Raw genomic sequence first — 72,089 nt, forward strand, 5'->3', positions numbered from 1 at the left:
TTCAACATATAGAACATCCAGTACTGAGAACATTCAACATATAGAACATCCAGTACTGAGAACATTCAAATATAGAAGTGCATCCAGTACTGAGAACATTCTAATATGGAAGTGCATCCAGTACTGAGAACATTACAGTATAGATACAGTGCATGTAGTACTGAGAACAGTATAGATAAGGTGCATCCATTAATGAGAACAGTATAGAAACAGTACATCCATTACTGAGAATATCAAGATATAGTGCGTCTAGTAACGAGAACATCAAGATATAGTGCGTCTAGTAATGAGAACATCAAGATATAGTGCGTCTAGTAATGAGAACATCAAGATATAGTGCGTCTAGTAATGAGAACATCAAGATATATAAACATTACTGAGAACAGTATAGATATAGTACATTTAGTACTATAGAGAACAGTCAGTAATAAGAATACATTTACATAAACATGAGAAAACACTATCTATTGAGCAAAACTTATTTCAGATTCTTGTCATAAAACAGGACAACTAGAAAACTGATATAGCAAGAATGTGTTAATATTTGTTATTTCTCTGTTAATTGTTTCAATATATCTATTAATAACTCAGTATCTGAATATTCATCAGTAAATTCTCTTTTAGATTCGATTTCCTTCTCTTTCTTTCTATTCAATTTCCTTTTATTGTTTAGTTTTCTTTCTTTTTCTAGTTTCTTTTTGTTGGTCTCCTCTTCATCAAGCTGTCTCTCTCCCTCTAATACTAGCTTTTCTAAATTCTGATACACGTCATCTGATATCTTACCACGTTTTAAAATATCATTACCTTTTGTTAATAAATCAATCAGATCAGATGCGATATCATTCTCATTTTTGATATCATTCTTTTTATTCGTATCTTCTGATATCTTTACTTGAGTATCAGAATTATGGTTGGGTTCAATAGAAATTTGTTTTGATACCATGTGTTCTTCATCCATAATGGATATGACATCTTGTTGTTTTGGAACCACGGCTCTCTGTGGTCTGGTATTATAATTCAACATTCTATCGACTCTACTTCCAGAGAACCCATACATTATCAAGGACCAATCACTCAAATAACCTTCATTTGTAGTGCGATCAAGTGAGGTAGGATTATCATTAATCTCAAGCTTCCATAAGCCATTAGGATGTTCCCCCCATGTATGTACTGACATGAAGGTAAACTCCCATTTTCCTTTAAAGTCATCATGTGGTCTGGGTGACAACATTTCTGATCTGGTACCAGCTGGTGAGGTAAGAAAGATCTGTATATCACCACGTCTACTGTGTGTTATTTTGACATGAATCTGTACATGTTCTAGTCTATCTATCTCACTATCTGAATCTTTACAACCATCAACATAAATCTGTGTTTCTATCGAACTTCTACTGTTAATTTTTCTACAATTATAAGCATTGGAACTTTACTTTGTATTCTTCGCTTAATCACAAAGTTATAATAAAACCTGCTTTCTATCCCTTACATGGAGACTTACTGAGAATTGGGACCTGATGCGTTTAAAATATTAATCTTTTCAAAACTTATATGCATAATCTAAACCCCACTATAAGTACTGTGGCAGGTTTCGATAGCTCATTTTTTCGCAACACCTGATATTACTCTACAACTCGGTTTGTCAACTCCACATCCCTTTTGGAGAGTAAAAATTGTAAATTTCAGTCAAATATGTAATGCATGACAAAATGTGAAACTTACATGTTAGAATCTGATCTATTATAAGAACATGTATGTTGTTCAGGTACATTATTCCAGTGTTGAGCTAGTTCCACCATTTTACCACAATCCATAACCCCATAACCAAATTTATGACTAACATGTAATCCTGCTCCATTGATTATCCAACTAGTATCCAAACTGGGTATTTTAGAGGATTGTATTACTATATGTTGAACATCACGCCATCTCAAATCACCACTGAAAATACACAATGACAATGGGGGTTGGATAATTCAAATCTAACATAGGAAAATGGAAAGTGTATAAAATGCTTATTCCAATATCCAGCTAGTTTTTGCATTGTCACAAATATGTGAAAAATAATCAAATATAGCTAAATTTGACCAAGAATACCCTTAAAGCCTATCCTACAAGTGGGAATTGTTGACTTTCACCCAGACATTACAGGCAATCCAACACCAAGTACAGAATTAAATAGGTATTCTGTGTATTTTACGTCATCAATGGGAATTGATCATTCAATATAACTCAATAAAAACTAGCTAGAATAGATGACCTAAAGCTAGTCAAATTGCTTGAATAAGATTAGATGTCAGATTACATCAAAGCAAGAACCATTCTTGAAAGAATCAGTTAGTTGTATAACTTTCATAAATACTATATTATATAGCATAGGAATATTATGAGATGAAATACAGAACTTACTTGGCCTGTAATAATAATGCTATACAACCAGCCCCTAGTGGAGCAGCACTAGATGTACCCTGGAAATTTTCTATACAACCATTTTTTATATCAGTTGTTACCTACAATTGACATACAGTAGATACTCTGGAAAATAGCTTAGAAAAATATATATTCCCAATTGAAATGTTCTATATACATGTAGTATAATTTAGAATTCATATCTAGTATTTAGACATCAATATACTTATCAATCAACACCATTATCAAACATAGTGATTTGGTCAAATTCATCAAATATATTTCATATTTATTATTCTTCATATCATATTTTTATTTTCATATTCACCAAACCAAAAGTCTGGTGACATGCTGCCAATCAAATTAGAAATGTATTTATATTTTCAACCAAATGAGATTTGGGCTATTTCTAAATGATACTTACAACTTTAAGCTTGACAATACCATGTCTTGCTTCTTCACCTTTCACCTCCTCTCCTCCACTGGGTACAACAGCTATAGTTGATGTACAATTCTCCATAAAAAATGGTTTTCTTCCTTTATCACTTATAGAACCTGGAGCAAAAAATATGAACCTTTTAATACAGGAAATAGCATTATACATCTTTTTCAGTGTACAGGTGTAATTAGAAAACAAAAGTTATACATTCTTTCATAACACAAAAAGTACTGATAAAATAAGTGTTTTGTGACGTCACTATCGCAAAAGCTGCAAATTGTATCAGAGGATCCTTGAGAAAATCTCTGTTTGGAAAATCTTTTTAATTATGAAGAAATGCTTACCTATAGACAATGTTTCTATACTTGAAACATAACCATCAGCACTGCAGTCATCATCATTAGCTCCACCATTACCAGTAGCCCATACATATATATTACCTTTACCTTTTCTACCCTTTTAACAATAGTCAGTAATAAATAGTGTATTGTGAATATAGTACACAGGTAAATAAATATTACCTTTTCTACTCTATTTATTGTATCAATTATTTCAATGAATATCCTTTCAGTTGCCAAAATGGTGATCCAAACTAAGTATCAGCACTAAGACTGTCATTCTTCGGATGTTACATCTTAATCATAATATCAGACCCCTAAACTAACTGAACAAATAGTAGGTCTCTGATGGGTTTAAAAAAAATCTTTTTCTGAATCTAGGAGCTACTAAATCGAATATAGGTTTGGATTAAATATGTTCAGCAGAAATTCAATTTATAGATTTTGAAGTAATATTACCTCTGTTACACCTTTTCTCAAAGCAGCTTTAGTAAAATGTTTTGGTGCTTGCATTGTTGCACCATCATCAGTTGGTCCCCATGATGCACTGAATATATCTATGTGTTGTATATTGAAATTTAAAGCTGCAGCCTCCAAACTATCTGTTACTCTACCATCTAAAATTCTTACACCTTAGATATAAATAAAAATATAACAATTCCTATTTGAACTCTCAGAAAGGGAAAACAAATAGACAAATCAAGTGACATCAGGTGTTCCAGAAAGAATACCCAACTATTACTGAGGTCAACAACTTGTCATTCAACTTCAGATTCTTCAGAACAATATATAACAAGCACTTTGGGACTTTTTAAGGGGACAATAGGCTTGCAATAGAATGTTTGAAACTATTCATGAATCATGTACTAACCTCCTATCTTGGCTGTATGTGCAATACCTACACCACAGACATTATTATTAGCATAGGCTGCTGCACTACCTGCACATCTTGTACCATGCCTGTAAAACAGATACACAAAATTCACATATTTAGCAGGGTTCAATTTGGATTAGCAAAATCTAATAAAATCTAAATTTTAGTATTGGGTTATCAAGTTAAATCTTAATTCGCATTTCCTAAAAATTTGGTAGCAATTTAAAATAATCGAGTAATAAACCTTCATGTATACAATTTGATTTGATTGTTGTGATAAATCTGAAGGAAATATTGGTCGTAAATGGGTCATTTTGAAAAGTCTATAATTGCCTAATTCTGAACATTAATGCTGAAATCTATGTTTTTACTATGATTTGGGGTGAAACTTAAGTACTGTGTCCAATTCAAAATATAGTCAACATGCATTGAAAAGTTCAACTACATGGACTAATGCTCTCTTCAAGCAACATGCACAATCAAATGTCATCCAATTCATATAAATATACTCAAATAAACACACATACCAAAAATAAACAAGAATAAAAAAAATTGGCAAAGAGCTAACAAAATTACCATACAAAAAAAAAAATGAAGCATCAACCATAAATAAATTAATAAATATATATCATGCACAAAGACACATACAATATTACAATTTATTTACCTTGACATCAACTGCTGATAATAAAAAATAGAAAACTATAGTTATTATATTTCATTTTTCTACATCAGGATGGTATTGCTGAAAATCTGGTGAAGAATTATTCCGTATTCCAAGCTAAAGATTGAGATCATACTAAGCTCTCAAGTGTACAAATTCAAATGACTACTTATAAATATACCACTTTGTCTGGATGAAACTTGATGTCAAATCACTGGCAATAATCTGTGGACAAAAATAGATATTTTCTTTATAATAACCAAACAAAACTTACGCATTAGCATGAGTTGTAACATTAGGCATAGGATCATCTGTATGGCCATTTAAATCTGTACTGGCATCTGGGTCCTATAAATAAACATATCATACCTGATTAAGAGGTGCAATACATGAGAAAAAATCATTTGAGATATACACAATAACAATTTTTTTTTTCCGAATTTCATAAAATTCTACAAGAAATTCTAGCTGTGATCAGTTTTTGAAAATATCATTCTAGTGATTTAGGGGTCTCTGACTCCCCCTGTTTTGATTCACATTATAAAACATGTATTGAGGAAAAGTTACTTTCAAAGCCCTACAAATCAAACTTACATAATTAGTAAGAAGGTCTTTGTGTGTATGATCAACACCATCATCTAGTATACTAATTACAACTCCGGTACCAGTAAAACCTTGTTTCCAGGCTACCATTACGTTGAGATCTACATCTTTGACTCCCCCACTCTGTCCAACATTATTCTATAAATAAAAAGAAAACGTTTTGATTTCTGTACTCTATGATTCCAAATTGTAAATAATTTTCTAAATTTAAGCAGCAAGGTGTTAATGCCATATATTAGAACTGAACGCTAATATTAGACAAACTCAATTTTTTTCTGGTGTTTTTGATTAAACAATTAAAATAGTTCTTTAAGTGATATTTGGATTTCTATTCCTTTGTTTCTTATGATCTGAATCTAAATTTTGGTATACTTGGAACAACCGATTTTGAGACATGTTCCATTGATGCTTATAAAATGCAACACACATGATGTCCGTTGGCTAAGCATCATTGTAAAATGAAGAACAATTAATACAGATGAAGAATTGTCTCTTCTTACTCATCTTCACAATGTCCAGCTATTGTGAATTTCTTATACCGTACTTTAAGTTTACTATCTTTATGATAATGGCCTGGATTAGCTTAGTGCGCTGGCATATAATCCAATACAAATCCCTGCATTCTGTAATGCAAGAAAGATGACTATTTTAGTCAAGGTATAAGATTAAGTTCGTAATAACTTCAATTTGTGAAAATGTTACTTACTATATACCACTGATCTTTATATAAAGGGTCATTGTAGTCCACAACATTGCCTGTTGGTATTTCATCTTTTAGTTGTAGTCTAGTACCATCAACACGATGGTATATACTATTATCACTTATATCACGTAATGGTAATTCTTCTTGTTTATCATATACAATAGATCTCTTCACCCTTAACAATTCTTGTTCTTGTTGTGCATGGATAACCTACAAAATAGTACCAATATTCAAATTATGGGAAATTTATTCATTAAAGTTGACCATATTGGGAAATTCAGAACCTTTGTAAACATAAATTCTTATCATAAATTATATAAGACCTGATCTCTTCAAATATGAAAAGTGTGGATTATTGAGAACAAATAGGACTAGAGCCACTCGTGGCACAGAGTGGGACTTTGCAAATGTAGCAATTTGCTAAAGACCCCGAAAAAATCGACGATAATTGGGTCAAGCGCAAGAACAAGTCTAAAGTTTTTTTAGAAATTTTTATTTTTTAGAAGATTCTAATACCGGAAGTAGACGTCAGACCTCACAAATGAAAGTATCAGCAGATAGCCAAGGTCAATGACCTTTGATCTTGTAAAGGAGAAGGTCTAAAAAGGTCAAGATCAAAAGATATCCGTCATCAAAATTTCTAATTGCACACGACTATAAAACCGGAAGTTGAAATAAGACAGCAAATATAAAAGTATAAATAGATAGCCAATGCCAATGACGTTTGATGTAAGAAAGGTCAAGGTCAACAAAGGTCAAGGTCAAAAATTGAAAATTTTGAATTTCCAAAACCTGTTCCTTTTTTTGAACTTCGAAGCGGAAACAACCGAATTTTTAAGACAAAGTGGCTCAATATATGAGGTAATTGTATGCAAAGTTCCATTTTGAACAAATGTATACTTTGCGAGTTATGCTCCTGGCCAAAAATGTCAATAATGAGTAATATAACCCAGATGTGCCACGCCCACCTTAATTTCTTTTGCATAGGGTAATTGATATTCCAAACGTTATGTTGTGTTTTAAATTTTAAGCTTCTACATTATTCATGTCAAAAGATATAGGTCAACAAATGTCAACAAAGGTCAAAATCAAAAAATGAAAATTTCCAAATGTTAAAACCCGTTCCTTTTTTTGGAACTATAAAGCTGAAACAACTGAGCTGTTAACACAAACTGGCCAAAAGGATGAGGTAATTGTGTGCAAAGGATCTTTTTTAACAAACGTATCCTATGCGATTTATGCCCCAGCCCCAAAATGTAAACAATTAGTAATTCAACCCAGATGTGCCACGCCCACCCCAATTTTTTTTGTCATGGGTGAATTCATATTCAAAGTGTCTAGTTGTATTCCAAATATCAAGGTTCTACATACAATAGGTCATAAGATATACATACACCAAGATCAAAATGACACAAATATGGTAAAACAAAACTCAAATTTGAAAAAATCACCAATTTCAATTTTGCTTTAAAAAAGCAATTGTTCTATATCTATATAAAGTGCATGAAAAGCACATTAGGAAACCGAAAAAATTAACCCTCTAGGTTAATTAGGTCACGTGCTAGAGCAGTCCAAAGTTGCGAATTTGGCTTTTTACGGATAACTATAAAACCGGAAGTACATGTCGGAGGTCAAAGGTCAAAGTATCAAATGATAGCCAAGGTCAATGACCTTTTACCCTATGAAGGTCAAGGTCATCAAAGGTCAAGGTCACATGGTGTGATCGTTTAAAGCTTTAAAAAATTTCAACCGGAAGTTGCAAAAAAGCAAAAGCGAAATTCAAAATTCGGCTCCCAATGTTTTTTGCGCAATCGATTGCAGAATACATTCACATCAAATTTGAGCATATCAACTTTTACCCTGAGGCCCCATTTTGAGTTTTTCAAAAGTGTGTTTTTTCAATATGGCGGCCAAAGTATCACTTCCGGTCTGGATTTTATCTTAAAATCGGCCATAAAATTTTATTTGCCAAAGATCAGCCAAATTTTGTTGACCTACATAAATTACACCGGAAGTTATTCAACCGGAAGTAGATTTGAAGTTCAGTCGCTTTCCTGTTGAAAATCGGAAATGACGTACAAAATTTGACTGTATCATATTATTAACATTAGTGAAGTCTCTTTGCATTTAAAATTTCAGATCAATCGATGCAAAAGCAAAAAAGTTGCAAAAAAATCGAAAAATTTGATCGAAAAAAGTGAGCGACGAATTTTCGAATTTCGTAATTTTTCAAGTGCTATCAGGTCAGAAATGCAGGTAGATTGTAAAAATGAAAACCCGAAGAAAATCGATGCAAAAATGCGCCTTCTAGAGCCGATTTTCGACTTTTTGCACATGTTGAACTGTGGCACTTCCGGTTTTGCAAAAATGTTCCAATTTATATTTATGCACATCGTCACCTATATAGAAGGTCTATGAAATTTGAAACGTTGCTACAACTACTGCAGTCTAAGCTCGGGAAGGTGTGGACGAAAAAAAAAAAAAAAAAAAAAAAAAGAATGGACATTTCGATAACAAACTGGGACTTTGCTAAAAGCAAAGTCCCACAAAAATTTCAATCTTTTTAAATTACATCTATGTATAGTATAACACAATATTTAAAAAACAACTGTTTTAAAGCAATACTTTGACATTGATATTCAGCTATTCAACCATATAATTTAAACTCGCTTGTAAAAAATAAATAAATCAAGTCAAAAAGTTAAGGAAAACAATATGTAACGTTGAATTTCTCTCAAATGAAACATTTTTAAGGAAACAATGCCATGTTGCATCAAATCATTTAAAGACAGTTATAAACACTCATCCTTTATGGTAACAACAAACCTGTGGATGATTCTGTAGTTTATTTAGGATAGAATTAGAGCTACGTTTTGATCTGTAATGTACTGTAGGATGTGAGAGGATAAAAACACCAATATCCCCAAGCTGAAACACAATAAAAATAATCATCAGCAGGAGCATAGTTTTCAGTTGTATACCTAATGTCTTGTTTGAAAATTTTCGACATAAAACATTTTGGACATTTTAGTAACATTTAGAACATTCTTGTTTGCCTTTGAAATATAATGTACAAAATAATTGGCAAACAATACATACAGCATATCTAGGTCAAAAACGAAAATATATGTTTAAACCCTGTTTTCACTGTTATAGGGATGTTCATGTGAAAATAACCGATATCTATTTCAAAATCTTCACATTGACCTGTATAAACACTAAAAGTCATCTTCTTAGCTTTCGATATTTGTGGTACATACGAAACTTCATATGGTTTTCTATGATTTATGGTATGGTCTATACAATATAGAAAATAAGAAATATTACATGTTTATCAATATAACATATAACTATACTAGGAACTAGTAAATACCTCTCTTTCTATCTTAAATCCATAAGATTCCACTAATTCATCTATAGTCTGTCTTCCATCTTTACACTGTACAGCAAATTCATTGACAAAATCTTCCCCATTACAAATACTGAGAGATATTATTCCTAGACTATATATACACACCCACCTCCACCAAAATCTCTTTTCCATTTTACACTAAAACTATCATCAAAATATCATTATTACATCTATAGATATCCAAATTCAAGACAGTTTATCTCTAGAACACAACCACAGTGAAAAAAAACTTTCCTTATGTTAAATTGAATCTCCTTAATCTATCATTATATAATATACTAGACATAATAAAGAAAATCCTCAACAAACATAATCTATATAACTATCAACTATAATCAACTATCTTGATGAAATGGTTGATTTAACTTGTTTAGTGTGGGTAGAAATTATTGTATTCATGCTTCAGGTCAATGATTTTGAGTCCAAATCGTGATAATTTATTCACATTCAATTTTTAGAAATGTTTTCGTTCAATTTTATGAAAACTTAACACCATGAAATTTTTAACTTAAAAGTATCTTGCCGTTGATTTTAGAACGCCAAAAGTTAAAAGGTTTACTAAACTTTTTAACGTTGCTATGTTTTTTTGTTTTAATTGGAAAACCTATTTACGAATTTTACCAAAACACACACTTGATTGTAGAGCAGTATGTCTCCAACTTATTCTGAAGGTTTCAACTAAAAATATCAAGCCATTACAATGCCAATTAAAAAATATAGATCAATCCGCTTAATTAACAATTAGTATACTTTGTTTTTAATCACCCCTTTTCCCCTTTTAAAACAAATTCAGGCTGATCAAGTGTGTTATACATAGAAGTAAATAGAATTTTAAAATCTGTTCATGTATACAGTATACTTTACAATGTTTTACTGATAAAAATTGTGCATACACCAGTAATTAATTGAAATACATTTTGTACTGTTAAGACAGACTTCCTGAAATGTGCAAAGGTGTTAAACATATCTTTTGCTTCAGACAAAAGAGAACTAGACCTAACCCTAACAAAGACCAGATGCACTCTATTCAATAAATTGCAGATCTTGCCTTCCCATAGTAAATTACTGGACCATGATATTTCAGTGACAGACCTATCACTTAGCTACAATTACTAATCATGGGTATCACCATAGAAATGTAATTACAATGGTTCTATGTAGACGATGGTAACATTTTCATAATTGTGAATAGAAATTCCTGTATAATTTTTTAATTGTATACGATGTAATTAAGATATATTAAGTATAGCACAGTTAGTGAATCTAGTGGCAGTGATTATACCGTAAAAGGGATGGTAAAGAGGTTTACTAAATTTTTCATGTGTATCATGGATCCATTTGACCTTTCCATTTCAATCAGATGTCTGTGGTTCCTGCAATTCCACTAAAAATGAATATTTGATGACATCACTAATTGCCTGTGATACATATAATATATGAAATTTATCACACCTCTTAACAATCACTTTTGCCAGCATTTATTTCATTCATAACCATGGCCTAAACTACAGGTTAAAGTATAACATTGTATAACAATAACAATTGCGATGATTTCATAAATTTGGCATTTATCATTATCATAACATTTATGATCTGTCTAAATTGGGATGGGCGTGACATCATGATAGCAACAAACAAAATCCACTTTAAGTTGTTGGTTATATAATTATATAACAAAATAACTTGTATAACCTCTTTAAAACATGTGGACGGAATAGCAGAAAAGAAGTTTAAAAAGTTGTCTAAGATGCCATGTTACCGATAACAGGAAATGACGTTGGGGCACCTGTCAAAAAGCAGGTTCGTTTTGACAAAATTTGTCATACTATTCTATCGGTGACATATCGGCATTTATACAGTGCGAAACGAGGAGAGTAATCACCATTATCACTTAATTGCGTCATCAAACCACTAACAATAAACGTGAAACTAATCTTAATAATACCATAGAACTGTATACTGTTAGTATACAGTTCTATGATAAAACTGAGTATCTTATAAGTAGCTTATATAACATTAGGGGGTGAAGTTCGTTTTGTTCGAAAAACTTCAATCTGCCTTATCACAAAGTTAACCTAAATTTAAATGCAATTATATGTGACAAAATTATAGAAAAAAAGAGTCATGTCGACTATTCATAAAACTGCTGTAGTCGGATTTACAAAGGTAATTTGAGTAGTCTGGGTGCCTTGACACAAAATTACGAGGGACCTTACCAACTGATGCTTAAAACGACAGCCCACGAGATGTAGGATCTATAATGCCTCCTGAGATGAGAATCAATCAGCTCTGAATTTTTTATTTGTCATAATGAAGAGTAGAATAACTGAAACCTAATCCCCATTTTAATTAAGAAGATATGTCCTATGAAAATTTAAAAAGGAGCAGTCTGATTTGTCAAATATTTAAAAGGTTTACGTAAACATTCTGATTTCACTATTTTTAATCGAAATAAACATCAAATTAACAAATTGCATGGAAAAAAGTCTTCTACTTATTCTGCAAGTTTGAAATAAAATTATCGAGTCTTTATAAGGCCTAATACCAAAACTTAGTTTAAACTGCTGGTTTAACAATGAGTAAATCCCCTTATTATTATATATTTACATTGATCAAGTAGGTCGGCATACAAAAATAGCTTATAATTATCTCGAATGCGATGATGGAGAGTAATGATATTGCCGATATTGCTGGAATAATATCTATCCACTCATTGAAAATAGGGATATAGATAAGATTTATCAATAATTGCTTTTTCATTCCAGCTTCAATAAACTTATATTAGGAAAGCAAATGTTTAGAGGACCATATCTCTTTAATCTGACCCTACAATTTGTACATTATATTTACTTTTACTTACTAGGGTGACTTATACGAATCTAGCAGACCATCATATACTGATCTGACAGTGGAAAGAATTATAGAAGAATTTCAAAATTTAGGACAAGGACAAGAAGGTATTGGATTTCATTCATGATTCTGTCCGTCATTATTGTAAAGAAGCAATCTTATTTCTTTAGAAGTTTGGGGATATTAAAGAAAACTATAGACCAAAATATAGAGGCATATAATAATATGTCCCTTAACATAGTCTCTGAAAGTTTAAACTAAAGGTATCTTGCAGTTGATTTTTAGAATGCCAATAATATTTTAAAAGTTTACGTGTGACTGTCTCCCATTATTATTTAAAGGTTTAGTTTTGTTACATTCAGTTAGATCGCCACAGGAGCCTATTGGAATTTTTGACCGGTAAAATTATACTTTAAGTTCATTTCTTACAGTCAAGTATGACATTGTGGAACTTGGTGCTGGAACTGGTAAATTTACTAATCTGATTACCAAGAAACTACGGGTAACTATAGCATAATTAAGAGTAATGTTGGAAAATGACAAGTCAACATCTGCTTTAAAGCTGATAGGTAGTTGTTGGTAGTTGGTACAATTGGATCTAGATCACTTGGATGGTCTGGAACTGAGTTTTATTCCAAATGTACAATATATAGCTGTAGATCGGATGAAAGTGCACCAGTATAGATTGAAATGAAATTTTTAATGAAGTTTTACGTTTTCTGCACCACCCAGTTGATTAAAGACAAAGAATAATTACTTTATCCTATACAATGAAAATGAATGCAATGAAAAGGCATATCCATTTCCATGTGCGGACTTCACTAGCAGACTGAAGACTGAAGACTGAAATATCATTAATCATGTAGATTTTTACCCAGCGTCAGATAGATAGTTCGAGCTCAACCTTACCATCGCAAATCTCTAGTAGGTTAATCAGAATCATCAAGATTCGGACTATCTTTATTTCAGAACGTGAGATATTTAGCGACTGAACCATCTGATGGATTTTATCAAACATTCCAAGAACTTTACCCTTATATAGAGAGTCTACAATGTACAGCTTCTAAAATACCATTAAAAAACCACTCGGTCAAGGTAGGCCAAATTAAATCAAAACTTTTTGTTTCGCGGAATGTTGATCTCAATGGTAATCTGACCAGTTTTCAACCAAAGGCCAGTTCTAATGACGTTATTTTGTGATAGCCAAGCCGATAAGGCTGTCATACATATGGCTGTACTTTGGTTTCGCTTTCGCTATTCAACAATCCGTCATTCGGCATCCTTTATCCGGATTTTAGTTTAAGATGTCTGAGTCCATGTTATATAAGGACATATTTGCAAAATGACATATTTTATCGAAGTCAGTACACATTGACGACCTTTAGAATCCTTAGTCTGCTTATATTCATCCAATAAGTCCTTAGATTGACATTTACGATCTGAGTCTTTGATGTCTTTCAGTGCATTATTTGTGCCCAGTGTTTTCATTGGTTTTCTGATGTTGAAAGCATGAACGAAATAAAGAGGGTTTTGATACCAGATGGAAAACTAAGTATTTACCTGATTGTTTTTGATATATAAATGTGACATAATTTACGATTATTTTTACGATTGTCTGGTAATTGAAGTAAAAGAAGACTCATACTGTAATTAAATGGAATAACTTATCTTAGTCTTATAGTAAGATAAATTAAAATTCCGGATTGAGTCTCTTTTTAATGTTTTCGATTTGTTTTCGATTTATTTTTAGTTTTATTGTGGAATATAAAGAACATGGCATATGATTGGGTGAAAACTTGGATAAAAATGATAAGAGAAGGTCAACCACCCTCCCCCAATTATTATACACTCGATTGGAGAAAAGCTATAGATAATAATGGTATATTTCATTGTATTCAGGACCTGGACCTTGATGGAGTTGAATTTGGTGTAAGTTTACCAAAATATGAATTTGAAGCCTTTCTTCAGAAATATTTAACTTCGTGCTCACTATTTTACTGCAATCTATTGTTTGATAGCTGATCAGGGAACATTGATAGCACAAACCTATAGTTGTAAGACCGACTTCTTTTCAATACGTCCGAAACTATTTCCTCTATCAATCTGATTATCTCAAGTGCTATACTAATACTAATGTGTATACATCTTAACCCTTGGTCCAACAAGCAAGTTTTCTCGCCACAAACTTTGTTGGCGGAGAATTTATTTCTACCATTTAGATTCATTGAAATACTGAACTCTATGTGATTCACTCGAGATCATGAATTTTAATGGCAATCTTGATCTCTTTCATTTGAAACCAAGCACTCTTATGAATAATTTGGACTAAAATAGCTTCGTATTAGGTGATATGTTTAAACAAATCAATACGACCTTTTTCATATGAGACACGAATTTCATACACGTGTTCCTATTTACAAAACAAACCAGATGAATAAGCTTGTTTAAAAATCACGTGATATAGAATATTTTTCTAATACAGATCAAAGATGGAGTTGTTTTTCTTTGTTTTAGGGCAATATAAAATTTCTAGTACAGAACATAATGTCTGTGAGTGTAGTAAATGCATTAAGTGAAGAAAATAAACAGAAACTAGGTGAAAAGGTTTACCAGTTTTTATACAAAGTACATGGTGATACAGAATTCATCAAAATTCCATTCAAAACAAAGATTGTAATCTACAAAGTAAAATAAAATAAGCTTATTAGAAATCACTTTCTAACATTGATAACATTTAGTTCATTCTTTGAGAATATATTCTTATCGGATAATGCAGGGTTGATGAAAATATTTTACATGCCAATATCAATGGCTCAACTAGATAAGTGTGGGCTCGTGGACTTAAATGGGTTCGGGTTTCTCCCTGGGAATTTTGTTACTTTTGTAATTCTGCTCTCCTACATCATGAGGCCCCTCAGTAAGACAGTATAGGGTCTATCTGTTTATGTTTTCAGTCTGAAATTAATGCTTTTCTTTTTCACTCATTTATGTATTGCTGGTTGCTTTTTTTAAAATTTTGTAATTGTTCTTTGGGGTGGGGGCCGGTAGACTTGGTTCAACCATTCCCTTTGGTAGTTGAACCAATGGCCAATACAATGCAATCTGAGGACTGTGAGACCATTTTGACAAATAAAATTGCTGGCGGTTGCCGTATGTTCCACAAAAAGGTACGCCCACGAACATATTTTGAATATGAATTTATGTTTCTATATAACCAGTGTAACAATATAAAACTAGAATAATTTCACTATAAAGTCAGCTTTAGAACTGAGTCACGACTTATCTCAACGTCAATTGTCATTTGAACCGGAAGAATCACTTGTGAAGACATTGACATTTAAATTGAAACGAATGTTAACTATTTCTGAGAATTAAGAATTGGGACAAAATCACATTCAGACGATCCTTCACTTATAAGAAAAGAAACATCGTCCTCTGTCACTGTTCTAAAGGAATTTGAGTGAAAAAGCTCATTACTTCTAACTTCGGTATTGTTTAATTTCTTGTGTGTGTGTGTGTGTACAATGGGGTAGGTACTAAAGTAGTTTGCACCCTCCAATCGTACCCCCACTTCAATTCCAACAAACTTATGAATATGAATTCTCTACGTTTTGTCCAAAATATGTGTCAGAATGCACCAAATAAATACTATTTTTCATATATTACATAAATGGGACCCTCCAAGTAAGACTAATAATTGTACTTATGATGTTCCCACAGAGCTACTATATTTTGAATTCAACCTCGACAATTGTACCCTATTGAATTCATTTTCTCCTTATTTGTGTTCCTGCTATGTATTCATACCAAATGTATAGTTTTTACATGGAAATAACACCCACGAATCTCTTCCTCGACTTTACAAGTTGAATTTTGATAAAAGTTATACATGTAATATTTTAATAAAGTCATCAAATCTCATCATTTAAAGGTTTAGAAATGGGTTTGAAATATTATAGCCTTTTTAAAAATTAAGTCGAGGTAGTGATTCAAAATGACGGTGAACTACGTTCGTGTGTGTTATTTCCATAAATCAACCATACATAGTTTTGTATGCTATGTATTCAGATTAAATACCAGGATTTGAGGTCAATTTTAATACATTAGCTTTTTATACTTTACACTTCGTGCATTTTGTAGGTGATTCGAGGAAAATATTAAGTGTCAATTCTAGTGAAAAAGCTCATCATTTTTAACTGGATATTGTAAAATTTCTTAGAAAAGAACAAGGCAACCTCTCTGTATTACAACGTATAATCTGGTCGTATCATTACAACTAGAAAATGTCTATAGGCAATATGTTGTTCAAAGTATTGTTTTTGGGATTGATCCACTCTTTGTATGGTAAGTAAATGCTTATTATATAAATATATAACATTATTAGCTTATAGATGTAGGCCGATAGCCAAAAAAAGGCCCTCCTTGATCCTCGGACGTAATGTGCCGATATCCCATCCGTATATCATGTACGAGGAACTGGTGTGACCAGTGTTGTCGGTCTTCTAAATATACAATGTGCATTTTCGGAGGTGAATTTCGAATTGATATGTACACGGTTGGGATAAATATTCCTGAAAAAATATGCACAATCTGCTTGGTCAGCGACGCCCACTTAGGTTAGGTAGAGTAAATATGTGGCTAAAGGCCTATTTGACTCCATACTTGAAGCTAACTTGTTGCCGAGGATGACTTTTCATGGTTGACTCGTTTAAATTGCAGCATTTCAAAACATTGCGAAAATTCTATTAACGAATTATAGGCTTCAAAAGTCAACTGCCTGTCTTCACCTGACTTTATTTTGCTAGATACTCCTTGCATCTGTCTATATTTAAGGTTAATTCAAGAATTGTTGTGTTTGTTCAATAGGTGCTTCATACTTCGATTGTCCACCAGGATGGAAGAGCTATGGTGAAGAGTGTTGGCTGGCATCGACACATCAGAAGTCATGGGAAAAGGCTTACGAATTTTGCAGAGCTCAAAGCCCCGATGGCGCTTTTATTGATATAAGAAATAATGAAGAAAATGATGCAGTGGAAGGTAGAAGCCTATTTCAGCTTTTAAATAATATCAAACTTATTCTTGAACATTTTTATAGCTTCCCAAATATTTAAAATGTTTTAAAGAGATCTAAAAGTGGTGTTTTTGTATTTGTATCGGGGACACTGATAGCATCAATTTTCATCATTCTTATTTTCAAACAGCCGTCTGTGGTTCCTGCAAATCCACTAAAACTAAGTGCTTGATGACGTCACTCATGAAGTCAGACGTCTGATTGAACATTAGAATGGTACAAATTGATGTTATCGGTGTACTCATGCACATTTTTTTTTTTAGAAAATCTCTTTACAATCTCTTTAAGATAGCCTCCAATAAATCGTGCTTTTAAAATGTCTATTGGATGCTGATCTGCAACTTTCAATTCATTTATATACTAAAATATTCATTTATGATCTTTATTTGATCTTTCCCCAATATCTATTTCACAGATATGTTAAAGGGAAGTAATTTCGAGTATTGGTTTGGCTTGGAAGTGGGAAATAACAATATACCTTATGTTTATAATATGTATCTAAGATGGAATACGACAGGAACAGCCGTCACGGTTAACTTTTTAAATATTTAAATTTCATATTATTGAAGTTTTAAAAGGCCTATATCCTCAGCTCCTATAGGTGTTTATTATATTGTAGACTTCTACCACATTCGTACTTCTAATTTTTGATTTAATTGTACACAATTGGTCGTCAGATATTATTCATGTTGCTAGAATTTAGTCATTAAAGTCAGTAAAGCTAATAAATAGATTCCGACTACATCCGCTTCTAGTCAAATGAATGATAGAAACGAAAATGACAGAACAGTGGGCAATTAAACCCCATTTTGTTTCTTTATCTTCTTTTGAAGGAATATGGGCAACAAAAATTAAGAATGTATAATTCTCATTCACGACAATGTGGTTATGTAGATGATAAAGGTTCTTGGTTTCTAACCAGTAGTTGTAATTTACGGAAACAATTTATATGTCAGAAAGAAACAGGTAAAAAAGAAACTTTCAGATAGTCTTTCATTTGACAATTATTACAGACAAATTCCTGGGTTGTCATAACCCGAGCTGTTGAATTTTTCTGCTGACACGGAATCCGCTAGTTTGTCACGTGACGTCTTTCGCTGAAATATATTCTAGCATATTTGGTAAAAACTGAAATCCGCCATTTTGTTCATGTCAAAGTATAAATTAATACATTTTACCTTGCTTGAAACTACTGGATTCATTCTGCTATCTGACATTGTACAGACAACCCATGTTTATCAATTTATCAAATTAAGTTACTTGACTGTACTTGGTTTATGTATTAAAATCATGTTGGATCACCTCTGAGACGTTAACAAGCACTTTAATATAATGAATCTCTGTCGTAATCTATTACCGTGAGAAAATTCCTTGGATTCCAATTAACATGTTTTCCCATATTATTATATCATATAACAGATTGTTTACGGGGATATTATGGCGAGTCTTGTGATCAGAGGTGTAACTGTTACAAAGCTGACTGTAACAGAACTACGGGAGTTTGTCAACATGGTTGTTCTAATGGTTGGATTGGCGATCAATGCAACATAGGTATAGTATAGGTTTTTTTCGCTAGAAAGTAGAGATGTTCTAATGACTTAATTATTTTTGTTTATCCAGACTGTACGTCATACATGGACATTTATGATTGGATAAAACTCTTAATTATATGCTGATGATAATGATATGATTAAGAATACATTAGAAACAACAATTAATCAAATAGTTTGCTTAATTTAAAACACAAAAAAAGGAAACCCATCTTTAACATAAGTGAATACTAAATCTGATCAGCATGATGTTTTGAGGTTTTTTTTAATAATACGACCCTTTCTATAATGGGTACCTGTTATCATTTTAAGAGAATCTTTCTAAAAATAGACCTGCAGAAACATGTATTGCGAAACAATTTATTCCCAGCATGGCTCGAGTTCCATTGGAATTTTAATGTCGTTTATTTTTCAGAAAAACAACCTGCTCAAGGTAATTCGATATTTTTTAATATGACCTTTAACCCCACACACTACCAAAATAGGCAGAGGGACATTGTAGAATATCCAGAAATGTCTTGGTTTCGTTAATGATTCGACTTCATACAATCAATTCTCCTATATATTTGGTTTTAGTTCTTATCTCCCTTTTTTTGAAACAATGCAGTGATTTGACCAATTAGCAAACTTCCGGGTGAGAATAAGCTGTTGAACATAATACAGAGTGGTGTGTCGATGCTGTTCATATAGAAAACCTTGTTAGGAACGGGTGATTTTTATGTAATTAAGTTTTTATTGTCCGTTCGTCGGTCCGTCCACAATTGCTCGTAAACACTCTACGAGGCACAATTCTTGATTGATTTCGACGCAACGTGGTATGGTTGTTTGTAATCACCCAAGAATGAACCTTATTGAAAATCAGAAAAATCAAAAAATATTTAGTAATTGTCGTAGTTCTTAAAACACTAGTAAAAACACTCTAGAAGGCGCAATTCTTGATGGATTTGGATGAAACTTGGTGTGAGTGATTGTTATCATCCAAGGAAGAGCCCCATTTAAAATCAAACAGATAAAAAAATAATTAGTATGAGTTATTGCCCTTGTTCTTGAAAACGCGTTCAATTTTAGCTCGTAAACACCCCAATAGGCACAAATCTTGATGAATTTAGATGAAACTTGGTATGAGTGTTAGTAATCACCCAAGGATGAACCCTATTTAAAATCAGAATAATCGAAAATTAATTAATATGAGTTATTGCCCTTGTTCTTGAAAACGCGTTCAATTTTTAGCTCGTAAACGCTCTAGAAGGTTCAATTATTGACAGATTTTGACGAAACTTGGTGTGAGTGTTTGTTGTCACCTACGGATGAACCCATGCGAAAATAAAAAAAATCGAAAAATAATTGGTAAGAGTTATTGCCCTTGTTCTTGAAAATGCGTTCAATTTGTAGCACGTAAACACTCCAGAAGGCACAATTTTGATGGATTTGGACGAAACTTGGTGTGAGTGTTTGTTGTCACCCAGGGATGAACCCTATCGAAAATCAGAAAAATCGAATAATATTATTGCCCCTGTTCTTAAAAACGCGTTCAAGTTTTAACCTGTAAACATTCTAAAAAGCCCAATTCTTGACAAATTTTGATGAAACTTGTGGTAATATTATTGAGTATCGCCTCAAAAAGTTCAAAAGAAGTGTATGTCTGAAGGTTGAATATTTCATACTGGTAATTGTTACTGTACTGCCAAATATTTTTATTTAAAATCAAAGCTGTCTGGCAAGCTATCTTTTAGTAGTTTATTGATCTCTTCTGGAAGGTTTCTCAAATTAAATGTCTTTCAAAACAGATTCATCTTCTTCATCTTCTTTGGTAAATACACAAGTGAAGAGTCCTGGCAGTATGTCAGCCCTGTATCACTTATTCTTGAAATGCAACTCAGAGATACCACCTTTAGATTTTCTTTTCTAGTTTACATAGGACCAAACCGTCTTGCAATTTGACTTTGCTGACTTTGCATTCATTTAGAATATAATTCATTTAGCTTTCTCGTTTTCGATACATTATAATTAAATGTACTGTTAATGATTTCAGTGGCAGTATACTGTATTAAAAAATCAGAAACGGAACAATACGCTCTAATAAAAATGGATTTAAAGAGCGTTGACTATGATGAAGTCTATATATTAGATGAGAATGATACCATTGTGTGTAATAAATCAGTATTTACACGAGATTCGGATGATATTTACACTCTTAAAATAGATATGCTCACCGATCCTCTACAATGTTCTCCTAAACATGTGAGTAAAAATGCATGCTCCTGGTCGTTATTTCTCACTCTCGATTCACATATTATGAATTGGAGCTGACGTTAGTTGGATGACCGATATCACAATCACTTAAAGATCCAAATGCCAATGGAGGTACATGTACGGTGTAGGATTCAGTGGCGGTTTATTAAAAATAAAGTGGGGTATAATTTGGGGTGCAAACCATTTTTCTAAGGCGCAAATGACGCCTCCACCCATTTATTCTCCCACTGGCGTCACCACTGGTGGGATTATCGATATAATAGAGAATAATTCACAGTATAATGTATATACATGTATTGTGTCATTCCAGATTTCAAAAGGGAAATATCAATGGACACTTCGAACAGAGGAAATTGAAGGGTTTCTAAGTGAATATGATAGAAAGTTTGACGTAAATTGTAATTTCAATGGCGCTGAGAAGTTGTCTCGTACAAAACAACAGTCTTTATCAGAGTAGGTATTTTAACCATTTAATTGTATACTGATTTAGTAACGACGGCTTATTACTCAACCCGTTTCCAACTTTCCTTCTGGATTGGCTTGGTGAGACAAAAACTAGCTTAAATAAGCATATTTTTAACACAATGATTAACGTCTCATGTTTAAAGATTTGAAAGAAAGTAGTTTAAAGTTTTAAGATTTTAAATGAGATATCGGGGAATTTGGTTCAGTTTACAGTTTTTTTTTTTTTTATTTTTTTTAACCTTAATAAGAGATTCAATGGCCCAACTCACCAATACTGAAATTAAACAATCAACAGAATCGGTACGATTGATTATACAAGATCCATCTACAAAAACTGCCGTATCCCAAATTAAAATTGGTGCCAAGATTCAACTAGCTATGGTACTGAACCTTCAAAATACTTCCATGTCTGCCAAAGGTAAGTTTGGTTCAATAAACCTTTTCCTTCCATTGCTGTTGCTTTAGAAATTCAGTTACTTTTCCAAAGTATTGACGTCAACAAAAATTCCGCCAAATTGACTAGTTTCGTTTGTAGTATCAAAATCTGCGATCCTTAAATTTAAAAAAACTAATATGCGCATTTTTTTTTATTTCTGTAGGGCGATTGGCTTTTAAAACCCACCCATCACTAGGCCGTTTCTAGTATTTACACGAAATCAGATATATTAGTTTAGCAAATGAATACTCTCAAGTCAAAAATAAGTTTACTTGACCAATGATGTGTGGAAATGTGACTATGTTTCAATTGTGTTTCTATAGGTATTTCTCCTTTTAACTGTAAATGTTCTACATCCGACGGTAAAATATCTCAAGCTTTGACTGATTCCAATGGGTAAGTTGAATTCATTCTGTCGTGTATGTCCCTTCTCCCTCCCTCCACAACCCACACACCCCACACCCTACCCAGCCTGGGCTACTTCACTCATGGGACACCATTGGGCAATCCTCGGCAGTTTCCATAAAGCTTAATCTGATTCGGTAACGTATAGTGAATTTCGTTGTATCTTCTTGGGCGAGACTCTTTACTTCCGGTATTTAGCAGTGATTTGTCAAGTGATAGTAATATTGCGAATTAAATATAGTCCTTAAATTTATGGAATTTGGATAATTCTGACACTTACATATATATTTAATGCTATCTTACAAAGTTTTTGTTTTCATTGACTTTGTTTACAAGTCGAAGTCATGAACGACCAGCCTCTAATATTTTAATGGCCGTTCATTACCGTGATATGTTGCAGAGCGCTAGCGTAACTTTCACGGAGGTCGGATGATGGGACACGACATCTAATATTAAGCTGAACAATTTTCATTGAACACGATGACGTTAAAGGAATTTGAATTTAGAAAAAAAATTACTAAGTCTTGAGTATAAATTTTTCGAAACTTACTTTGTAAAAAATTGTAGGTATAGATTAACCAAAATGTCCAAAACTTGTGTAAGGGATTACAAGAAAAAAAACCTCTTATATGCTTCCATATCTTACAGATGTCCCTTGAAGAATTCACCCATATATTTGATTGATAGTGAAAGCTCACCGTCTCGTGTCGTTTCAAACCATTTTGATGCTTTTACAATAGAGGGAAGATCTGATATAATATTCCAGTGTCAATTTCAATTTTGTTTCAATGATTCTCCACATAATGAATGTCCAAGCGTAAGTTTTAAATATTTATATATCTTATATAGTATCCGATTCGAGTTCGTTTCTTGCTCTAGATTCAGTCGCAATTTGTTTATGATTTCAGATCGAAATGAATTCTTATTATTATGCATTTCGTTACGAGCAAATCTAATTCAATTTGATTTTTCTGATTTGTCTACATTGTAATCTAAGAAGTTTTCTACCAAAAGCCTGTTCTATTGGTAGTATTTTTTAACCAATCATGCGTTTCAAGTTAAACCCCAATCTTGATAGAATAAGGAACTTTGAGATTGCGAAACCCAAAGAGGTTGTCGAATTGTTCCAATTTAGGTTTCTCCTTCACCTTCATTCGTATCTTATGAGTAGTATGTACATTGTTTTTAATATTATTGTTTATCGTTTCAGAGATGTCAGTATCTGAAGACTAGAAGGCTTATTAAAAGATCAGTAAATGTAGATAATGGGATGTTTTCAGCTTCACACATCTTTGTTCACCAGAATTAATTCACTATGACAAGTTTATGTAAATAGGATTAGAATTTGAGTCTGTACTTGTATTATGTCTATTACAATAAACCCTATATTCAGTATGTTTTAATAGTAATATAATTGTCTGATGCCATTCTGTCACTGGATTTGTCAACCCAACAAAAAGCGTCCAGGCACCCCTTAATGAGAAATTGTTCCATTGTCTAGAGAAGTGGTATTTTAGTGAACGTAGATAGTCGATTGATTTCCTTGTTTTGGAAGTGTGGTATATAGAGTTGTTTGTTCCACTTGCCTTCAGCCCCTAGAATTATGTCAAGATGTTTGTGCTCTTCAGAGTCAAATATTGATTTGTTGTTAAAGTGGAAAGTTGGATGGATTTTTTTTTCACCCATTGTAGAATCAGGAACAGTATGAGTGTCCGCCACTTGTACATGTTTGCTCGATGACCCCCCTAACTTTTTTCTGTATTTATCATCTTACCATGTCCGACGCTCAGGGGCTCTTTACACTCTCCCTACGCATCTACTAGACATGGGGAAAGCCCCCATCCCTCTCGCGACTGATGGTTGCTGATATCCCGTAGTCGTAAATCTCTAAACTACTGTAGCGTCGTCTTGATTTTATTCTGTTAAAATTCGGTGTGGGTTACCTCCCTTCATGTAGTTTGTTTGTAATTATTGCTGAATTAGATACTTCGTGCATAATTCATGGCATCTCAATATGTGGTTTCCATCAATGTAGCTTACTGTGCCGATAACAGAGTAAGGTGCAGACAATCAATCGAACGTTAAGCCGACAGTAAGATACGAGATATTACGCATCTATATAGGTCAGATAAGAATTTAAGTGTCCTTGCATTATATAGGTGCATTACTTGAAAATGAATGTTCACGAAACAGCAGAGAAAGGCTTTAAACATGTTGGTATTGAGGTTCTTTTCCATACACGGAGTTAGACCTACAGACTGAATTATTTTGCAATTCTACAACGCAACTTTACATTCGGCAGTATCTGTTGGGGCGAGACGATTTTCTGTGACGGTTCACCATTAGTTTGTCACGTGATAGTAATATTGCGACGCGAATATAGTCCATAGCTTTAGAGCCATTAGGACAGTGACGGGGCTAAAAGGGGGTTACAAGACCCCCTCGCAGCCCCGAATATTATCATATTTAACTTTTGAATCACATTTCAATTTGCATATAACAAGACTCTTGAGAGAAATGACAGGATGACAAAGCATTCGCGTCAACGAAGTAAGCTTCGGTATGAGAACATGCGTAAAGTCAACTATACATAGTAAAAGAAATGACATTTAACATGAAGATTTTCTTTGTAGCCTCATATTGCTACAGGCTCCTACCTCTCTTACTTGTCATATGTAAAGCACGTTATTGGAAGCCTGGCTTGTATCCTTCAAAGATTTTACAGTTTTGATTCGCAATTCTTTACAGGGAGATTTTTATGACAAGTATAGACCTAGTTATACCGACGAAGTAATAGACACAGTTTTACAAATCATACGTAACAACGCAGTAAATCCAGAAAATAGTATGTTTCCAATCGTTATTTAACAGTATTACTACGGCCGAGCGAGAATGGAGCATGGTACCTATATACATGTAAAGTAGAATCCACTGACTAATTTGTTTTAGTTTTGTTTACACATTAAGCCTACTGTAACAGTCATAAATTGATATCACTTTTTGTCAGTTTTGTATCACGTCTAAGTGTAATTTATTCATACATTTTTTTACAATCATTAGTAGTAAAATGATTTTAATTATTTATAGCGCAAAATGTTAAATATGAAATTTTGGAACTTGGTGCTGGAACTGGAAAATTTACTAAGAAACTGAAGGATAAACTAAAGGTGGGTGAATTCTGTTATGGAATTTTATGTACTGGGAATGGGGGGTAAATTCCAAGTATTTTTGGCCAGATGTACAAATAGATATTCTAGATTGGCTTACAGACAAATAACATTCCACATGTTGAACCCTATCCAATGAAACACAAGAGTATAAGTGAAATATATCGAAACGACATAATAATTTTTAGTATTTAATAGTATTCTTGTATTATGTTCTAGCAAGAGAAATTAATTGCTGGTGAACCTTCAGAAGGATTTTTGACAGTTTTAAAACAGTCTTGTCCAGATGTAGAGTGTTTACAATTTGCTGCCAATAATATTCCACTACCAGATTCTTCAGTTAAGGTAAACATGTTACTGTTAGGTTGCGATAAACTTATTAGATTTTTGATACAATCTGTCATCTGACGGATGTTTTGTCCTTTCTGTATACATGATATATAAAAATGTCATTTCCATTCCAATAAATTACTTAGTTTCCTTGGACTCGGCTTTTCTTATTGCTTCTAGCACGACGTAACTTCAGATAAGAATATACCAACTATAGAGATTCCAATTTAAAGTAATCATATGTTAATATTCCAGGCAGTGGTATGTGCTCAGGCTTTTCATTGGTTTGCTAATGTACCAAGTTTATCAGAAATTGATAGAGTTCTTGTACCAGGAGGTTTACTTTGTAAGTAACCTACTTCTTAATGTCTTCTTGGGATAATGGAAAATCTTCTATTGCTAGAACGCAAACATGTTCAACAGCAGAGTAACAGTCGTGATAATAAGAGTGCTGCGATTACAAGTGTCAAATCAAAATCAAATGCAAACTCAATAAAAAAAACGGACTGGAACAAATCATCAAATCCCTAAGCAAATCCAAATGTCTGCTTACATACTTGTCCTCAAACTCAAACTCAAACTCAACACCTCCGTAAGCGCAACGTATGGCTCGGTTGCGAACATGCTTCAAGATGCCAAAATGGGGGAATCCATCAATGACATCATTACTGTGGATGTTTCTTCACCCATTTCCACACAGTTTGATTTCGGCATAGAGTTACGCTGATTGCTGAATTTCATTTTTTTTATCACTATTGCCTTATATAGTTCTGGTATATAATAGAAAAGACAGAAGATATCCTATGGTTTCCGAGTTATCTCAGAAGATAGAAAGTTTTATGGGAGACAAACCACCACCGCAATATTCAGATATGAAATGGAAAAATGTTTTCAATGAAACAGGGTCGTTAAAAAGACATCAAGATATTATCTTGGATGGAATAAAATTTAAGGTAGTTATCTATTTGTCTATTCAATTATCCCTTACGCCCTCCACCGAGTCTTCCAGAACTGGATCAATTTTCATTTGGCTCCAGCTACAGCGTTTTTTGTTTAGTTTGACCAGACGTTAAATGTTTTTCTGAAAATTCTGTATTTAGAAAATTGTTTCTTTTACCTTCTCTTATATTTTTAGGGACCACTAGACGTCGTTATTAACAATGCATGCTCAGTGAGCTATATCAACAACCTACCAGACGATATGAAGGTCAAGGTTAAACAAGAAATCGCTGAAATTATCAAGAGTTATGTAGGAGACCAAGCCGAGATACATATTCCTCATTATTCAATAATACATTTATATAGAAAACAACAATAATTCCAACTGCTTCCATAAATCTTAAATCTTAAATAAATTATAACTTTTAATTAATAAATCTCTAAAATGAACCTGAACAGACAGTTATAAACATATTGTTCCCTCCAAGGCAGGCCTTTCAAGCTGGTGATCTTGGAGCTGCCAGAAACTAACGAATTTCAGATGACCTGTGATGAATTTTGACCATTTAGAGGGCTTTTTATCTAGGTCTTTTTAAGGCCTGGGGCAGGGGGTATGACCTAATGGCAAATAACGTGCTCACTAACATCACCTGAATCCGTGTAATATTTTCCTTCCTACACTTACAAACATAATGTAGTCATTGTAAAAGGATGTCAACAATCTATTACTTCACACAATAATAGGACATCATAACTTTATCAATTGTTTAAAACTAGGTCAACATTTACATGTACGCTTGTGACATCAAAGACTTAGTTTAATTGGAATTACACGAACCGCACTGATTGAAACTTGGAATGGTGCAAATTGACGCTTCCCCGATACACATACAAACATTACAAAATCTCTTGACAATTCACTTAATATTTTTGTATTTAACCATGTAAAACAATTCCGAAAATATTGAAGGTTTTGATATGGACACTGAATTGTTCTTCCCCATTTTTTCGAAGCTCTTCGGCTAGTGAGCACTTAATATGGTTTTAATTGGTCTTTTTATCAGTTTTGAATAGAAATGTTCCTTGTGCTTACTCTAAAGGTAGCAACGAAATCTTTTATCAGTGTTAACTAAGTGTTAGTGCCATCATAACTATGTATGCTCAGAGCTATATCCACAACTTGCCAGAAGATATGAAGGTCAACGTTAGTATGAAGTTATTGAAATTATTAAAGTTAACATAGATAAATATTCCATTTTATCCCTTGATAAATGTATTTAAAAGCAAAACTAAACAGGGCCCATGTAATGATTTTTTATTTTGAAATTAAAAATATTACTAAAGCATGATCAGCGAATAAAAATCTTATGAATGGATGAATAAAAAGGAATAAAGATAAATTCAATCAACACGCACGGTGGATTTATTTTGAGCATAATAAAATTTGTTAAAAACTGTAAATAAATAATTTAAGAATAAGCCTAAATTGAATTACATAATAAAACAATTATTTTAATTAAATAATAAAATCCCTAAACGGTTAAAACCTTCTTATTATTCACCTTCCTCTGAAGTCTTTTGGCTTTTAATAGGGGGAAGAACCTTTTCTCTGTTCCACTGTCTTGATTGTAAAGCAGACGTTACAGATGCGGAATTGGGATGTTTTGGTATCGAAGGTTTTTCTTGAACTGCCATGTGACGTGGACCCAAGTTTGGATTTATATCTGGTAAGATATAGGCTATCCCTAAATTTGGAACTGAGAATAAGGCTGAAAGGAAGAGAAATACTTTAATTCAATAGAATTAACATATATTATAATTAAAATGCCTCTTTTTAAGCGATACATCGTAGTTCACAAGAACAACTTTGCTATCGCCATTTTAAAGCAAATTATGAGGGCCTCTCATAGGTCCGCGCTCAAGAGTACTTTGTGGCCACAAGTGCAACAGGCAAGTAACACTGATATACGGGTGATGCGCCACTCTTTGTGAATTGCAATACTTCCAAAGGGGCGAGGGGGGGGGGGGGGGGGGGGAGGAATTTAACACCTTTTGTTCATTATCTCACCTTGTCCGATATTTGAGTCTTTCCATTGTTTACCATTGGCAGTTAAAATTTTATTACCTCTATATACAGCATAAGGATGATGGACAATATTACAACTTTTAGCCTTGTCGGTGTATAAAAACATCCTAGAGCGAGGTCTACATTGGTAATGTACTTGTTTAGGTCTCGGTATATATCGATTTATTAGATCATTCACTTTTCCATTATCGTATTCCGAATCAGGAGTAAATTCCTTTCCACTGTTAGCAGTAGAAATTCTTGTCCTTGTTTCAGGAGTAATACGACTATTTTGACTAACTGAAAAGGGCGACGGTGCTGGTACAGGTGGTGATGCTTTGGCAGATGAACGTCGGCTTTGCAGTTCAACTTTCTTACAGATACTAACTGGACGAGGCTGATGCTCTCCTCCTCCGTCCATGGTTGGTGAGAAACGATGGTGTTCACATCTAAAACGTTGGCGAGAGTAAATACGATTTAAACCTTCTCGTAATTTATCTACTTCACATTGGACACATTCAATATCAATTCCACAGAGTTCAGGTGATTTCACAAAATAAGAAGCTCGATGACAAGTTTTAAGTCGACGAGCTCTGGCCTCAAGCTCACAAGCTTTTAAAAAGTCTCTGACACTAATATCAGGGAGTTTTAATGGTTTTGACAAGTATTTGGTAGCGATAGCAATTGCATCACGTACTCTCTGCCGACTTTTTTCAGCTAATCCATCCTGCCTTTTGTTATACTCTTGGATTCTTTGCTGTGTTAGACGATATTCAGTATTTGGTGAATACACATTTTCCCTTCCACTTCCAGAAGAAGAGCTCTCAACTAGATTATATCGAGATGCTTTTGGTGAACTTAAAGATGATTCTGGAGATAATAGTGCAGTTTTCCTCAAGTGATCTGGTGACTTCGAAGAACTCCCTTTTGCTGACGTACCTCTTTTTTGTAGTGGCGGTGAACAAGGGCTAGTTGGTGTTCTCCTATTTGCTGATTTCTTTGTAGAATTGGCACTCCGCTTTCCCGAACCTCTATTTTTATGTTTTTCTTTTGAAGAAGATGAGTTGGGTGAGCTCATAGGCTCGCGACACTTAAAACAAGGTAAACATTTTCTTATATCAATTCCTGATTAAATAGAGACGTAGAAAACAGCTTCCTCTTCCTTTTGTGCCAACAGATTATGGAAGACGTCAATTATCTATGACGTAATAATCGGTTGTATTAAGATATACATGTAATATCCGGATCTGTTTTTGAAAAAATGTCCTTAGAGCAAAGCTTCATGAGATCTCTTTTCTGGGAAGAGCTTTAATTGTTTTTCTTTCTTCAACTGATTATTGTATATACTGTCGATTTTCAACGTCAGATCAGTATACTATCAGGGGTGATTTCTAAAGTAGTCGTTGTCCACAACCGTTATACTGATGGGTGATATTTTTTTGATGGGCAAGATTAAATTGTTACTTTTATTTTTACTACATTATTAGCAATAGAAAGACAAATTCTTTCATTCTTTTTCTTTATAACTGTCCATTACACATTATGTGGGTTCATAAATTCATTTTCAATGAGGTCATATTCTCCGACATGAATACACTGCAGGGAAAACCAAATAGAGAATCCCGAAATGATGAGGATTTTTAGATGGAAGAAGGGAATTACCGTCGATCAAGGATCCTGAAAGTGTTAATGGAAGTCAAAAGAATGAAAACCCATGATCTAGAGACTACATAAGAATGAATCGCATATTGTAATTCTAAAATTCCTTAGAAATTACTGTGTGAATCTGTGTTTGTCATGAAACGTCTTTGAACCACGAATGTAATAACATGTCATCAATAGATATTCTGTCTTTTATACATATTGTCAACGTTTTGGTTAATAAATCTTGGCACCCTGAAAATAAACACATTCCATTAGTACGGAATAACTGATTTATTATTAGTATATTAGGGGGTGAGAGTCGACACCGGCATCAGAATTTTTCTTACGTTAAAGAGGATTAGTGTGAACTTCATGAAAAGGATTTTCATGGAACAATGTCTGACGGGTCGAACCACCGGATCGAGGGTCAAGATGGTTCAAGGGTACTATACAATTCCGATTAAAAATATTTTTGAACAAATATATTATGTTGTTGTTTTTTTTTTAAGGTTTTTTTTTCATTTCGAATTCATTGGATGGTCTTAATGCGATGAGAAAATTGAGTACAACTAGGAACGATAATTTGAATATTGAAGTGTGGGCCCTCGGAAATAAATTGGTCAGAGAGTCTAGAGCTGCACAATTCGTCAATCCGCCAATAGGCGTCAGGTGTTTTATCTAAATCTTATATATTTATTACCTTGTGTTAAATGAGATGGGAAAAATAACTTTCTGTGAATGTTCTCTATTATATCATTCTTGTGTTTTGTTGTCAAGTCAAAAAATGGTGGACATCCACTGACCATTTCATACAACACAACACCTCTAGATAGAAAATAAAACTACATAATATGTATCCAACATTTACAAACATATGCGTTTCAAAAGCTGTCATTATAATTTCATGATCTCAACAGTCTTAAATATATGAAATCGTTTTGGATACTACTTCATAAAGAGTATACCGTATGACATTTTTTCCGATCCACATTGTACTTATATGAGACCGGTCTTTCCGATTTGTTTTTGCATGCAGATTTCAACATGGACAACTCCAAAGCACTTTTAAGGAATGTGATGCATGAAATTTAAAGACTATATAACTGTTCCTGTAAATTTGGAATTGCAGACATCACTGACGCGTTTAATATAAAATGTATTTTGAATGGTGACAAATTGAATTCTAAATGTAGCAAACTTCTTACATGCTCCATACATCTCTTGGAAAACTATGCTGAATACCAAGATATACTTCTGGTGCTGTATACACAGGTGTTCCACAAGATTGAGTCATACATTCTTTCTGATTTGCATTACAGCTTAAACCAAAATCTAAAATTAACCAACAAATCAAATCACAAACACTCTTTGACAGCGTTCGTCTTTAATGCTGTTGGTAACAGATTTATCATCATACGATTAAATAAAATGAGTTACATGACAGGACTACCAACGTACAAATTCCCTAATTCAAATGAATTCAAATGAAAATTGAAATTTGATAACTTGTACGCAGACGAACTATAATATCAAATAACACCGACTCCTCCGAAGAGACTGATGTAAATATCTAATAATTATTTATTGTTTTATAGAAGAATATAGCAATGGGCTCCCGACTTACCTATAAGTGTAACGTGAAGTTCTCTGTTCACCATAATGTTACTAGGTTTAATGTCTCTAAAAGTATACAATCAAACAGTTAAAGTCAACTTTATATATACAATGGCATTGCGCCAAAATCCTTTTTCCAAATATTCAACAATTAAAGGGTATTGTTTTGTGAAGTCAGTTTGGTACATGCTCTTAATTGTATCTATGACTGAAATTTCAAAACATACCAAAATATGTATATTATGTATATTCACCAAACAAGTGTTATTCTCGTTTCTCACATTATTGGTAAGCGACTTCGTAGTCATAATCCTTTCAATTTGTGTCAAGTTAGCCCACACAGCAGGCCCGTAGATACAACTTATACCGACCAATTCCAAAACTGCAACCATTGTCCCCCTGAATATATTACTTGCCCCTCCGAACAATCAAATCTGGCTACGGTTCTTCCACACAGTGATATATTTTTGAATGAATGATATTGAATTATTACCTATGTATAATATAATTACTATGACAATAAGACACAGCAGTCACTAGCTGATACATTAAGAAACGAGACATATCTTCACCCAAACCACACCTGGAATATATAGTCCATAGTCCAGACGTTATAGTTGAATTCTAAAGACATAGTATTGTGGTTTTCACATTTTTATTTTGATAGCGAATTATTCGACATCAAATACTTACAAAATAATTCAAAGATTTGTTCTATTCAAGGAGAATGGCATCGGTCGCTTTGAAATCGATGTAGTCTGTCGACGGCAACCAAGTAAAATCCATTTTTATCTGTCAACAAGATTCTTTGTATTCATGACGTGTGGGTTAATGAAGACGGGCAACGCCATTCAGAGTGCAATGAGGGAAATTTTGCCAGGAGATTTGTCGAGGGAATCTGTAAGGGGAAACCGGGTCGAAAATTCTGAAGGTATGAGTGGAGGGGAGTCCATGGGGAGGAATTATTGCTAATGGGGGAAATGGGGAGGATTCGTCGGACCAAGGAGGAAAGGGGAGGAAAGTTGATCTACGACTGGAATTTATGTCATTCACCACGAAAATACAGAAAATTGGGAACGAACATCCGTCCAATGAACTATTTCGATATGTGGAGTGTGATTTTATACTTAATTATGGTTAATCATTGCATGCATTTTTCGTGTGAAATATACGTTTCAAAACGACTGTTTTTTTTGGAGAGGAATAAATTTTAGAAAAAATCTTCCAGAGAGGAACGATCTCATTGAGGTTGAGAATCCATTTCAGAATCGTCTTTTACAGTCATCTACCTAAAAATCAAATTACCATTTACTGAATTCATTTAATAATTATTTAAGAATCTCACCTTTCTTTGATTAAAGCGGACAATGTTTTACCGTCAATATATTCTAGAACAAGGTACATATTATCAGCTGTAACCATGGTTTCATACATTTTTACAATATTACGATGCTTTAAAGATATCAGAGATTTGTATTCTGCCTTAAATAACAGTATTTGTTTCTGGGACCTTGATTTTCCAAGTTTCTTGATGCATTTCACTGCTACCTATAAATATATAGAATAAGCACTGAATTTGACCGTGACACTACATTGTAAATATTGGCTAAGAGAATTTAAAGGTGGCATTGTAGAATATGCAGTAAAGTATGTTTTAAAAAATGTTTTTCTTTTCAAATTACGAACTGGCGTAATCGATTAATGTACAAAGAAGTGGGGTTATATATGAATAAGCTATTATTCAGAATACTATATCCTTTTCATCCCTTTGTTACTTTCATTAGGAAGGAATAAATTAGCCTTTGCGTCTCCTAAATTACTGATTATTATGGGATGTCTACGTGTAAGGAAGCTTGGTACAATCTTAAGAGGATTTTATGTGATCAAATAGTCTAAGTCTAAGTTTTCTGATATAGAATGCTGATATATGGCTTGATTGCAGCCTCTCAAAAATAGAACACCAAAATTTATTTTAGTCCATTAGTACAACTAAATACTTTCTGGCTTACTTATTTTACAATTTGTTATATATGAAGTTTGTTAGACCTGCTGATGTTTAAACAGTTAAAGAGACAGTAAATTAGTTTACACATAACAAACCTTATGTCCATGGTGTAGATGAAAACCAAGTCTCACATCAGAGAAGCGACTAGACGTAAGAATTGATGACAATCTATAATTGCCAACCGTTTTCTCCCTATCTGTTTCGATAAAGTCCTTCTGGAGTATTTGGTCTAAACTGGAAGACATGTTTACACTATCACCAACGACGCCGACCTTCCGTCCCGAATGATATTTTACACACAAAACTGTCTACCAATTTATAAGAAACGATCCTTCCTTCTCATACACATGTTAATTTTGACTGAAAAATGATATGCTGTCAAAAGAAATTAGAACACATATCCCCTTACAATACCGTTCGATTTCTCCAGATAATTTTCTTTTCCTTTTTTGTAATAAGCCGATTAATTTATTTCTGTTTTCATGAGAAATTGATCTGATTATCCGACCTGTCAATATTTATAATATATCACATTGTTATAACCTAGCCCACATACTCTTCTATTTAACCTATTGTTAAAGAATGCAGATCCTTTCATGAACCCAATATATTGTACACTGTAAAGAAATATTGACAAAACATTTTGTAATATTTTATTTGAAACCTATCACAAAAGGTTGACATTTTTTCATTTCAAGAACACTATTATATATGATGACAATTTTGAATTTGTCCTTTGACCAGTTTAGTTTTTCTGTCGACTTGAGAAAATCTGCATAAAAGTGACTTTGAAAAAAAATGTTAATTTTTTCCCGTCAAACCAGTGGTAAATTGGTACCCTGAACCAGCAAATGAATGTCTCGTGACCTTGAATTAGTCATCTTCCTCATTATTTCTGCCAACCCATGGATCAGAAAATCGATGTGTCTACGTTTAATCCGGCAATTTGACTTTGGGCCGTCCATGCAGATTTCTAGAACTTGTTCGCCCTATCCTTGTAGAAAAATGGACTTTGCTTTGGTCGAATGATCATTTATTCTGTAGCGTTATCTGTTGTATATCTGTGTACAATAAATTTCCTCAAATTTAAATATGTCCCAAATGTTTAACAAAATTACCTCCCTTTTATGTCTACTCTTTTATGACGAAGTCCGAAAAGTGAGGAAAGGGGAGAACGATAATTTATGAACAGCTAAATTGCAATTTGAGTAATGGCTCCTATGCATAGGTGACATAATATCTTTATTTCTGGGGATTTTTTTGGACACAGTAGTATTTTGAGCTTATCAATGTATAGATATTTAGAGATGGGACTGTAGCCTACTGACCACATGTTTGTTTTAACTGTTCTGTCGTGATCAACATTCTGGAGTGCAAAAAAGGCACAGCCGGATGTAAACAAATCATTTTGATAATAACATTATTGGACAATCATATTTTTTTTTTGTCAATAATCCATTGAAACAAGTGTTTCTTCAAGACCCGTCGGCGTGAAATGTTAGGTTTAGTAGATGAATATCCAACATACTTATTATTGACAATGGAACTGGACAGATACTGCTAGTGCTTCTGTTCTAGTGGAACATGTTTAATGCAGCCAGAAATTGCTGCTGCCTTCTTGTCTGTGGCTGTCTTTTTCTCAAAACCGGCATTATAATTTGAGGACTCTGCTTTTAAGAGATGAAAGAATGGCCTAATGGAAAGTTATACATTTTGTTTTTATATATTTGCAGCTCTTAATTTCCCTCATTGCCCAGTGGTGATGGCTGAACTATAATATATTGAAGCAGTGCCAGCTGTAGTTTTGTACAAGTAATATAAGTTTAAAATGGCAGTAAAATATACTAAAATACCAACTACAGATAGTTATGACTCTAATTTAACCTTTGATTATAGTTCTCCATTTTCTTATGATGAAGGAGATTCGTCGTATAAATATCGTTCAGCATTTAAATACACAACAAACCAAGATAGAAAACACATTTATTCAGATCTAGATGTTCAAACTTGTGAGTGTTAACAATTTAGTAAAATTTATACAGACTGATTTTATGCAGACTGATTTTATGAAGTCTACTTTTGATAAGATTGGTTTTGATTAACCTTGATTTACACACTTTACTATAGGCAGCCAACAGGGGAATAATATATAAGTTCTTTATGAACAGAACTATGTGTTTGTATACAATGTAAAATTTCCAATATAAGGAAAAAAATGAATGAGTAAGAGCAAGAACATGAGAATTCACAGAACAGCAAAAAGAATTCAGCAACTCCTAAGTACTCTAAAACCTGCTGCCAAATGTTATATTAATAATTTCTAAGCTAATTTTATCATTTTATTGCAGCACAATCTTCAGTTGCAACTAATGTAATCCACGGTCTACTTAGTTTTATATTCATCATACTTCTTATTCTAACTTTTCCTGTATCTATATGGTTTACATTCAAAGTAAGTAAAAGATTTGTCATATATTATAAAAACTTATGCTTTTTTGTAAGCTTATACATTTCCACAAATCTTATTATTTTGTATTGTGGTTGGATTTTTACATAATAACGAGAGTAGTCTATATAAAGTCAGATTTTATCATTGAGTCAAGTCTACATTTACATCATGAATAATGCTCTGACAAAAACAAGACGGTTTTCATTGTATCTGATGATATTTCATCGTTAAGTTGTTATTTTGACTTGTATTTTGCAGATGATTCCTAATTTTCAGAAGATAGTAATTTTTAGACTTGGTAAATTAATTGGTGCCAAAGGACCTGGTAAATACAGTCTACTTACTATTGTTGTTGCATCTTCTCTTGAAAATATTATTGGTTTAAGTAGACAAAAATATTGAAAATAATAGATTGGAGACTCAATGATATATCTCAGGATTCTATACATCTGACGAGAGAGTCAACTTTTATAAATATGCTCAGCTTTAAGGAGTGATTGTATGATTAATTCAGACCATAACTAAAGATAAGATTTGTAATTTTTCTTGTAGGAATCGTTTGTGTAATACCTTTTATAGACAGGCTACATAAAGTAGATGTCAGAATTAAAGCTTTTAATGTTCCACCTAAACAGGTATCATAACAACTTCTTCTTTATCTTGTTTCATTTATCTGCAATTAAGCAGTTTGGCTTTTTAGAATTTTCTCTCTGACCTTGATTCCAAGTCTGTATTCAAACTGGAACCATCTTAAATTTGCATTATAAATATTTTCCATGATTTCCTTTACTTTATGTTTTAATATGGGAACTTAAAAACGTGTTTGCAACTGTACATTAATTGCATAAATCATATCTGTACTAATTTGATATACAAAATATTTTCTGCTATAATAAGAAATGTTACGAAGATTAAGCTCTAATCAAACATGTCTTCCAAATACAACTAAGATTATATTCATTTGAAATATAATATATTTTCTAGATTATTACTAGAGATGGTGCAGTGGTAGAAGTAGGATCTGATGTACATTATAGAATAGCAGATGTAGTAAAGTCTATAACTTGTGTACAGAATCTAGACCAGTCAACACGTATCTTAGTTCAAACAGCATTACTCAAAATATTAGTTAAACACAACCTTGCTGAGATAGAAACTCAGAGAAATGCTTTGGGCAGAGCTGTTCAGGTTTGTAATAATACTTTTATCATTGGTTACATGATTACTTTGCCTGCTTAACAGGCCTACTTGGTTAAAGTCTAATAGGCCTGTCATGCCTTTATGAGATGCCATTTCATTGGTCGTTTATTTCAAGTAACTTAGTCCCTGGGGTTTCCTCTAGATTCAACAAGTACACAAGTAAATTCCAAGTTAACCGAAATGCAACTTTTCAGCATTCTTTAAATAAATGAAATGAAATGACCAAATCTTGAAAAGACCTCAAACTTGCCGTATGTCAAGGTTTGATGAGGGGAAAGTAGAACAGTTGAAAGAATCTGAATTTATTTACCACTACTATTTCATGATATTCAAATCTCAATTTGTGTTGAATTCCTAGAAATTATTAGAAGTTTTACTACATAGTTTATAGAAATGTATTGTATTTTATTCCCTTTAAAACATTTTGTGCCAAAGTGGAAACATTTTCACTAAAATGGTGTAGGGACCAAAATTGATAAAATATTGATATGTTATTAGGAATCATCAACAGAAGCATCTAAAGAGTGGGGTGTAGAGATCTGTAGAATAGAACTGTAAGTGTTACCATTGATATAACATTCATTACAATATTTTTACATGGAACAAAAATCCATCATTTTATGGAATGACATTGTAACATACTATTCTAATATTAGAGATGAGAGTGTTTAATTCTTAGACAAAAACAAGTTTTGGGAAATTGAATGAGATGTAAACTGCAAATGTGTCCTAGATACCTAGATACAATACTGCTCAAATTTATCTCAATCATCAGAAATGGCTCTTTATCAGATTTAACTGGCCATGTAGTTGAGTACAAATTAAGATCAGGTCGCTTCAATATAGTATAATGAATCTGTTTAGGTCTCAGGTTAAGGTGATACGAGGACCTCCACCAAAACAGACTCCATCTGTAATGTTTCCACCCGGTATGATGTCAGCTACAGGTTCTTCTACTAAACTACCACCTGCATTACAAAACATAGCTTCTGCTTTACTTAATACTGCTCAAGGTTGGTTTATCTTACACAGTATTATCATATTAAAAATAATCTGACTTGAAAATGAAATGAAATGAATGGAGTTTTCGTCCTACTTTTCTGCACCTTATGAGTTAATGAAGATGGGCAATGCATGCAGTATGCAATGAGGGAAAATTTGTAAGGACAGCAACATTAGCATGATGTTTTCGATTTTTAACTGTATCACTTATTATTTCATGTGTAATCTCAAATGAGTTTTATGGTTGACTTTTTGACCGAGGCTTTTTTTGATGATTTTGAAATGTTGAATAATTATTTAAATTTTCAAAGGAATTAAGTACAAAGCTATTGTTATCTTTTAGTGATCATATATCTTGATGATTTGCAAATGATATTGATGTAATAAACTCCATTTCATATTATTTCTCTTAAACTATTTGTAGGTTGTTCAACACAAGAGACAAACATGTTACCATCAGAGATAGTGGGTACTGTCAATAAAGAATATAACCAAGATAATAGTACTATGAGTGCCATAATCAGTTCAGTACAAACAGTATTAAATGAAACATTAGTACGTAAAGTAGATGCTGTATATCAGTTTCATGTGACTGGAGATTTTAATGGTTTATATTATCTTGATTTAAAACATGGTAAGTTTTTTTTATGGTTTTAACAGTTTCAATACTGGTGGTCATTCTACTGGCCATATTGTTATGTTTTATTTCAGAGCTGCCTGTAATTCATTTAAGTCATATTAAATGGAGTTTGGGGTATATGAGGCTTTATTTTACTCACATACTCAGTGTTCAAGATATAAGGTTTTCAAGGTATAAATATAGGCTGCTGACTTGGTAGTCTTTACTAGTCATGTCTGTTTGGAGCTCTACAATGCTTATGATTTTAGTCTTAAAACATGTTTCAATAACTGGAAATTAATCAGAGGTTAAATAAAAAATGTTGTTATCATATAACCCCAGGTCTTCTGAACATCAATGATTGATAAACATACTGCTCTTTCCAAAATTTGTTACATTGTTAAATTTCTGAATTGTTTTCTTTTGTGGATTTGCATTAATTTTTTTCTTACCTTACATTGAGTGTATTTTGTATTTAGGTCGTGGATCAATAGGGGAAGGTATGTCTCCAACAGGTGAATCAGATGCTACTTTAATGATGTCTATTGATGATCTACAAGCTATGTTTAAAGGAGAAGTAAAACCATTTCAAGCCTATATGAGCGGTAGACTACAAGCTGCTGGTGATTTAGATGCTGCTATGAGATTAGAGGAAGTCATTAAAAAGATCACTGGAAGATAACTCACTGTCTGGAAGTAAGTGAAAGTGGTTGTAAAAACAATTTGAAATTGACATTATGGACAATATTGAATGAACTTCTCTTAGCTAATATAAACTGATATGCAACAAGCATGATGAGCAAAGATTTAGATTTTGAAATCAAGTGTTGATGTGGTCTTATAGAGAATTTGTGTGTGATTGAATGTATAAATGTAAAAAATTAATCATGTCAAGAACATTGTTAGTAAAATCTTTAAAATGTATTGTTTTATTCATAATTAAGTTATATTTCATGTTACGTTATGTATTATGTTATTTATCAATAAATGAATGTTATTATTTTGTAATAAAGATTTAAAAGAAAATACAATCTTGTAAATAGAATGCTTCATGACAATGATAATTTCTTTGGAGGCATCCCTCCACTGTTACTTTCTTACTAGAAGATATTCCCATGTAAGACACCTTTTAATTATTATTGAAGCATAAAGTATTGTATTCGACCTTGCAATCATCGTCAATGAACAACAATTTGCTTTTAGTATGCATAGTGTTTAAACTCTTTGGCAACAACGCTTACAAGAGTAACGTCCTCTGAGCACATTCACTTATCGACTACAATAAGGAAGTTTAATGCAATTTTTTGGTTTCAGAAATGTTTGAAATCAAGTACAATGTTGAAGTTAACATCAACAAATCGACAATTGGCCTGCAGAGTTGTGAGGTGATCGTGATCATTTATGAACGATCGCCTACGTCATGCCAGTGTATCTCACACCTTGGAAATTCATAAACTATATCATGTTTTTTTTTTATCACGCAGAGCAATTATTGTTTGATATATATGTATTTTTTTAAGGTTTTTCAAGTCTAAGGTCGATAACAATCAGTGTAATGGCCCCGTCACACCGGAAAGGCGTCCCCACTGTGGTGCTACGGCGACGGAAAATTAGCTCAGAGCATGTTAAGGTCGCCATAAGCCTTATAAAAACGTGAAGGATTCGTCAGATATCGTACGGTGGAGTACATTGTCGCCAATAATCGCTGTTGAGATCGCCACAGAATCATAGATTTTATTAGGGAATGCAATATAGTCAACTACAATAGGCGGTCAACTACAATTTTAGTCGGGGTAACATCGCAAATGATCGCAGTCCAATGTGACGGGGCCGTCCGTGCGAAAACCGAATGACAATAAATTTGTCGTAACGAGAGAATAAATAACTAATATGGGTTTGACGACATTGAATATTGGACCGTTGTGGAATAGGGCCCCATCGATTTGTATCGAAATCTACCCAGATACATTTCGATGCATTGATTTTTAACGCCCCCTTGTTCAGTCTTATCGATTTGGTATTAATGTTAGACCTACTTGGGAGTATTCAGAGGACTTAAGAAATAAGCCGATTACACCTTTCCTTCAACTAAAAGGCTTCCTCTTTTAGAATGGTCAACTAGTTCAAGGAAAAGGCAGACTTAAATTTCTTTAACTCATTGCGTTTAATTTATTTTTGATTGTTTAGTTAATATTTACATAATGGAATCATAAATAAAAGATTGGGAATAAAGATTAGGTGAAGTAGAATGTAAAGCGATAGAATGGTATTAATATAGTGTATATTGATTGATAAATTACTCGCTTATTCACCACAGGTATGTCCTGAGTGTCGAGTAAAAGGGAATTACGAATGGTTTCACTGCAAGCAATCATATTATTATTCCAGTGTTGTATTGTATAATGTGGATTTCAGGTAAAAATTAAATATATTTTTTTTATTCCATAATTTGATTGAATGAAATGTAGGCCCATGCTAATGGAATAGACCTCTCATGACAACGTCTTTGCATTATTGAGCTTATCAATGTAAAAACTATTGCTTTTCAGAAATTGGTATCGAAATCCAAAATTGCCTCAGGAAAAAAATTCATTATTTTACTATATGATGTTCATTAAGTATTTTGACGTCTGTTCCTACCAAATTATTGTATAATCATCCCACACCAAAAATATATAATTATGTGAACCCAATCTATGAAAAATACCAGCACCCATGATATAATATAATTGTTTGTACAAAACCTATGTATAATATCCCAAATCCATAATATGTAATTGTTGGAACCAAATCGATGTAACAAATCTCAACACTCATAATATATAATTGGGTGAACCAAATCAATGTATGATATCCCAACACCCATAATATGATATTATACATTTGATTTTGGGTCGAATTTTATACATTATGGGCGCTGTAATCACATGATTATATATTGTGGGTGTTGGGATTCTATACATTGATTGGGCATTGATTGTATAATATACAATAGTGTAGACCCAAGCAGTGTATACCCATAATACGCCTTTGAATCAAATCGTATGTATATCAAACTCTTATAATACTGTGGTGATCCGAAACAAATCAGAATAAGAATTTAATAGCTTAATGGAATTGCTATAGTTTAAGGCAGGACTAAACTGACTCTCGTGGGAATCACTGTTGATAATTGCGTGATTAATCATATTACAATGCTTATTAATGTCCAGCCTTCACTTATTAAATACAATGTTTTTTTATATTATAGATACCAGAACTTCATGAAGACACCACGCCCTCTCTTTTCCATATAAAGCCTGTAGAACATGGAATAAATCATATCCGTGAAGTCAGAGTTTCCTCACAGATTCAAATCTGAAGTAGTCCCTTATATCCATTAACACCAACGTCGACCATAGCATCAGGAGTAGTTAAGATCAGATTCAGTCAATTCTGATCCGAATTTGCAATTCCTCATCTTCCCTTTACCCAGGAAACCCTTTCTATCATGTAATAATTAGCATGAAGGTATAGTTTCGTCACATGTGTTCAGATTCATTCATAAATCTTATTACAGCGTTAATTAACACCAACGTCAACGATAGCTCGGGGACCGGTTGGAGTGAGAGCACCCAAAGGACAATACCAAGGAGAATTAAGGTTAATTAGACAGAACTACACCGAAAAACATTGGTTAATAAGAGGAATTACGAGATATAATTAACCAGCATCAAGGGATTTGATGTAAGAGACCAATAACTAGGAATTCCATTGTTATTTCTATATTTATATTTCTATTGTTGATTGTTAAAACATTTCCAATTAACAATACGTTTGATAATTCTGGTTGTGACATACGAAGTTGAGTGTGGAAACAAAACATGTATGGATTTATGTGATAACAACTTATAGTAAGAGACCCTGAGGTAGATCACCAGGTGACGCTCGCAATAAGAATTAGCGTAGACAGATCTGTTATCTTCCCGGTTGGAACTCAGATCTGAATATTGACCGACAGATCATTCATCATTACATCTAGGACAGAGGATGACATCGGAGACAGATTTGTGCGTTGTACAGAAGAATTTCATATGAGGGGAAATAAATCTAAATGCTTTAATGCAAAGGCTTAAAAGTGAAAAGGGTGATCAGAAGGAAGACGACGAAGCTGTAATTGCTGGAATATAACTGGCAATAAATAAACCAAGTATTAACGATACGAACCTCAAAACGAAACCCGAAATCCAAAACAACATTTCGGCGAAACAGACAAAGACCAAGAACAGCTACGATTCTGATCCGAACAATGTGCTAGAGAAGGGCGGTCTGCAAATAGAAGTGACACGTTGAAGCGTCATTGGAATAAGGAGTTAATACCAATGAAATGTTTTAAGATATTGCAGGGTCTCTTTCAAGGGCACCTGTTCGTTGTATTACATATATTATGATAGGTAGTTGATAAGTACCAGTGTCGTTGCCACGCCAGTTCCACATTACAAGGTTATTTAATTCTTCATTTTAGATAGTGTTAAATTTATAACAGTAAAGTGAAGAAAGTGCCTAGCTTAAATATGATTTATAGGGAAGATTTCGACAAAACATTTGTAATAATATTATCATCTATATTAGTAGTGGAAATGCTAATAGGTCTGACGGCTAATATTTGTGTGTTGGTCGTTGGTCGCGATGTGATGAAACGATACTGGGAAAAAGGAAATAATTTCAATATGAATCTCCACGTGGTGGATTCTGTGATATGTATCTTTACCATTCCATTAACCATGGTTTATCTCTTAACTTCAAGATTTCAACATCCTATATTCTGTCTAGTGTTTGAAGGAGCTGTTTCTTTCACCAGCAGTGCCAGTTCTTTAACACTATTCTTCATCTGTTTAGATCGCTACTTTGCAATGACAGCACCAACTGAACCATGTGTAATTTCAAGACGGACTAATGTATTTATAGCTCTAGTTTGGCTAGGTGCATGCTTTGCCTTCTGTGCACCGTTTTTTGGTTTTGATGTGGAATTATTTCACACAACGAATTGGACTCATTCTACCTGTGGTGATATATTGTGGCAAATGGATGATGGTTATTTTTATGAACTTATTTATATCATAGCATTCCTTATGACTGTTATAGCCATGATATTGTTTTATTGCTCTGTCAAGAGAATTTATAAGAAGCGAAATGCAGTAAGAACAGCACTAGTGAATGCTTCTTTACCTTTTGGTATGAAAGGTGCAACTCCGCGAGGTGAAAACAAAGGTGCAGTGTTATCTATGGGAATTGTGTTTGCTTTCCTAGTATTTTGGGGACCTCATTTAGTAGTGACAATAATAACTATGTTTGTAAGAGATTCGCTGTTTCTGGATGTTACTCAGATTCTATGCTTAGTTTTCGCCTTTTTAACACCAGTCATCCATCCTATACTTTATGCAGCACTGAGACCAAAGTTTCGTGAAATGTTAAAACGGAAATTAACGCGTGATACTGTGGCAATAGGTTGTGCTTCATACAATAAAGATAGAGCTCTAGCAACTATTGAGGTACCGCGCACCATATCATGACAACAATCCATTGAGAATAGTTAGTGTACTATGGTGTTCTAATGCAGCAGGTTTTAAATAGCCTCCGAGGAACGAACAATATTATGCTATTCCCAGTAGGCCTACCATTTTCGACTATATAAAAAGAGGAACCGTTCCGGACGATTACAAAATATATGGAGATCATAACAAGATCCGTCCAAAACACAAACTTATTGTTTTACACCTTCGTCTCCTCAACACAAACTATTTCAAATGGTATATAATATATGAGTACGGGCAACCGCTCTCATACGAAGCTTTTTTGGTAACATGGACCTGTGTCTTAGATATTTATTGATAGGGATGTGAGGATGTAACATGTAATGCCAGTCAATAATCAAAATGTAATGTACTTATCTGCCATATAACTACCTGTAAATGGAGCATAATCGGCTCAAATAAACAACATGTACATGTTATGTAAACTAAAAGTGCATCGAGATACAGCGAAATTAACCAATTACTAAACTTAAAGCCGACTAATGTTAATGTACTGATTGTGCTGTGCACTAAATATAATGATAATCGAATGATTAAAACTATTGATTCACCCACTGGCCATATTCAATAGTTAGAAGAAAGAAATGTAAACAAAGTTTTCTTAAGTGAAAGTTACGTATGTCTAGAGGTCTGCAAATATGTTTACGGTGCGGTATTATCGATACAGTATTAAAAAAAAGAAGAGAATCGTTTCCGGACCCATCTTCACAATGTCAAGATATAACTTCCTACGACTTAAACTTTGACTGCAATAGCTGTATTCTTGTACAAGAAAGGTGACAATTGCAGCCAAAGTATAAGTAGGTTCGTATAGCTTGACAATGCGGAGATGGAACCAGAACTCCTGTTTTCATTTTCTTTTGGATTGTACAAAAATATTCTGCATTGCACAGATACAAAATCATCCTTAAGCGACATTTAATGATAGAGATCGCATTAGAATACAATCTTATGGTATACCATAATCGAATAATAATAACTTTCAATCGAATTTGTTTTTTTTTTAACATTTCCTGAATGATTTTGCTATATTCATTTAAGTTTTTAGTGTTCACTGTGATGTATGAGATCAGAATAATATGAATTTGGTCTCCGAATGCTTTTTTTTCAAATTCTATCCAGAATAGTTGAAACAAACTAGGAAATGCATGTTTTCTTTTGACCGGAAATTATTCTCTCTTATCACCAAAGCTCAATCGATTCATTTTTTATATCTGACTTTGATATAAAACGTTTTATGTGTTCCTTAGAAATCACAGTGCTTGAACATTTCTATTAATTGCAACGAGAAGACCCCACACTAAGATATCATAAAGGCTTACAGCAATACAGTCGTAGATGACGTTGGTGATTTGCTAACTCTATCTTTTAACATATTGGAAATTTCATATCATAAAGATCATAGGTCGAAGATACACCTTTTGAGTAGAAGATCACAAAATAAACTTGTCCTTTTTCTATCATAAGATGGTTTTTAAACGGATAAGAGAATCTACCCTCATATAATAGACCCGCCAAATACCGATATGTTTCCAGAAGTTTGTCAGAAAACCCTACTTGCCTAATCTCAACGCACAATAAAGAACCTTTAGATGTGGAGTACTATTAGTGAAAAAGCTTTCAGGTGTCTATTATCTGGAAGATATAGCTGCTTCGGTACCATTTCAAATTTGTACAGCTTGTTTATTACAAATGAACAGTACGAGAAGTACTTCATTTGCGTTACAGATTATGAGGTCACTATTACACAAATGATTTGGCTCATAATCTTGATAGGGAAATCAGTACCAACCAACACAAAGACAAATATAAAGCCAAGAATATCTTTTAAGAATACTCTTTTTTAAAAAATAGTATCATTATGATTCTGAACGAAATATAGGAGCTTTCGGAAATTTAAATATAATGTAGAATGAATTTTTCCCTAGTTTACTCTAGTTCTCAATCAGTAAGACAAATATCAGTAAATACAAATTTACATTCATTTTAATTTGAATAATAATTTGTACATAGAAATAACATGATCTATAGTACAATAAACACATAATATATACAATTATTTGACATTACACATACTGTATACTCCACGTGCATTTCATGTTTAAAGGGACAGATTCACCACTTTTTTACCAATCGTACCTTAGTCTAAGAAATGGGATTTTTTTTTACCTAAGCCAAACAGTAATAGTGTCCACAGTTAACGTCAACATTTTTAGCCTTCAAATCCTTGTGTGTCCAAAATTATCTGCCTTTGAAAGTAAAAAAGACAAGTCGTCTTTTCTTGAGACACTGCTATATAAAGAAAAGAAATCTGAAGAAAAGGGTAAAGAAATTCCTAGTTTGAGATATTTTTGTAAGAATTATGCTATTTTCGTACATTTCTAGTACTTCTGAAGAAAAATAACAAATCTGTCCCTTTTATATTGCACATTATTTTCATACATTGAGGACGATAGGTCAGGACCATTTTTTTTAGATTTTGCAAGCTTCTCTCAATCGATATAGCCTAACAGTCATTTGACGTCAGGAAATAATGAGCTAATCATAATGACAACCATGAAAATAACCGGATACTATAAGCCGCGTTTAGACAGCCATAAAAACTGGCCCACTTGAAGTGAACTGTACTCGGTCCGGTTGGCCTGTACCGTTTACACAACACTGTTTTCACTGGGCCAAAATCAAAAGTAGACCTGCTCTCCAGTAAGTGGAGGCGAAAAAAACACAAACATACAAAATGGCGCCCGCTATAAACGAAGTTTTTGTTGAATTTGTCTCGTTTAAAGCGCAAACGAATCTTGTGATTATGACGGAGACTTTCCAATAGAACTTGTACGATCTCGTCACCCCAAATAGCGAATAGAGCTTCGGTCTCTTCATCACTCCATTTAGCTCCCTGTTGGACACACATTTTAACAGTAAATCGATCCTTTTTTGTCAAAGTTTAGCCTAGTTTGTTGTTAAGGCGAAGAAAGTAACAAGGTCAAGGTCATTATTGCGCATGCGCACAAGCCCCCGGCTAAGTGGGCCAAGTTGGCCCGGCCCAGTGGCGCGTTTACACAGCACTAATATTTTGCCATGCAGTACTCGGTCCGGACCAAGAACACCTCTTTTTGCGGGACTCGGCCCACTTGAAACTAGCACGGTGCCGAGCCCTCTCAACCCGTTTACACAGCCACTTTTTGTGCCGAACCGTACTCGGCCCGGACCGAGTCCAGACCTGGCCCGGATAAATTGTGGCTGTCTAAACGCGGCTCATGACTTTGTTAAGAGTTTATTTCAAAATTAATTCCATTATTCTGAAACAAGTAGTATTTTTTTTTGACACTGGTGGATGATGGACAAAACACAACTACAAAGCCACGATGAATTCTGTATCAAGTGATGATTTGGTTGGTTGTATGTGAACTTGTTGACATTTACTATTATTATAAACTTCTCCAGTATTAAAGGGTGTAAACCTGGTAATATTCTGAGATTTTTTACCATCTTTTATTTCACTATCGGATGGTTTTCTTACCCATACTTCTACAATAAAGAAAGAGAATACACTGATAATTATGATGACAAGATGTAGTGCAGTCCTTTAAATTATTGAAATTTGACATCATTGATTCATTTGCTTGGTTTGCTGGCTTATATCGAACATATGGTTTTCATGGGTTCTTATCTTGGTCAGGCAAATATTCAAGCTTATGGTGAAAGCAACCAAGCTAAAGTAATTGGATTCCAATTATTAGAAACAGAATATATAATACTTACCATTCTGATTTTGATTACTATCAACGTATTGGTATAATGTTACTAGGGGTAAGTGTTGTAAACCTGATTGTAATGGTATTACGTCTATAGTAGTGGAATATTCATCATCAGCTATATCAAATACACCTAGAATAGAATATTAGAATGAATCAGCTATATCAAATACACCTATAATAGAATATTAGAATTAATCAGCTATATTAAATACACCTAGAATAGAATATTAGAATGAATCAGCTAAATTAAATACACCTAGATAAGAATATTAGAATGAATCAGCTAAATTAAATACACCTACAATAGAATATTAGAATGAATCAGCTAAATTAAATACACCTATAATAGAATATTAGAATGAATCAGCTATGTCAAATACACCTATAATAGAATATTAGAATGAATCAGCTAAATTAAATACACCTAGAATAGAATATTAGAATTAATCAGCTAAATTAAATACACCTAGAATAGAATATTAGAATGAATCAGCTATATCAAATACACCTAGAATAGAATATTAGAATTAATCAGCTATATCAAATACACCTAGAATAGAATATTAGAATGAATCAGCTATCTTAAATACACCTAGAATAGAATATTAGAATTAATCAGTTATATCAAATACACCTAGAATAGAATATTAGAATGAATCAGCTATATTAAATACACCTAGAATAGAATATTAGAATTAATCAGCTATATCAAATACACCTAGAATAGAATATTAGAATGAATCAGCTATATAAAATACACCTAGAATAGAATATTAGAATGAATCAGCTATATTAAATACACCTAGAATAGAATATTAGAATTAATCAGCTATATTAAATACACCTAGAATAGAATATTAGAATGAATCAGCTATATCAAATATACCTAGAATAGAATATTAGAATTAATCAGCTATATTAAATACACCTAGAATAGAATATTAGAATGAATCAGCTATATCAAATACACCTAGAATAGAATATTAGAATGAATCAGCTATATCAAATACACCTAGAATAGAATATTAGAATTAATCAGCTATATTAAATACACCTAGAATAGAATATTAGAATTAATCAGCTATATTAAATACACCTAGAATAGAATATTGAATTAATCAGCTATATCAAATACACCTAGAATAGAATATTAGAATTAATCAGCTAAATTAAATACACCTAGAATAGAATATTAGAATTAATCAGCTATATTAAATACACCTAGAATAGAATATTAGAATTAATCAGCTATATTAAATACACCTAGAATAGAATATTAGAATTAATCAGCTATATTAAATACACCTAGAATAGAATATTAGAATTAATCAGCTATATCAAATACATCTAGAAATAATAGAGAAATTAAATTTTGATTTGTAAATTTCTAGGAATCTACCCAGCTATAATAATCTCTCCAAAACTCCCCGTAAAATTGTATGACAGAGGGTCAAATTAAAATAATGACTTCCTACCTGTAGATTTACCAGCAACAGCCCAGCTGGTATTGTCACTAACTTGATATACAAGTCTACTATCTGGTTTATTACAAGTAGATGCCTTTTGAACATGTATCTGTAGTAGAGTAGATTCACCAGTCTTACAACATTTTTCTTCTGATGTTTTTAGTTCATAATCCAATAAATACTGGGTCTTAAACAAATCAATAAATCAATTAAAGTATAACCCAGTAAAAATGCATTTAAAATAATATATAAAATAGAAGTCAAATAAATCAAGATTGGAGGAATTGAAATTCGGGTGTCTGCTAAAAGACCAAATTAGCTCAAATATGTCCTTATTTTACATTTTTATGCCAACAACAAAAAAGATTCAAGAAGACAGATGTGGGTTAACAGTTAAAATTAACATAGAATAAAAGCCTACCTGAAATTGTTCAAGATGACATATATAACTAAACAGTCTCTGTTCACCAGACTTATCTTGTATAGATGTATATTTAACATTAAAACACAGGTCAAGGTTAGGTAACTCTGATATATTTGACTTGATTGACCAGACAAAAGTTGCTGTTTGATCACAACTAACTTTCTATAAATATAAAATACAAAATATCTCTGAAACTCTTTACATACAAAGCTTCAGTTTACCACCTTCACACCTTTTCCCTGTCTTCTATCCTGTCATGGGACACAACAAGAAAACATGTGATTCAGATAATAGAATTCAACTTACCCACTGATGTTCTAGTTTATTAAACGGAATTAATTCTAAATCTAAACAATTCAAACAAGATAATTCTGGTCTTAACAATGTAAATTCTGACTTCACATTACCAATGACAGTCAATTGTAAAAATTTTCTGAAAAAAGAATTTAACACATTTCCAATGTATTTTGTCATTCAATCAGGGGCAATAACTCTTTCTGACTATACCAACTTGCTCTTATTCGCTCATTTTGTGAGTTCTGCTCTTTGGGGTTTAATGAATCAACCTGAAGTTCAATAAAACAAGTCAGATCAGGGATGGTTCTGAGATATTTCAAAGGTAGACAGTAGCAGTTTATTATTACACATGTATTAAATAAGTTGATGTATAGAATAGACTTACTTTTCTTTACTAGTATGTAGTTTATGAGTAATATGGAATGGATGGTAAAAGATCAAATTATATGTCATTATTTTATCCCAACAATCTAATTTACAACTCATCTACAAAAAATAACAATGCAAATTGACAATTTTGTCAAATATTCATTGACAATAGAATTGTGCAGATTGTGCTACCAAATCCCATAGATCTCTAAATACATTTAATTATATGGGCGTGCTTAGCAGATCTATGAAGTGTACTGTGCTTTTTGTGCTGCATTTTCTTCAATTTTCATTAATTCTATTTGCATACTGAATGCTAAATGCAGTATCAGATCAATATTTTGGGCAGAGTGTCAGTCAGCCAAGTACTTTTTAAAGTTAAAGAGCAGCCGTACGTAGCTGTCTAAGCGAAAAAATAACAAACTTGACAGCCATTTCAAATCCTGACAAAAAAGCACATACCTGAATATCTGTAGTTTGTTTCAGTTGTTGTTTAGTTTCCAAAAATAAACTTAGTTTATACTCTACAGTTTCTTGACTCTCTGCTGCATCAAGTTTTAATGTGTTGTCTCCCCTGTCTGTTATTAAAGAGACTGGACCATTAAATTCCAGTGATATAGTGGAAGCATTTGGTATATAATAACTACCAGTGTTAATCACTAATATTACATCTTGTTGTATACCAGCCAGAAACTTGTCTATAAAAAGAATTGTTATGTATCAAATGAACACGGATGATTTTATGATGATGATATTACATGTCCTTAGACGTGTGAGTTTCAGACATAGTTGTCTTGACACAGCCATTAACAGATTTACAATTAAAACTCAGGAAATTTAAGATTTACAAAATTTATAGCTTAAAAGAAGCTTTTTGTTTACTAAAGTTTTGTCAAAAAAGGTTGTGAAATGGACATGCACAATGATTTTTTGAGGCAAAGGTCTAATTGATCAATAGTCTTAAAAGGATGTAACAAAATTTGGCTACTTACCTAATTTCAAAGGTTTAAGTTGAACTGATGGTTCATTACAAACAACTTCAAATTGTAGATCACATTGAGATAATGTTTTTAATAATTCTAGCTGTTTTATTTTATAACATATTTGACTTAGTTTAAACATTCCTTTATCTTCAGTCTGAAAATAAGACATACTGTCATTAATCACCTGATATCATGGTTATATCTTTTGATTATGCTAAACTAGAACTAACTGGAAATATAATTTTTTGCAACACATTGAAATATTCAAACACAGGTACAAAATATATATCTTTATTCTTTTGGAAAGTTTTAGAACATAGCTTTAACTTACCTTCATCTTTAGTTGAACTTTATTTTTGCCTGGTTCCAATGTTACATTATTCATACTCATACACAGAGAGTAATCTCCCTTGATAATAATATCTGATTCTACTTGATTTGTTGTACTATCAGCACGTTTTAACAATTCATGAGCATTAGCACATCCTACAGAGCAGGATACAATTTTACCATTCCTTTTTTCATACGTAGAGTTGACATTGATTTCTGGTGGAAGTTGTTTTCTGATTGGTCTAAAATTAGGTAAATGTTCGTGATTTTTAAAAGTTAAACTAGGATTCCGAATGTGAGTTTTCTTTCTAAAGGGAGATAAACCACTATCACTAGCCTTGATAATAGATATCAATATGTTATCACAGTTTATACGTAAAGGAAAGTTACTATATATAATAAAATCCACTATAAAGTCATCATGTAATATAACTGAAGTACTGGCTATAACAGCTTCTTCTAGAGTAAATATAGCACTAGCTCTCATCTGATATAAACCATCTGAAAAACAAAACTTTATTTCTTAAACCATATACATGTACACTTTATAACATGTTATATACACAATATACCATATAACTTTTCTTTATTCTGAACTCAAGCTTTATCATGAATGAGTGCTTGAATGTGCACCACTAAATAATGTGGATCAAAATTTTAAGAACATGTTAAGTCATGTCAGTATACAGTAAATGTCTAGATATGGATGTTAAACATGTTAAATATCAAATGCTTTATCAAATTGATAGAAAATTAACAGTAGAGAATCTTACCTCTATGTTCAGATGCTAATCTGAAAACTTCTTGAAAATAATGACATCTATCTTCTTGTTTCAAACAACAACTACAAGCTATATGACAGGCTGACTTCATATATGTTCAGATATGGTTATGGAATATTTTAATTCTTGAACAATAACATTTGCTGAACAAGCAGTCTTATTTTAAAAAAAATTGCTTTAATTTCAAAAACTAGCTGACCTCTGTTTTCTATCACCAAGGGTGAATTTGATACTTTTAATTGTATTTTACACCATGAATTAGTCATTTCTACAAAGAGTGAATAAAAGCATTCCATAAAGTAAAAGGATATTTATCCAATTCCCCCATCTTTAATAAACATTGAGCTAAATCTAACATAGTACCATCAGCTAAATTGCCCCAATTTTCTTGTTGATACATCTTAATAGCATCTAATAAAAAACCCTCAGCTTTCTGTGGTTCACCTATTTTCCTGAAAATCAAAGTAAAAACAGTTAGACAGAAACTCTGGAACGAAGAATGTTCGAAATGTTTTTATGGATACATGTCTCAATATTTGAGCTGTTAGAGCTCAACTTTAGCCATCCTTGACACTTTAAATACTGAAACAAAAATGCTATGGACTGCTATTGCTTAAAAATTATATCAATTTGTTTTGTGTCTTATCTATAATATTAACTTACATATAGAATTCTGCCATATCTCTACCAAGTATTCTGGCTGAACGAAATCTACTGACATGTTTGTAGGTTCCCATTGTTAATTCACACATTTCCTGAAGGTAGAAAACACCAGATATAAAGTATCATACTAATTTTTCAAATTTTCAGTAATTAAAAACAATTAAATGATTTGGCTAGAAAAGGACAGGCAACGCCATAAAGTGTGCAATGAGAAAATATACATAAACAATACATAATAATAAATATCTTACTAAATAATGTTTTTTAAATGATGTTTGTGAAGATAATGCTTGACGTAATCTATCTCTAGGATGAACATATCCATCTGGTAATTCTACAAAATATCACAAGTAGACAATACATAGATCTGGTTATAGCAGAGAATAGATGAGATATGGTGTCCAGTGCAATGTCAAATGCAGTGTTATTGATAATAAAACGGAAGGAGAAGTGAATACACAAGATACAGGTCCCGACAGGATGGAATTGAAACTGCACAATTCAACTATCGGTATTGATTGAAGTGTCTCTCTGCTTAAATACAGAATAAGGTGTAGTACTAAGACTTATATTATCATAACATACCATCATCTGAACTTTCTCCCATACCAGCTGATAAATCTACCACACGACTTAACTGTTCTGATGTTGGCTCACAACCTGGCATTAAACCACATAAACTTCCCAATTCTTTCAACTTAAATCCCAAATATAAATATGATAAATAGCATAAATATATCTGTACATAACATTTAATTTTATAGGTTGAAGAAAGTATAACAGAACACAAACTGAGTAAAATAATATGTCTGCCTTGGGTTATCTATAGAAAATCAAATCAAAACAAGTGATTATTTTGGTAAAGCTTCAATACAATGAATACTGAGAGAATCTCCGCACATTTTAAAAGTAGTATAAAATTAATCAATCTCTTACCTTTGTCCTAGCATAGTCTCGTAACGTAGCTGTGTACAAGGAATATTTATCTGATTGTAAGGGGGTTGTCTCACAATATCTTAAAACTTCTAAACAACTCATAAACATCCAACAAGACAGGGCACCAATTGGTACAGCAATCTAAACACAAACAAAATAATAAATAACAAAAAGTTTTATATAGTACTTGACTTGCATCTGACTTGCATCTTTGGATGTCCAAAAATACCGTTATTCATCTAGACATTTCCTGAAATTTCACAGCCAGTAAATAGCATGAATTAAAGATTGAGTCCGTTACTGAGACATATAACTTAACAACATGGTGTCTTAAGCAATTTTTTAGATATGTGCAATTTCTTTCAAACATAATAAGAACTAATCTTCACATGACATTAAGAAGTAGATAGAATATTAAATAAGAACACTATTATGGATATTCTACTCCTTTCTTTAATTTTAGCAACGTTTCAATTCACATACAGGAATCTTTTATAATTTGTAGAAAGATCACTATTATTTTGTGCTTGATAAAGATTCCTGAATGTCAAGTGAAACGTTGCTAAAATTAAAGAAAGGAGCAGTATATCCATAATAGTGTTCTTATTTAATAATAAGAGCTGCTCATTTGTTGGCATGTTGCATGCTACATCTTTGATAAAAGGTTAAATAGCTTACCTCTAGTGCATAAACTTCTTGAGCAGTATTATAGAGAAAATCCATGGCTCTCTGTGCAATGATCCAGGACTTATTCATCAAGAATAACAAAGCACTTTGTCTTGAATATAAATAGTTTCTAAACTCTATTAAACTAATTAAATTTTGCTTAATTAAATCTCGTTTCTGATGCTGTATAGGTTTATAGAGGGACAGTCCTTCCCAACTTGTACATGATTTTACTGTAGTTTTTAACCATTCTGCTATAGCTGTAACAAATTTACACATAATATAGGTGGTTGGTTGCCTGAAGGGATCCAGAGGTGACAAGCTTTACTGCTGAGTGAAATGGGAGATTTAAAAGAGTGAGCATGTTCAACCATTTCAAGATAAATTTAGTAAAAAAGCTTGATCTACAGTCTTAGGCTAATATCCATAATAATGATTGACCCTGTAGAACCTATACTACTCAACACAATTCAAATTATCATAAATAACTATTATCATATAGAGATATTATCATTCAAAATGGAGTAGGGCCTTTCACTTTGAAATAGATTAGGTAATTAGTTTTGTTCTTTAGGTTATAAACTTATATCGAAAGGCTTTAAAAAAGGTATGAATATTCATGAATCTAAAAAATTCCCTGAAAGACAAACCTCCATTAGCATGATTCTCTACAAACTGTGTAAATAAAGCATCTAATTCATCATACTGTATCAGGGCATCTTCATATAAACCTAACATTTCAAACATAAATGCCAGTTCTTCCTGTAAACACAAAACATAGTTCATTTAGTACATCATCCTGTACAACCATTTTTAGTCTAATCAAGTGACTGCTTTATGTGGCATCAAAACCAAGCTTTTCTACTTTCATGCACTCTTATAGATATATATAATGTGAGGCACTTTGTAGACTTCATTCTTATATTTAGGATTCAAGTAGGTTCAGTTATCAGTTAATTATGACATAAATTCGAAACAGTTTCAAAAGCAATCATTGGACATATCAAATTACTATAATTCTAACCTCTACCCACCTGAAAAATAAAATAATCAAAATAGTTCCATCCTTCTTGAGTTCTTTTTTCTCTTAAACTTCTCATTTTATCTTCATATTTATCAAGATGATGGTTGAAGGCCTGTAGTAGCAGTTGACGTAATCTTTGAAAGAAACTATACCAAGATTCTGCTGTTTTCTGATCAGTTTTCATTGGCTCCGATAGAACTATACATCTAAATAATAGTATAAACAAAGCATTAAGGTAATATGGATAATAACAGTCCAGATTTTGGCCATTAAAAGACGTAAGCCATTAAAAGATAAAAGTTTCAATTCTACAGGCTAAAAACATTGATTCAATTAAAGCTGTTCCACCTCAAGGATCTTTTCTCATTTTCAGCGCAGTAAAAAAAATCCATCTCATTCAATTCATCTCATTCAATTCATCTCATTCAATTCATCTCATTCAATTCATCTCATTCAATTCTCATGCATTCACTGGTTTGAAATGTAGACCAGTTCTTTTTGCATTTCAAATTGATGTAAAACCTGAGTACCGGTACATGTCTTTAAACAAATGTTCGGAACTCGTCTTGAAATTTAAACATGAGAATAAGTTGTATTTTTCTAAAGGAACTCGTCTTGAAATTTAAACATGAGAATAAGTTTACTTTTCTAACTGAAATAGGTCAGTTGTCTGAAGATTGCATAGTGTGAAACTCTGAGTAACAACATGTATATTTTATGTTCTGTTTAATATTTCTAAGAGAGAAATGTATATATTTCTTCTTTCGAAAAATTCTTTGGTAAATTATTTAGCCCTCAACATGATGAGCTATTAGATTCACTCATTTTCAGGTGATGACAATGTAGATCATTGAAATGTAGTGTGTAATAAAACTAAGGAGTAGTATACCATAAAATTGTGTTCCGTTATTAAATGTGATCTCTACCCTAAATGCGCTAAAGGATTATCTTTTACCTGTCAGACTGTTTGGAACAGAAATCATTTCTAACTTTATCTATAACAGAAGATCTTGGAAGTAATTTGGATTTAATTTTACTTTCATCATTAATAACTACCACTATTAACCAATCGGGTATGGAGGCTTCTTTTAGTGCTGAATGCCATTCTGCTATATCATCTCTTACAGACTGTTTATAACTTTCTAAATCCTAGAAATAAATGGTACAATATATTATTGAATGTTTATATCCAACTAAATAAATAGAGACACTTCTATGTATTTCTCCAAGTTTGTTATGTAACATCAAAAAAAATCTTAATGACCTTATTTAAAAATAACATGTATAACCTTAAAAAAACAATAAAAAAAAGATAAAAAACTCCATGTTGAAATTTGTCATGTCTTTAAAACTACCTATAAGATTATTATGACTGTACTTATTGAAAATAAAATTCTGAATAAACACATCCATACTAAAATATTTACCCATTCCTTGGCACTGTAATAAAATAAAAGAAAAACTGACTTACACAATCAGTCCAGTAGATATGGAAGTAAGGTCTACTAACAAGTGTTTTAGTTGTTTCATCTGGTAAGATATCAGCATCATAAGGAACAAAACTTGCCTCTAAATGAACTGTTCTGGGAGGCCTTCCATATGATCTACAAGTTTTTACAATAAGTAATTATAACATTAATGATATCATTCTATCAATATCTTGTTGATAGTGAGCAATAATAACTTGCCTAAAGGTGGTTGTAACTATAAAATTCCGATGGAATGCATCTTTGTGGTGCATGTACTGTAATGTGTTTTTTGGGAAGTGATATATTACCTTCTCCATTCACAGGCCTCTTTTGGTAAACCATGCAATGTAGCAGAATGTAGTGAAGAAAACAATGACATGTCGCCATGACCTGGAAAAATATAAGTTGATAATAACTTGTGTTATTTAGGACATTTTTACGAAGACATTTGTTGTGAGGCACACTTCATTGCCTTATTCATATTGTCTTTTTCACAGAGGATTTTGAAAACAGCTTATCATCAATGATCAAAGCAATTAAAATACTTTATAGATATGAGGGAAGTTGAATATGACATGGAATCTTTTAATCATATTAAGTGATATACCTTCTTGTTGAGAAAATGCCATTTAGTGGGTCATATGAACACAGGGTTTTGAAGTTATCCTCCAATGCTCCACTACCTCACCCTGCATTTTTATGATTATTCATTGTGAATTATTTGATTGAAAAGAAACTGAAACCGACAGAAAAGGAAATAATTACATGTAACAATTGGTTTAGTCTCCATCGTTCAAACAATTTATCTTCAATTCATTTAGAAATGTAGCCCAATACTGACAAAAACACAGCAAAATATACACATTATTTGTCTGGGTGGTTTATTTATTTTGATGGTTAAATTAACATCCTTGACCTTTACAGGTGGATTCAGCCTTGACCTTTATGCATAAAATCAAAAGCCAAAGTTTCGTATGCCACAAAAGAGAATGATGAAGATTTGACATATTATTAAAAGAGGTAAAATTAAGCTAGTACAAACATAAAAAACTTACGTTCAAGTATAATAGGTTCAGTCCATTTACTTTCTTAATGTCGTGCTGTTATTTGTTTATTTGTATTTTACGAAACTAAAACTTACAATCTTAGGTCATGACCTTTTAAAGATGGCTGACGATTTAGACGACGATTTTTATATATCAGGTAATTGTGCATTATTTCTCAATTATTTTTCTTTTTTCATTTATGTGCGAATTTAAACATTCCTGTGATATAAGCCTACAAACCACGTGTCGTCATATTCTTGGACTTTGCCTTCAGATCAGTAGATTGGCATAAAACTTTAAATTACTATTATATCAAAACACACGTGTGGTACTTGCTTGATGATAGTTCTGATTCTACAGTCCGATCACTAATGACACAGTGATTACAGAATCACAATATTGTAAAATTATAAAGGAAACTTTTACTTTTTTGGTTGTGGGGGTTTCCCTGTTTAAAATTATGAAAAGCTACCCTTATGTATAAGGCTGAAGATACATTTTTACAAGACAAGCCAAGGCACTAGTTCTCAGTAGCCTAGTGAGTAGAATGTTACTAATTGTTATAAAATGATTTCTGTAGGTAAGACTTGACTACCCCATTTATCACATTTCCTTATTCTATTCAATGTTTCTGTAAATGAAGGTTTTTTTTTATAATTTTAGAACCAGTTGTTGCTGATGAAGGAGAAGGAGACAGTGGAAATGATATTAATGATAAAGTAAGTGAAGATGAAAATCAAACAGTTTCTGAAATAACTTCACTACCTATTAAAAGACCAAGCAGTCACATTTCACCAGTAGATGACCAACCACCTAAAAAGAAGAAAAAAAGAAAAAGAAAGGTACCATCAAGCAAATTATCTTATTGTGAACATTTTTGTTTTCAGATTAAATTGAAAGTTTCAATTTCATGTAAGGATTTTGCACTGTGAAAGTTTCTTCCATTAAGACACTGTAAGCTTATTCTTTGTTGAAAAATCCTAATTTTTTAATATTTTAGAGAATTACAGAAGAATTAGCTAAAAATAAACCAACCAATGCCAAAAAAGATGATCTATTTAATTTTGTCCATTCTAATTTTGATGGAAAACTATCTTCTGTGGAATGGGATGACTTAAAATTGAACACTGACAAAGATGTGTTTGAATCAAATCAAAAGGGAAAACCTCCCAGTGAATACTGTCAAGAAATTCTACCAAAATGGGAAAAAATGTTACAAACACCTTTAAAGGCAGGTTCTCCATTAGTAATAGTCTTAACCGCATCAGCTATTCGAGCTGTAGAATTAAATAGGTGAGTTCAAAGGTCACATATTAAAATAAAGCAAATACAGCCATTGGCAATACTGGCTGAAGTTGTTTATGTTTTTCAATGATTAATGATCTTAAGATATGAATGAATTGAATAGAAATATCAACAACATTCAGTCAGCTTTACATATTTTCCTTTCTCCAAATATATTATCATTGGTTGCTTTACACATTATTATTGTAACATCAGATAATGCAGTTTATGATTTTTCATTAATTTATTCATTAATTAGGTAACATTCTTATATTCTAGAGATCTAAATGATTTTAAGACAAAAAAGTGTAAAACAGCAAAATTATTTGGAAAACATTTGAAGGTAATGTAATATGGTTTGATTTCAGAAGTATTTTAAAAGTGTTGGTTGTCGCTTTTTACCTCTTAGACTTACTTTTAGAAGTTTTAATTGAAACTTTCCACAATCTATTTTATGAATATAAATCTGTACAAGCAAATGAATATTTCAACAAAAATCTTGTTGTCCAATGAAGTTGTCCATTGAAGTTAATCAATAGATTTTAAACCATAAATAGCCCTGCAGGTATTTTGTACTATTGGCTAATGCATCTTTTGATTGGTCTTGTAAACATTAATTTACAGGTGTCAGAACAACAACAATATTTATCTAAAAATATTTGCCATGTAGCAGTTGGTACTCCATTACGTGTTCTAAATCTCATCAAATCAGGTATGTAGATATAAAAGGCCTCAAGTATCTTGTTTTACTAGTTGATAAGACTTGGATTAACACTTTTCAGAATGTGAGTCTGACTTACTGTTCTCTTACAATTACATGTTCGAGAAATAAAATAGTACAGTTGAAGTTTTGACTTTGAGTACCTCTAGACTGCTACACAGGTTTTTTAATGAAGGTTTTTATCAGACCTGTCTCTACTGTAATTTCCCTTTATACTTACAGACTTTTACTGTTGTTTTTGTAATAAACGTTTTGTTGTTTCAGAATCTTTAAAATTAAATAAATTAGTAGCAGTAATATTAGACTGGAATAAACGGGATGTGAAATCAAAGCGTATGATTGATATACCAGAAGTTAAACAGGCATTATTAGACTTATTAAAAGGTGGTTTAGTATCAGCTGTTCATAATTCACAGTCAAAGTTTGCTATTTTATAGTAGTATAGTTTATAAAGATGTTTTATATTGAATGTTGTTGGATTAACTCCCTAGCTCTTATTCCTCTTTGGGCTGCTCCAAACTGCCAGTCGCAAACCATTGAACAGAAAAGGACGTTTTACCTTTCTAAAAAAAATTTCATTGTTCAACTTCCTCAGTTCCATTCCTTGAGCTTGCTGGCATCTGATATAGCCTTATTACATTGCCCCGAAACGTTGAATAAAAATATAACGTCAGTTTGCTTATTATTTAATACAAACGGTGCTGTATTAAGTTTAGAAGTGATCTCAAGTAAGTTGAATAACCGCTGGTTAAAGCAGTTCATCTATACATGATTGTTGATGGAATTAAGTTGTCAGGCAACACAACAGTCCCGAAATTATCTATTGTGTATTTCTTTTGATCCTGTTCATTTTTGTGAATTGCAGTTCACTTACAAAGGGAATTCTAAATACTCTGAAACGAATCGCTTTACACGTCCATGAAATTGTCATGCATTATTAGTGTAATTTTGCTTTTCTTTCGTTTGATCATCTTTCCATAATTAATTAATTCTTCTGTACCTTTGCACACAGACAATATTTGAAATTATTCTACTGATCTAATAATATGACGATTTCTTTTTACCGAATGTTGTTAACGACAGCTGATAACTACCATTGACTACTTTTCAGTCGAATTACGATCCTAATTTATCAAACAATCAAAAAGTACGCTGACAATATCAGACAATCGTTAACAATGACTATGAGATAAATCTTCCAGGCAATTTAGTATTAGATTGGTTGAATATTTTAATGACCCATAAGATATGTTGCATAACAATATCGTCTGATTATTGGTGGCAAGTGGATTCACCTTAAGCATAAACACAAAATGTGACATATAGGTCTGCATTTTAATCAATTAAATATATATATATGTATATTTTTTCTAAATTTTTTCATGGAGAAGACGTTTTCACGAGACCACATGATGGATAGTATCATACAGTAATAGGTCATTGGGGACACTGACCCCTATAGGTATTGGTATAATATTGTATATCAACATACTGTGGCTTTATCAGGGATTAAACTGATCGACAATATATATCGTATTCAATTTTCTCTTTGAAACTATAAGTTGGCTTAGCACAGTAATTTGATGAGAATTCAATTTATATACTTCACAGATTTGTAATTGAAGATTCTGGTGAATTGTAACATGTTCTCACACTTTTGATCAAATATGTGATCTGAAGTATATATTCAAAGAGAATCAATTCAGATGCTCTCACGAGAAAAATTAGGAACAAAATATTTTCTTCAAAATCACGTCCTAACTAGCCAAATTTCTTGTACGTTTATTGCCTTTTATCCTGAAAATCAGGCTCTAAACGTTCTTTGGACGTGATATCACATCCAAATATCACGTCCATGGAACGGGTAGGGTCAGATTTGCTGGGCTGGTTGCTTTTAAGAAGACTGATGATAAATTTCTAGATCAGGGCCACAATAAGTTTACAGCTGTAAACAATAATCGGATATCAACAATGTGTATACAAGGCCAGATATGAATGTGCATATTTTAAACTAGAATAGGGCTACAAACTTTCAAACTAGAGCTGAACCGGTTTTCAGTTAGTTTTTAAATCTATATCAGGGTAATATTGTTGTTGAAGAACTAGCTTATCATAGCATGTTAAAGAAAAGTAGGCATACCTACTGAATCGTCTGGAGGACAAAGGACGCGATTCAATTTAGGAAATTTAGCCCAATATTTCCGATACGAGATTTTGATTTGCCGAAGACACTTCTCGATAAATATGTCAAGATAAATATTCAAACGAAACTACGCATGGTTCTTAGGTGAAAAAAAAAACACACGAACGTAATTCACAACCATTTTGAATTATTTATTCGACTTGAAAACGGATACAATGTTTCAGCAAAGTATCCAAATTATATTTCTAAACCTTTAAATGTGATCTGAAAGCTTAGTTGAAATATTATAGCATTTATCAAATTCGACTTATCGAGTCGAAGAAATGAAATGAAATGAAATGAATGGAGTTTTACGTCCTACTTTTTTGCACATCAAGTCGTAGGAGGGATTCGAAGAAGAGATTCAAAATGGTTGTGCTCTCGTACGAAAATATATATATCGCACAAAAGTGATTCCAAAGTCCAGATCGTATCTGTTGCGATGTCTGTGAAGATTCAAACATCCATGAGGACATTCCTCTAAATTTAATCCAATCCAATTCCGTATTGAAATTTTGACAGCTCGGATGTCCCACGGACGCATTTATAACTGGTTGATATTGCTTAGTATATAATTCATTTCATCCTTATTGAACCGATAATGAAATGACATGTGACATGTGAACTTAAACGACCTTTGCGTCAGACCCTCATTTAACACAGAATAGGAAATTATTTAATTTTCAGAGAACATAATTACTTCCTGAACTGTGCAGTTTAGAACGAATGATATGAATGAATCAAACGTCACTCTCGTTCGAAAATCATAAGAGTACATTTGTCTCATTTAGTAAGCCTATATCTGGAACTACTGTACAAGATTGCTGAATTCAAACGTTAAATAAAATCGGGGATGTTAAGTCTATAATCAGTGCATGTAGGTCCTATCTTTATGATAGTTTTTCATTTATTTCATTTTAACTCGAAAGTTTTCAAGTGCGGTAAGTACCTCTTACTGCGAGTTGAAACGGTTTAATCACAGAACTGTATACAGGTCTATGGTTTAAAGATGGGTTCCCTTATTTTCATTTATGAAAATAAAAATACTAATACTTATATGAATAGAAAGTAGAGGTGTTCTAATGACTTGGAAATATACCAGTTTTCTCACATGTCCATCATTTATTCATAATTAACTACATTAGAAGAAAATTTCCAGCAGAATTCCAATGAGTGACCGATCAAGAAAGGTCAAAAAGTATCTTTTTGGTTATCCAGACTGTAATACATGGATATTTATGATAGGTTAAAAAATAAGGAAACCCATCTTAAATGTTATTTGTGTGGAATATAAGCGATTAAATATTATCATGCATATTCTACACTTCCCTTTAGGTCAAATAACCTGAATACAGCTGACAGCCTCTTTAAACACCCCTAGTTTTATTTGTACCTTATACATGTAGGCCTATACTAATTTTGAAAACCACTGAACCAATAAAACTAATAATAACCTATACAAAATAGTGATTTTGCGATGTACTGATTAATCAGAATGTCAAAAAACTAAAAAAAAAAACCAAAAAGAAAAAAAAAGCAGCAAACTGCGCCGTAAAATTTTTATTCTTTTCTTAGTCACAAAGGTCTTCCATTAGCCTACATATGCGCATCAAATCAATGAATTTGTTACAAGTAGTTTGGGGCAAATTGAGAAAAATACAACACTTGCGACCACTGTGTACGGTCATGAAACCACAACAATGCATACGAACTATTATATTCTCTGGCTATGGATCTCTATTGAATCAAAGGCCTACTATTGAATAAGAATAAATCAAACATTTACATTTCGGAAATGTTAACACGGAAAACGCGAACTTCAAAATCAGAACTACAGAACTGTTGCTTTTATAAATATAGTGAGGACATGTTGAGCAAATATGAAATGATGAAAGATACAAATTTAATATAATATCGTGATGTAAAAAATTTAGATCCAAATTTTTCTGTTTTCAAATTGATAGCTGATCTTAGATCTTCGGATCTTTTTTCTGTGGTCAAGTAACAATGAAGATGTCAACAGCAGCGCTCAACTAGTCTCTCTAATTCGGACGTACAGAGGGATGTAGGGAACTTTGAGCTTTGTGACACTTGATATTCTTAATGCTATTAGATTAAGTTAACAGGTCAAGTTTATCACCTATAACCTGTGTCGAATAATAAATTATTGAAGTCAAGTAGTAAACATATTGACCTATTGGTTGGACTAATGTTGGAACAATAAATATACTTTCAATTGATTGGGCGTGGATATGGTAGTGCGAAACATCTGCCTCTGTTACAGCCTCTGATATCTGAAAGTTTTGAAAGTTATCGGCTGGTGTAGAGGCCGAAAATCTAGGCCCTGGACCCCTTTCCCAAAAACTAGACGTTGAATAAGGAAAGACGGTATTTTTGACATTATAAAAGCGTTAATTTATAACGTTAGGCTCGTACGTAAATCTGCGATATTATTTTGTGGTAATTTTCCGTTCCTCCGATGGTGCGATTATTTAACCTATTTTTTTTTAAGTCGGATCGGCCAAACCCAGATATATTCGGATTGATGAATATATCCCCCTCCAGATACCGTTATGTTACGGTGATGCCCAACACTAATTTACAGCCACCATATTATTAGGTTAAAAAACCTAGTGGAAAATCCCCACAAAACAGGTCCTTGTTTTTCTGACTCGAACTAGTATATGGACGGCGTTTTTAAAAATCCGAAAAATACCCCACTGCTAAAAGCGCCCCATTCCTCATCAAAACATCTGGGTACATAAACTTCTGGTAGGAATAAATGTTCTTGGCACTTTGTTCTTTTGAAGAGAAACATCAGGTGAAGGGGCCGAGCAGGGGCCACAAAATTTCTTAGAGGAGCAGACCATTCTTTCACTATATGTAAAATGATTTGAAAGTATCCCCCACCCTCTTCGTAGACATTGCAGTCTAAATGTCCTCGAGACATTGTTTTTTTTTTTTTTGAAGAGTGTGAATGATCTGTCTGTGAATGCACAGCTGCAAGGTTGATCGTCACATGTTTTCACTGTTACAATGATAAATTTCTTATATTGTATAATCATAGATAACAAAAATTTCATCTCAGCAGAATTCTCACTTATGGCGGGTTATGTATGTAATTATTTTGTTTTAAAGTGACCAGATGGATGAATGAACTCAAATAAAGTTATCCTTGCTTGATACTTTTCAGAACGAATATTGGTACTAGAACTCTGATTAAAGTTCGGTATTTTGTTTTCGTTCGTGCAGCAGAAAGAAATCAAAAGGACAACGGCTTAATTTCAACCCTTCCCGTGTCATTACAGATTTTATCATTATTATAATTATCATCTTTCATGAAATGACAAGTCGCTCTCTTAGCTAATATGTAAATATTTCAATGTAAACTCTATATTGTATAACGTAATTGTTTATATATTTAAAAAGAATGTCAATATAGCTTTGTCGATTTTGTACTTTCCTATTAAATTTGTAGTTTAATTTCATGTATTATATAATTAACCCAGGTTTTGCGGGTCGCCGAAATTTAGATTCATCTTTTGTTTGGAAAGATTCCGTAAAGATGATATTTACGTCATTAGCGGAAAGATCAATAATCTTACCTACATGCCAATTCTCTTTAATAGGAGTCGTAGTCGCGATTGAGCTCTAGCGGCTCTTATTTAATTATTTAAATGCAAACCCTATTAATTGTATAAAGGGTCAGTGGTATAAATTTCAATGTATGCAATGAATTTGCTGTATGTCACAGACCGTACACAATTCCCAAGACTGTTTTGTACTATATATTCAGATCAGTAGGTCATTGCGGATTTAATTATTGTGTCAGAGGTTATTGGTGCTTTATTGCTTTTTTTAGTACTGTGAAAATCAATTGCATCAACAGGGTATACTTAACGTTTGAAAACAGCTGCTGCGTTGAAAAAAACAACGTTTGTATGTTTCCATATGAAAGCAAATAAACTCGTTTTTATTTGACCTTATCGGATGAAGAGATAACTTCTTACAGTTATGGTGGTAATAAAGACAACTTGCTCTGGGCGAGTTTCTTGGTGTCTTGTACCTATCGGTAAAGGTTTGAATCATTAACGTGACGAACTGTACTTTAGTCACGTGATTGAAGACAGTTCTAAAAAAACAAACTTTAAGATTCCGGAATTTTGAAATAATTCATTATTAAATGATTTGAAATTGTTAAGAACAAGTGCAATTTACAACATAGAAATAATAATGTTGTCATGAAGATAAAGAACCTTTCATCACGTTTCTATGTAAGTGAAAACACTACTAAGTAGAGGCCTAATGTCGGTAGTCGTTTTAATTCTGATGATTCGGTTTATGCTCGTATCAGCAATACGATTCACGGATGTCTCTACACCCAATTTTGTGAATACTCTTAACCATTCTTGTGACCTATGTTACAAAAATATCTAAATTAACAATAATTTTTTTTTTAACCATATAAAATCGAAATTGATTTTTGACCTTGTTATATAATAGTTCAGAAGCTACAATCCTATATTTTTAACATTATACGTATCAACAATACAGCCACTCGTTTGAGTTTGGAAAAAAGCACTGTTGAGTTAATAACGACAGGTATTCCAAACGCTATAACAGTCTTTCAGACCAACAAATTATAGTTGTAGGCTACTACGCCTTGTGTGCATGCCAGGTCTGCATGTACTTGTGAATAGGACTGCGTATACTAATATATAGGTTAAGAGAGAACTATACTAGTATTTTGTTTTTTAAATTATCAATCGTTCATCTGTGAATTTATATTAAGCCATGGGCTAACTTTCATCGAAAATATGCAATGTCAATAGTTTATTGGAAAAGAAATGGAGTTAGTTGGTCAGATACAAAGAAACGTATATTAATATATCGTCAATCGCTGATAGTGAGAATATTATCTACAGAAATGTTTCATGTGGCAGGTAATGTAACAGTTTTTTTTTTATCAGAAGATCATATATCTGTTATCGATTGTCAGTAACCTTTTTTTTTTTTAAAAAATTACTTCATACAAGATTAGCGGAATTGTTTAGAAGAATACATATTGGAGATACGTTTCAGATTCGACGTGAACTGTAACACTTCTGGCAAAGAAAACTGCGCATGTGATAGCCAATCAAGCAATCGGATTAAGGGGGTCAAAACTTTTCCCCAACTATTCAAAGCGCAAATGTTCATCGAAGTGGTCTAGACTATAATTAGTGATCAATTTACCTCATCCTGTGTTTGAAGAGTCATTTTCATTGAACAGTTTAAAGTGAACGCTCATGTTTAAATAGGCTTAATTTACTGTGATCAGCTTTGTGAAGAGAGGAAAACAACGACCGAGGTTACGGCTGTGCGCCGTCAGGGAACATAGTGAATCTTTCATGCGGCACTCTATGCCGTTCTGCACATGAACAATCCTATATAAAATACTTTTTAGTTATTTTGTGTAGGGACATGACTGACCATAATATTAGAGTTGAATTAACGTGTTTTTCATATTAAATGCAAATTAGATTTGGTTAATTACAATACACCAGTTACAACTGGAATCATTGAGATACACCTTAAAAATAACAGAAAATTTGATTAATAGTCATTTAGTGTGGTACATTAAAATTTCAATATGCATTTTGACGAAATTCTGAGACATTTAGGGGAATTCGGACCCTATCAAAAGCGAATTTTCTATTTGTTATGTTTACCTGGAATAACACACGGTATTCGAATGGTAGTTACTGTGTTTTTAACTTATATTCCGTTTCATAGGTAAGTACTAATCTTATTTTTACTTAAACTAAATGTTTCCACGGCGGGTATTATCATTCAAATTGTTTATTTATAAGTATACTTATAAAAATGACGTGTGTTACCAGCTGTGCACGTTATATAGATCTTTCGAAATTGGAAACATAAAAAGTAGGCCAATGTCTCTTCAGACAAAATGTCTATTTTGCAACGCATGCTGTATGGCTTTGTCCGTCTTCACCGACCAAAACCAGGTTGAACATACAACTCAATTTTTAAAAAAATGAAATTCAGTGTTCCATTCCACTCTCAGACGTAGGCTACATTGCCACATTCCACCTAAACTGGAGCGTAGAGCGTAGAATAGATTTGTAGAACATGTAGAGTGCCAACTATAATTGTACTAATATATAATCTGTGTTTCTAATTAACCACAAGACATTCTGCGCAAAATTACTTTTGTTCATGAGTTACATAAATGGTAGAACACTTCACCGATGATAACCATCAAGATAGCTTTGTAGTATTACTCTACCTAAACTCTCAAATTTTATCTCCGTGCAGGCAAAATTACATATAGAAAGCCTGTGTTGTTTTTTAAAGACATTTTTGTTCTAACACAGTACAATTTCAATAAATCGAGTAATAGTATAGTATAGAACAACACTATTGTCAATAAATCTTATTGTTTGTCAAATATTTTCAGAAAATATTTTGATAAAAATAGGTTTGAATTTTAAACTTCAAGATGTGAAATATATTCTTCTACTATATTAGGACAAGGACAGGTTCGTTTAGCTAGTAAAACTTGAAACAGTCTTTGTGGTCCAAGATAATAAAAATTTATGATAATGAAATAATCTGATTTCTGGGGATTTTTTTCTAAAATCAGACTTTCAGGTTCAGATGCCTTAAACTATCTGCGTCTAAAAGTCTGACCGTCAGTAAGCGGCCAATTCTAAGCATTACTCATCGCTTGCTTAATACAAGTTTTACTGTACCTATTACAAAACCGTGCAGCTAATGGAAATTTACTTGATATCCAGAATTGCGTTTTGCAATCACAATTAAGAAAGAAAGCATATTATTATTGTCAATGTTAGAGATAATCGTCTAAAAGTTGGCTATTTCAGATTGATATAACACAAATTCACATATCAGTAGTATACTCCAGAATGACAACCCGGGGTCATATTTTTCTAATTTAGGAATAACGAATTCGAATCATGAAGACTGTTGTTAAGATGTCTTCGTGTTTTTACTGACTAGTAATCAAAACGTGTGTTCTCTAGAAAATAGGCCAAGAGCACCGCAAAGAGATAGCTATCGGTAATAAAGCGTTTGAGGTAGTTGAAACGGTATATTTGTTGCCACGGCAGCCCTTACGTTTTTCAAACGAACCAAACGTTTTGTTTGCATACGGTCAACTGAAATTCAATAGATCTACAACATGTAGGTTATGTGGTTAATACGTTTATTGACCTTAGATGTTTATTTACAGAATGATCGAGAGAGGGTGTTTACTGATACAATTTTATTTATGCCTTTAACTTTTATATTATTATACATAAAACACTGATACACTTATTTTTCGTTGTCTCAGTCACTATACGATAAGATAACATAGTAAATATATCACTGATACCTGGCGCTAAATCCCCGAGACGTCTGGTAAAGCCCAACGCAGACGAGGAACATTTCTGTCGACGAACAAAAACATCGAACAAATATATTTGTTTTCCGTTATCCGCAGACGACAAACATTTAGCTCGAACAATACGCCAGTGCCACGGAAAATCACATGACCTCAAAATGGCGACGTCTAGAAGAAAATGTAAAATTGCGTTAGCTATTTTATTAATTTTAAAAAGACGCCAACGTTGACGGCGAAATAGGAGCATTTGGGTCCGTACCTGGATTCAACGTCGTAAAGAGCAGGGTGTGTTCGGCAACCTTGTACAGGAGCTGTCGGCTGACGGCCCAGCAATGTATCGGCAATATTTCCGGCTTGACAAAGATGGGTTTAACACAATACTGAGGCAGATTGCGACCACATATCTACTAAAATCTGCTCCTTCTCCACAGTCCAAAATTTTGTGTTGTGGATTCACTGGACGTCGCCATTTTGAGTGTCATGTGGTCTGGCTTCGATCGCTGATTGGTCTTTCGTCGATGAATGTTCGGCGCTAATGTTCGTCGTTAACCCAGACGGCGAACAAAGAATTGTTCGGGAGGCGAACAATTTTAAAAAATCAAACATGTTTGATTTCACGAACAATTCTCACGAACATTTTTGTTCGTGTTTCTGTAATCCGCAGACGGTGAAAAAAATGATCGAAACCAAATTTTTACGATTGTTCGCTTAAAATGTTCTTCGTCTGCGTTGGGCTTAAGTACGAATAAGACAAGACTCCATTGATGACACCTCGAGTGGGTACTAGTCAAGAACACCCTTACCAATAAGCGTTAGTACTGCCTGATAACCAGTATGGCCAATTATATTTAATTCGGATTCGCCAAACTCAGAAATGGGAAATTTTTACCTAAGCTATTCAGTAAAAGTGTCGACATCTGATGCTTTCAAATCCACATGTCCAGAATGATCGAAGTATGAAAGTTGAAATGACAACTCGTCTTTTTTTGAGACTCTGCCATATACAAAAAAGACATAGGCCTATAGAACAGAAATAGAAAGTCGACTATTGACATAATATATTTAAGACCAAAATGAGCCATACGAACGACAAAACAGTTACAAGTTGAAGGAACATCTTCAGTTTTCAGCGTTGTTTTCTTCAACATGTCGTTTAAAATGTTATCATCCTATTCTGTCAGTACAAGACAGAGGCCGTCACGTCA

General features: G+C 32.8%; 11 protein-coding genes across 11 annotated transcripts; 6 read left to right on the top strand and 5 right to left on the bottom strand.

The window, feature by feature from the left end:
• Positions 1-1,048: 1,048 nt before the first annotated feature.
• On the bottom strand, positions 1,049-6,072 carry LOTGIDRAFT_106119 (hypothetical protein; the record flags this gene model as incomplete). The annotated part of the gene is made up of 10 exons (XM_009062085.1): positions 1,049-1,403; positions 1,720-1,938; positions 2,407-2,507; positions 2,876-2,961; positions 3,190-3,301; positions 3,643-3,815; positions 4,055-4,143; positions 4,996-5,069; positions 5,316-5,447; positions 6,031-6,072. Coding segments are annotated over 10 exons (1,383 nt in total), but the record flags the coding sequence as incomplete, so codon positions are not given.
• A 5,491-nt stretch (positions 6,073-11,563) lies between these two features.
• Positions 11,564-14,983, top strand: LOTGIDRAFT_154406 (hypothetical protein; the record flags this gene model as incomplete). The annotated part of the gene is made up of 6 exons (XM_009062086.1): positions 11,564-11,605; positions 12,303-12,396; positions 12,721-12,791; positions 13,259-13,384; positions 14,189-14,218; positions 14,804-14,983. 6 exons carry the CDS (start codon positions 11,564-11,566, stop codon positions 14,981-14,983), a joined length of 543 nt encoding a protein of 180 aa, XP_009060334.1.
• Positions 14,984-16,297: 1,314 nt separating this feature from the next.
• On the top strand, positions 16,298-23,867 carry LOTGIDRAFT_229175 (hypothetical protein). Its single transcript, XM_009062087.1, has 12 exons — positions 16,298-16,633; positions 17,156-17,326; positions 17,776-17,891; positions 18,194-18,326; positions 18,780-18,911; positions 19,326-19,343; positions 20,943-21,151; positions 21,474-21,616; positions 21,877-22,046; positions 22,388-22,460; positions 23,118-23,286; positions 23,680-23,867. Exons 1-12 carry the CDS (start codon positions 16,573-16,575, stop codon positions 23,776-23,778), a joined length of 1,494 nt encoding a protein of 497 aa, XP_009060335.1. The 5' UTR covers positions 16,298-16,572; the 3' UTR covers positions 23,779-23,867.
• Positions 23,868-24,994: 1,127 nt separating this feature from the next.
• On the top strand, positions 24,995-27,284 carry LOTGIDRAFT_154408 (hypothetical protein; the record flags this gene model as incomplete). The annotated part of the gene is made up of 6 exons (XM_009062088.1): positions 24,995-25,019; positions 25,557-25,636; positions 25,856-25,981; positions 26,222-26,312; positions 26,735-26,919; positions 27,102-27,284. The coding sequence occupies 6 exons, from the start codon at positions 24,995-24,997 to the stop codon at positions 27,282-27,284; spliced, it is 690 nt and encodes a 229-aa protein (XP_009060336.1).
• A 1,175-nt stretch (positions 27,285-28,459) lies between these two features.
• LOTGIDRAFT_154409 (hypothetical protein) lies at positions 28,460-30,048 on the bottom strand (the record flags this gene model as incomplete). The annotated part of the gene is made up of 2 exons (XM_009062089.1): positions 28,460-28,674; positions 28,974-30,048. 2 exons carry the CDS (start codon positions 30,046-30,048, stop codon positions 28,460-28,462), a joined length of 1,290 nt encoding a protein of 429 aa, XP_009060337.1.
• Positions 30,049-30,765: 717 nt separating this feature from the next.
• Positions 30,766-34,478, bottom strand: LOTGIDRAFT_154410 (hypothetical protein; the record flags this gene model as incomplete). The annotated part of the gene is made up of 7 exons (XM_009062090.1): positions 30,766-30,866; positions 31,315-31,439; positions 31,820-31,946; positions 32,239-32,294; positions 32,722-32,811; positions 33,574-33,776; positions 34,329-34,478. The coding sequence occupies 7 exons, from the start codon at positions 34,476-34,478 to the stop codon at positions 30,766-30,768; spliced, it is 852 nt and encodes a 283-aa protein (XP_009060338.1).
• Positions 34,479-35,643: 1,165 nt separating this feature from the next.
• LOTGIDRAFT_183359 (hypothetical protein) lies at positions 35,644-40,525 on the top strand. Its single transcript, XM_009062091.1, has 9 exons — positions 35,644-35,730; positions 35,967-36,242; positions 36,582-36,685; positions 36,941-37,007; positions 37,235-37,317; positions 37,667-37,870; positions 38,381-38,436; positions 38,747-38,895; positions 39,983-40,525. Exons 2-9 carry the CDS (start codon positions 36,062-36,064, stop codon positions 40,183-40,185), a joined length of 1,047 nt encoding a protein of 348 aa, XP_009060339.1. The 5' UTR covers positions 35,644-35,730; positions 35,967-36,061; the 3' UTR covers positions 40,186-40,525.
• A 3,531-nt stretch (positions 40,526-44,056) lies between these two features.
• LOTGIDRAFT_154412 (hypothetical protein) lies at positions 44,057-45,055 on the top strand (the record flags this gene model as incomplete). Its single annotated transcript, XM_009062092.1, has 1 exon — positions 44,057-45,055. One exon carries the CDS (start codon positions 44,057-44,059, stop codon positions 45,053-45,055), a length of 999 nt encoding a protein of 332 aa, XP_009060340.1.
• A 3,373-nt stretch (positions 45,056-48,428) lies between these two features.
• LOTGIDRAFT_154413 (hypothetical protein) lies at positions 48,429-53,576 on the bottom strand (the record flags this gene model as incomplete). The annotated part of the gene is made up of 10 exons (XM_009062093.1): positions 48,429-48,604; positions 48,839-48,964; positions 50,310-50,487; positions 50,722-50,886; positions 51,031-51,157; positions 51,407-51,507; positions 51,853-52,088; positions 52,383-52,527; positions 52,705-53,204; positions 53,477-53,576. 10 exons carry the CDS (start codon positions 53,574-53,576, stop codon positions 48,429-48,431), a joined length of 1,854 nt encoding a protein of 617 aa, XP_009060341.1.
• A 177-nt stretch (positions 53,577-53,753) lies between these two features.
• LOTGIDRAFT_106362 (hypothetical protein) lies at positions 53,754-58,628 on the bottom strand (the record flags this gene model as incomplete). Its single annotated transcript, XM_009062094.1, has 11 exons — positions 53,754-53,937; positions 54,149-54,240; positions 54,400-54,473; positions 54,734-54,845; positions 55,085-55,225; positions 55,763-56,010; positions 56,401-56,512; positions 56,785-56,980; positions 57,730-57,912; positions 58,238-58,378; positions 58,552-58,628. Coding segments are annotated over 11 exons (1,560 nt in total), but the record flags the coding sequence as incomplete, so codon positions are not given.
• A 780-nt stretch (positions 58,629-59,408) lies between these two features.
• On the top strand, positions 59,409-61,885 carry LOTGIDRAFT_210347 (hypothetical protein; the record flags this gene model as incomplete). The annotated part of the gene is made up of 6 exons (XM_009062095.1): positions 59,409-59,446; positions 59,953-60,131; positions 60,290-60,582; positions 60,853-60,916; positions 61,198-61,285; positions 61,559-61,885. Coding segments are annotated over 6 exons (835 nt in total), but the record flags the coding sequence as incomplete, so codon positions are not given.
• Positions 61,886-72,089: the final 10,204 nt, after the last annotated feature.

This window comes from Lottia gigantea, assembly GCF_000327385.1.
Source record: "Lottia gigantea unplaced genomic scaffold LOTGIsca_5, whole genome shotgun sequence".
In the NCBI taxonomy this organism is placed as follows: Eukaryota; Metazoa; Mollusca; class Gastropoda; family Lottiidae; genus Lottia; species Lottia gigantea.

Bases quoted from the DNA above. Each gene is read 5' to 3' on its own strand.
- LOTGIDRAFT_229175 (XM_009062087.1), top strand. From the start codon at position 16,573: ATGTCTATAGGCAATATGTTGTTCAAAGTATTGTTTTTGGGATTGATC. The intron at 17,892-18,193 runs GTTAACTTTTTA...CTTCTTTTGAAG, and splicing joins CGACAGGAACAGCCGTCACG to GAATATGGGCAACAAAAATT. The intron at 18,327-18,779 runs GTAAAAAAGAAA...ATCATATAACAG, and splicing joins TATATGTCAGAAAGAAACAG to ATTGTTTACGGGGATATTAT.
- LOTGIDRAFT_183359 (XM_009062091.1), top strand. From the start codon at position 36,062: ATGGCAGTAAAATATACTAAAATACCAACTACAGATAGTTATGACTCT. The intron at 38,437-38,746 runs GTAAGTGTTACC...GAATCTGTTTAG, and splicing joins GAGATCTGTAGAATAGAACT to GTCTCAGGTTAAGGTGATAC. The intron at 38,896-39,982 runs GTTGGTTTATCT...TTTTGTATTTAG, and splicing joins TTTACTTAATACTGCTCAAG to GTCGTGGATCAATAGGGGAA.